Genomic DNA, 72,089 nt, shown 5'->3' with positions numbered 1-72,089 from the left:
TTCGTCCACACTTTGGATATGGTAATATTTCTTCGAATATTAGAAGAAATTCGAAGGTGGAAGGAGTGTACCTTCCGATACCTCCCAAAAGTTCGAAAATATTCGCTAAAATGGTACTCTAAATATTGTCGAAACTCAGATTAAAAATAGCCCTATTTATCGATATCCCCGCAAATTTTTGCACTATAATCGTATTCATATTGTTTTGAAAACCCCCCTAAATACGAAAGTTTTTCTTTGGAAAAAAGTATTTCAATCCACACAGGCTGAGGGTATATCTCTGTCGGCAATGTCGACTGATACTTTTTTACTTGTTTCTTTTGTATTTTACCAGACATATTAGGTCTGTAAGAAACTTTGATACCTTGAGAAAAGTTCCCACTAAGATGCTTGATCCTTATATAAGCTCCCACTTTTTATACCTTACTTCATAACATAGAGAGTTTATTTTCCCCAAAATTCACGTAACACCACGAAATATCAAATCTCGACAAGATAAAAAGATCTAACTATGTGTATCCCTCCATCTGGGTTACTCAGGTCGGGTTCCCACCAGAACAGAAGCCTATAATTTTTGGCGATGATAGTTAAATATTTATTAGGTGAAATGGACCAACAAGGACATTTTGGCCTGGTTTTATCGTTGCCCTACAAAACACTTTTATAATCCGATCAACAAGAAATAAGAGCAATATGTTGCACCAATTAATTAAGCCAATGCATAATATTTGATTGCAGTCAAATATATTTTTATAATAACAGGAGGCTCACAATAGTTCAAACAAATTTGTGTTCGAATCATTTTAGACAAATATTCCAATATAATTATTCACTGTCTGTTGGTATTGATTGAACTGTTTGTTCCAATTTTTTGTCGAACGTTTATTTGTCCCTTTGTGCTCGCGTTGGACGTTCTTCTATTCTTCTAGAAAAGAATCACAGCACTTGTTTTCATGTAACAAATGACAAGCCTACATTTCTTTGCTATACGTATTATAAATGACAGAATTTGTCAATAATACGCCCCACTGCAAAATATTTTAATTGACGAACAAGAAAAAAACAAGTTTAAATTCAATATTCACTCGTGTCGGGTTGAAGAAATGAGCTTTGATTTCTTTAACTATCCGACTATACTTTACCAAAAGTTTTCCAAGCAATTTTGGCAATGTGTGAACTTGCTTCACATTCAAATCGAAATATTCTGTCTTTTAATATTTTCTAAATACGCAGGTAAAGTTATCGATATATGTATATTCTATTATATTCTCATTACCTCTCAGTAGCAAGGAGACTACATTGTTAAACTGCGCATGTTTGCGAAATCCTCTCTCACGGACATTTCATGCAAACACAACAGGCCAAAATCAATAAGGTGGAGCTTCATTGGCAGAGCTCCAATGAAAATTTCAAAATGGAGTAATCCCGCATTCTGCCACAAAATGATTCGCCAGAAAGCAGAAGAAGAGTACCACACCAAAAAAATGCAATGCATGACACTTGTTTGCCAAAGTGGGCAGAGGAATCTCTAGCTAGTCGTTATATCTTTTTGGCAGTTATAATCGTGAATTCATGGCCCCAGCCAGATATTATCGCCTGCAGACAGCATACGTGTGTTTTCATAACACACAACAATACAACAACAACCAACATGTGTGATATGTGGCCTGCCGTATGGATGATTTCTTGGCATTCGCATATGTAAACTATATACAATGCATATGCGAAAAGTTTGTTCACAACAAAAACAAAAAAAGAAAAGTATAAAAAACATCACAATGCCAACGTAATATCTGTCGGTCGCCCACCATACTACATACAAGCTAACGGAACATATCATGTACTCGCCGACTGCATAAAAGAGTTGACTCCCCCTCCTTTATTGCTTTGTGTTATCTATTCATATTTTTATGTCGAAATGTGCTGAATTTCGAGAAGCTTTGTACATCTGTAAATCATAAAGAGACTTGTTCCAATCTGCATATTTCTGTTTTTTTTTCTGGCCAAGATTGTTTGTCACTTGTCATGTTCTTTGGTGTGTTCATCAAAACCATAATTTATCTTTGGAAAAAGCATCAAAGAAAATAAACAAAATAGAAATTGTTCATTAAGTTAAAGTGATTTTGTTGTTGAATTTAGCACTGGACCTTGGTGATTTGTTCTTATTCGATGTTTGTATTGAAGTTAGCTTTGTGGATTAGTTCTCGACATTTTAATTTATTTATTATACCCTACACCACTATGTGGGTAGGGTATTTTAAGTTGGTTTTGGCCAAAAAGTTTCTAACGCATCGAAATAATGGTCGTAGGCCCATACATATATATACCAAAGTGAATGCCTCGACGAGCTGAGTCGATTTGGCTATGTCCGTCCGTCTGTCCATCTAAACTTTGTAATCACGCTACAAGTCGCAATTTTAAACCGATCGTCACCACAAATTTTGGGTGTTGATGAAGGTCCCGGAGGGGAAGAAGCCTATTGATTTTTGTGATGGTCGGATAATATTCAGGGTTCGGAATGGGCAAAAAATTTATTTGTAGAAAAAGTCAACATTTTATTTTAAAGCGACTATCTCCGCTTCGATATGGGGTATATCAAAAGCAAAACCTGCTAATGAAAGTAGAAAATATAACCTTTGCAACGATGTAACGTAGGTTTTCATAGGTGGTCAAACAACGAAGATATCGCAATAGCTTCTAATAGAACCCAACTTTTCATTTTTGCGATTTTAATTATAATGACGAATATCATAGCTTTGGTTGGGGAACTTCCAAAAGCAAAGTCTGACTATCAAGACTACAATAAAGTTACAAAAATATCACATTTGATAGGTTTATGAGTCCGAAAGAGAGGAAATATGGTAAAGATAACTCAAATTTCTACCTTTCCAATCCAAAAATTGATATGGTTCCACTAAGTTTCGTTGGTTGTGGACATCTATAGGTCCAAAAAATAAAGAAATCCCACCAACGAACGCTCCATGTCACCATGTTGGCAATCAACACTCACGGCCTTTATTTATAATTATAAATAGTTTATTGTAAAAGTTTACCACATCTCACAAAGGATTCGTCCACCCACTAAAATAACATTCTAATATGCCTGATGTTCGAACTTAACCACCCGTAAAACGTAGCATAATGGTAGAATGTGCAGGACTTCGGTGGATTCCTAATTTGTCAATGTAGCTCTTAGGTCATAACAGCTCAACTTGAAAGAGAAATAATTCAAATATCACTATAAAATGACCTTCACCTTAATTAGGCAAAACAAAAAAAGAAAGATTTTTCATTCAGTGATAAAAAGATAGTTTTCGTCGTCTCCTCGACTAAAATTCCATAAAATATAATCTATATATATAAAAGGAAATTATATTAGTTACAACGCTTATAACTCAAGAACCTTTTTGGACAGTTCTGGCGAAAACTTTACATGCACCAAACGTGAGGCTCCATTGTACGCCTCTGTTTTGTAAATTTTTGAAAGATGTATAGAAACATTTTCGACTTTCATTATTTTCAAGCGTATTTTCAGGACAGTAACCGCGAAAAATGGTTAAAAGGATAGACTTTAGTTAAGAGCTTGTAAAGATTAGTAGTGGTTTCGGTCAGTTTCCGATTAAAAAGATGAAGATGATAAGGCCGAAAACGGTTTCCACAGTTTTGAGGAAAAAAGGACAAAATCCACCAAATTGGTGGGTTATTTGAAAAATCAAGAGTTTGGAGGTAATTTCATTGGAAGTGAGGTTGTGGAATATACGCATACTTTTAAACCGTAAGTAAAAACATCTCCGAAAGATAAACTTCCGATTTATGTCGTATAAAATTTGAGTAGTACCAGATATATAAATTATTTATTTAAGATCTTTATTTCATCACATTGGCCTTTTGGTCAATGCATAAAATAACACAACGTTGTTATTGATTTCTGAATTACTTTATTATTAGTATGAGCTAACCGCTCCCTTTAAAGGTATAAATGTAATTGAACTAAAACTAAAAGTATAGCTAGCCACCACCAAATTGTATAATAAGCATATTGTGGCAATTTGGGCATTGACACAAAGTCAGCACCTTATTGCCCTACTTAATATTCTTATTGTCGCAATCAGGGCGTTAACAGCTATGTCAGCACCTTATTGCAACTATTCAAATTTATTAATAATATTAATTTATATTTTTAACTACATATTTAATAGCATATTTGTTTCCTGATAACTACTCTCCCTTTAAGAAGTGGGTGTCCCAGCCACGACATAGCTTTCAACAACTCGTTGAATTTTCTTAGAAGCACGTCTTGTCTTAAGATATTGGCAAAGGATGATAGCGCCACTAAAAGATAGACTTGCTGTCATTGCAACGGCAAACAACATTTTTGGGGAGCCATATGATGCAACGTCATCCCTAAGTTCCTTTATGATTTTCAGGTTTTGCTCATTCATTCGGTGCAACATCGGCAGGCTTAAAACATCATTATGGCCAATGATGTCCAGTAACGGTGAAGAGGCTATTCCTGGTGCTTTCATTAGGTTTCCATTGTGGTTTATGTAATTGGTATCATTTATTGTAGCTGTGTTCTCAAAGGTGATGAGATAAGTACCGCTTATGGTCATTTCAGGGCTGTTATCTGTTCTAACCCTTGCGGATTGGTCGTTGATTACTATTACACCCTCGTCCACGATGGTTATAGGTCTTAAGTGACTTGGTTGTGTGTGGCATTGGGCAGAACCTCCTGAATGAATTGCACGCGCACAGGTATCGCTTTTCATTACTCTGCAGAATGTTGCTTGGTTGACCTTTGCACAATTGTTGACAGCTATGACCCCATCGTCGCATTCTGCAACTGTATTTTCTTCCAACTGCAATATGGTGTGGTTATGGTTTACAGGAAATATTATGACCTTTTGGCAGCTGGACTCTACTCTAGGATATTCTATCAGTACATAAATTACACTTTCTGATTGCAAAATCTTTATATTTGAAATTTGCATTAAATTAACTATTGAAACCTCTGTGAGCTTTTCAACAAAAATAGATTTCAAATCATTATTATCAAAAATTGCTGGATTTATAATATTAGATTTAGCTAATGTGACAGTTAGCATTAAATTCTGAATTTCTGTTATGACCATTCTATTTCTAGCCAAGAGTACATCGTATAAATGAGACGTATCTGGAGTGTTTTTCTTAGTTTCCCTAATGATTTTGTTAACTGTGTCTGTGAGCCGATTTATTTGTTTTTGTATTTCTGTATTGATCAAGACTTGTCTATTATTTGATTCGATAAGTTGCGACTCAGACATTCTATGACCCCATCGTCGCATTCTGCAACTGTATTTTCTTCCAACTGCAATATGGTGTGGTTATGGTTTACAGGAAATATTATGACCTTTTGGCAGCTGGACTCTACTCTAGGATATTCTATCAGTACATAAATTACACTTTCTGATTGCAAAATCTTTATATTTGAAATTTGCATTAAATTAACTATTGAAACCTCTGTGAGCTTTTCAACAAAAATAGATTTCAAATCATTATTATCAAAAATTGCTGGATTTATAATATTAGATTTAGCTAATGTGACAGTTAGCATTAAATTCTGAATTTCTGTTATGACCATTCTATTTCTAGCCAAGAGTACATCGTATAAATGAGACGTATCTGGAGTGTTTTTCTTAGTTTCCCTAATGATTTTGTTAACTGTGTCTGTGAGCCGATTTATTTGTTTTTGTATTTCTGTATTGATCAAGACTTGTCTATTATTTGATTCGATAAGTTGCGACTCAGACATTCTAAGCCTTTCAAAGTCAGCAGCATCTGGAGTTCCTGCCACAACTTTCAATGCTGTTCCTAGAAAATCTAAACTTCTTGCTAATCGATGATGTAATTTTAAAGTGGACAGTAAATTTCGAGCATGTTCTATGTCGACAGTGAGCAATTTTCTCATATGCGACTGAGGAAATAATTCCGTCATCTTGGCAGTCTCGTCTAAAATTTTCACGAAATCTGTTAAGTTAGTTGAATGTCGAATATAACTATATTGCTCCCATACTAAAACCCTACCATCTAACACGGGAATGTATCTCGAGTGAGAATAGTCGGTGATGCGAGCATTTGCTAGGTTAAAGATGGTGAATAAGTGTAATATGAGCCTGGAAGAAAAATAATGAATAAGCTAACGTTAAATCATTGTATCTCTATTTTAAATCAGATGTAATAAGAATAACCTTAGTCATTTCAAATTGTCCTTGTGGACTACCCTCCCTTTAATAAGTACTGAAGTTCCCAAGTCAGCTTGTATGGTTTCCTCAGAATATAAGGGGGACAATTTGTTGCCTAATCTTTTGTTGTTTTTTAGGTAGACTTTTTCGCCAACTTCAAAAACTCTATTCTGCCTGTTTGAGTTAAACCGGGTTAATTGGGTTTCTTGAGCCTGTATAATTTTATCTCTGACTTCTTTTTTAATGTCATTAGACGACGAATGTATTATATCAATTGGTTTTAAACCTGTGACAGAATGTAATGTTCTATTATATGCCAATGTTGCTTGAATGATTAACTGATTTGTATCGCTTATTCCTTTGTCGATTTTAAGACATCTAGCAATTTCTATCAATGTACTGTGGAACCGTTCCACTTGACCATTTGAGCTGCCAAGAAGAGCAGGAGCATTAACTACATCTATGTCATATTGGTTTCTTAATAGTGAAGTGATAGTTTCTGAGTTGAAGGTTGCTTCATTATCGCAAAATATGACTTTTGTTTTGGGATATAAGTTTAATAATTGCAAAATAGGCACCGTTACGTCAACAATTGCTCGAGATGCTATTGGTTGGACAACGGCAAATTTGGAAAATTTGTCTATGCAAGTGAGGAAATGTTTTTTGTCCGTGGAAAAGATGTCGATATGTAAAATTTCACCTGGATAATTTGGTATTGGTGTTTCGCCTAATTTTTGTTTCGTAGGGTGTCTATCATATTTTGCCTTCGAGCATACTTTGCAGTTTAATATTACTTCATTTGCTATTCTCGTCATTTTTGGAAAATAGTAATCTCGCAGAATTTGCTTTACATTTTCCTGTGCCGCTCTATGTGCACGGTTGTGCTCAGCAGTGACTATTTCAACTTGTTCGGACTTATCTAATATGTCCGTAACAAAGTTTTTACAATACCAGAACTTTGTTCCCGGGAAGCTTAGTACTAGTTCATTTTGGATACTGGCCAAAGTAGGCAGTTCGCAATGCAACGCATTAACTACGTCTGGTTTTATTACAGGTTTAATCGCTTCTAAAAGATTACACATATTTGTGAATTGGATTATATAGCGAGTTTTGGAACTAAACATTATAAAACTCCGCTTTAAAGGATATTTAGATTCTTCTAGAATTACCTGATTCCTAAAGCAGTTAATCGGTTTTTCAGTTGACTCTATTGTGTAAGACAAAGAATTTTCACTATGTATGGTAGCTGCGTTGGATTGTAAATCGTCTTGCAACGAGTTAATATTTTGTCTTGAAAGAGCATCAGCTACGTAATTTTCTTTCCCTGGTTTATAGTGAATTTGAATGCGTTGTGCTCTTCTATGAATGCCTTCCATCTTTTAATTTTTGCATTAGTATTCCTTTCGGACACTGCAAACGTCAAAGGTTGATGGTCGGTAAAAATATTCAACTCTTTAGTGCCATACAAGTATGATTGAAGTTTACCTAGGGCCCAAACAATAGCTAACAATTCCCTTTCATTGGTGGCATAATGCAACTCGTTGTCCTTTAATGTCCGTGAGATCATAGTTATGGGCCTACCTTCTTGAGACAAAACCGCTCCGATTCCACTAGCGGATGCATCTGTGGTTAAATCGAAAGGTTTTTTGAAATCTGGATACATAAGGATGACATCTTCAGAAGCCAAGATGTTCCTTAAATGTTCAAATGCGATTCGTTGTTCATCACTGAAATTAATTAGTATTTTCCTAGACATGTATTTACTGACTGTACCGTTTTCCCCTTTTAGTATATTTGTCAAAGGCTTTGCTATCGATGCGTAGTCTTTGATAAAGATTCTGTAGTAATTGGCCAGGCCAAGGAAGGACCTTAATGCATACAATGTTTTTGGTTCGGGATACTCTTGTATTGCCTTAACCTTTTCTGGGTCTGTTCTTGTTCCTCCTCTGGCTACAATAAATCCTAAATATTCAACACTTTCTTTAAAATATTTGGTTTTCTCCCGTGCAATTCTCATATTGGCATCTATCAATTTTCGAAGTATCGTGTCGATATGCCGGACATGGTCACTTTCATTGTCCGAGAAAATTATTACGTCGTCAACGTAGACATAACATATTTTCCCAATGTCTTCGCGCAAAACATCATCGATTGCTCTTTGGAAGATGCTTCCAGCATTTTTTAAGCCGAAAGGCAACCTACAAAATTCGTATTTCCCGCCATTTACAGAGAATGCTGTTTTTTCGCGATCCTGTTCCGCTAGATAGATCTGGTGATACCCAGATTTTAAATCCAGAGTAGTGAAATATTTTGCCTTCCCCAAATTAGCAAGGATCATTGGGATGCTTTGCATTGGATAGCGATCAGGTATTGTGTGCTCGTTTAATTTTCTAAAATCAATGACTAGGCGTTTATTTTTATTGCCGTCTTTATCAATGCCTTTTTTGTCAACCACCCACGCCGGGCTATTATACGGTGACTTTGAAGGCCTTATTATCCCATGTTTCAACATTTGTTCAATCTCTTTATTAACAAAATCTGCTACACCCATGGGATATGGATATAATTTAGAATATATGGGGTTATTATTTGTTGTACGTATTGTAGCGATGACTGAAGTATTAAAGGGTAGTGCCTCGTTAGAGGTTGAAAACGCCTTAAGTCTCTTCAGTATCATCTTCTTAAACTGATTTCGTACTATTTCAGGGACTTGTATGTCGTCGACACGCGTGAAATTTACGTTTTTACAGAAGTGGTACTGCAATGGTTCAGACACCCCAGAGTATGTTATGTTGTTATTTCTTAAATTCAATGTTACACCCGCCTGCGTTAGCAGGTCGAAGCCTATGATAGCATCGAACGTATTTAATGAATCCAACAAAAAAAATGGGGCAACTTTCCCGAAAACTTTAATTAAACATTTTTCTTTTATTTTACTTGAACCATGTATTGAGTTCACAGTAAAAGGGACATTGACAGGTGTTACGTTTTTAAGCCCATTTATGGGTCTCACGTAGTTTTTTGCCGCCCCAGTATCAATTAATATTTTTAATGTTCTATCAGCCAACTGTCGCTTAATGTACGGCAGTTGGGAGCGTTCTCTAAAAAATTCAACGAGTCGTTTTCAAACGAGTCGTTTTGTCTTCATCAATATCTTCAACCGTTGATGTAGCCAAATCATCATAAGTTTCCTGTTCTTGACTAACTTCCTGATTGATATTGTTCACCCGTTGACGTCTTTGTCCTGTCATAGGTTCCGAAGAATTTTGTCTTTTTTGGGCTGGAAGAACCCCAGAAAGTTGAGGTTTACTGAAGTTTGTCGGTTGCCTAAATTTAGATGATGATGGATCGACATCCATTGGATCGAATTTTTGTTTCTGAAATTCGTTTCCGGATTGACCATTTTGTCGTGACGTGCTTTGGTCAGCTTTCCTAACAAAGTGAGGGTTTTTTCATGTTCTTGTCCCTGTTTTGTATGCCATCGGTTTCTTCCGGACGGCTGATTTTTATCCTCAAGGGCTTTGGCGTATGAAGCAGCAAATTTGCTTCTTTCGATACTGGCCTCAGCTTCTTGGGCCAGGGCTAAAGCTGAAGGTAAGTCCCTGGGCTGTGCAGGGAATACAACAGATCTCAATGGGTTTTTGAGACCTGAAATAAATGCATGTAAGGCATCACCTCTTACTTCTGAGTTGAGTAAGGCGGCACCTTCTGCATCACGGGTCATAATGATTTTATTTGTGACAAGTGTCAGTTTTTTTTCGACCTCATCATAGTAGTCCATCAAGCTCAAATTACCCTGCCTAACCATTTCCAATCCCTGTCGTAGTGTTCGCAAAGAAGTCCTATCAGCATATGTACAGTCCAACCTAGCTATTATAGCTTCAAAGTTGAGCACTGTGTTATGCGACACGAGTAATGCTCTGGCTTTTCCTCTAATCTTGTTCCTGATAATTGTAACCGCTTGATAGTGAGCCTCGCTACCAACATATGGCTTAAAGATTTCATATGCGTCTACGGCTGATTGTCTCCACGACACATATTCGTCCTGAATTCCATTGAATTCTGGAACAGATTTTATTATGTCTAGACCTACGTCACATTTTATATTTGGATTTATAGTAATTTTTTCGAATGTTTTGACATTTGGGAGATCCACCCTTAGGTTGGAAAACTTTTGATTTACCTCATCAATTTTTGCTTGAAATTGCCCTGCAAGTCGTGTTTCCTGTTCAATCAGAGCAACTTGTATTAAGGTTTGTACTTTTGAAACGTCCATGACTTGTGTACTTTGACGAACTTCTTGAGGACAATATCCTATATCTTCACTATCTTCACTATCGTATTCTTTTTTTATTTCCCTATACTCGCCGCCCCAACTCATCAGCTTTCAACTGATGGTTTTTTTTAAACCGTATATTTAATTTAACTAAAACTTGTATATGCTATACATATACTTATTTAGTGGATTATTTCAATTTATTTGACATATATTGTATGTAAATGGATTTGCTAAGCCAAGAGTAGTCTGAACGGGGTATAACGATTTATATAACAAATCTCAATTGGCACTTATTTAGATAACACTTCACTGTCACACACTACTTCAAAATGTTAACTACTTCACTCTTTATTTGAAATCTTATTTTTGCTTGAAAAATTCACTTACATGTTATTCTTGATTTTTAGATATTATTAAAACTAAAAATTTCCAGCTTTGGCCAAACTTTCTGGTCCAGTTGATTGTTGGTCCGATTTGTTGATGGGCGCCAATTATTTATTTAAGATCTTTATTTCATCACATTGGCCTTTTGGTCAATGCATAATAATAACACAACGTTGTTATTGATTTCTGAATTACTTTATTATTAGTATGAGCTAACCGCTCCCTTTAAAGGTATAAATGTAATTGAACTAAAACTAAAAGTATAGCTAGCCACCACCAAATTGTATAATAAGCATATTGTGGTAATTTGGGCATTGACACAAAGTCAGCACCTTATTGCCCTACTTAATATTCTTATTGTCGCAATCAGGACGTTAACAGCTATGTCAGCACCTTATTGCAACTATTCAAATTTATTAATAATATTAATTTATATATTTAACTACATATTTAATAGCATATTTGTTTCCTGATAACTTATATTGATACCATCTAGGTCCTCTGATCATGCTAAAAAATTATACCCCCACTGAAAAGGAGTATGAATTCAATCAGTTTAGTTCCCACAGAGCTGGAAGGCAATTACAAATGGCCAAATACAGGCATACATTTATGTATATCGAAAAAGTATGATATTCAAAATTGGAAAGAAAAAAGCAATAAATTGGAGGTACTGGAGGTTGTTTGGTCGAATAATGTGACAAATATTCTGTATCGTGCGACATAAGGAAGTAAATACCTTTGAAACATAATTAATTTGTGATATTTGACTATGTTATTGACAAGTCTGCGAGTCAGAAGTTTTTATATTTGGCACAAAACCCGTAATGTAACATGAACTCGAAATTAAATACAGTGTGTTGTAATCACATCAGAACAGTAACGTGTTAGTGTGACCAGACAGACTTCAAGCATCCGAAACACACAAAGAACGACAACTGATAGAATAGCTCTGCTAACAAGGAGAAATGCACCAAGTACTGGATTGCGCAGTCTCAGTGAAAATACAAATACCGCAGTTGTCTGTGTTACCAGAGCCATGGGTATCTAATTCCCTAATTCCCACTTCAAACATAGAAGTTAGAAAGAAAGGCAGGCGAAGGTGGTTACTTGATAACGATCGGATCCATCTGTTCAAAATAGGTTTATTGATTAAAACTCAAATTTAAATGAGCCCCACCCCCACCCCAAAAAATTAAATATTTTCACGTTCATTACTTCTTGCTACTTAAATGATATGTTCTTTTACATATGTGTTGTCACATATACACAAAGTGACGACACATACGTAAAAAAACCTATCGTGTAATGTAGCCATTAGTAATGAAGCACTACAATTTTCTATCATTTTTATTACAATAATAAATTATCAAATTATAAGAAGTCATCAAATGACTTAAATTGGAGAAGGCATTGCAAATTATGATTGACCCAAATTTAACTTAAACAACATCAATTTAGTTCTTCATCTTCTTACGATGGCACAATTTAAGACAACGCTTTTCGAATATAACCAATTCGCTTATTCGCCATTGAAATTAAAATATTCGGCATTAATACCTACGATTGTATCCCTTTCTTTGTATTCCATTGCTTGAGTGAAATATCACGTTCAGTGGTGAAAACGAGGATTTCAGAAAACCATCGATTATGAAACGAATAGGAGCGTTGTGATATTACTTTGCCTCAACTGTGTTACCGAATATTTTTATTTACATCGAAAAATGTGTTATTTGCTTAAAACATCTTAGTACCTATTTACAGATGCCTAATTTTCTCGCGGCAATTGTCAGTTCATAGTATGGAGAGAGTCGATAAAAATAGGTTTCTTTGCCTCTCAGCACCCTCCCTCTTCGACAAACTGAAATTGATATAATATACATACATTTGCTTCAAACATCGTCCTAAACAGTTCAAAACAATGAAATATTTGAATTGAACTCTGCAAGGTGATAGCAATAATTGTATTATAGGTTTGAACCAAATACATTAAGTTCTGTACATAACAGACTGCGAGACGAAGTTCGTCGGGTCCCCTAGTATATGGTAAAAACCAAATTTCCTTTACAATTCCATTTGAAAAAATTAAAAAAAATTTGCGAACACATCTACGATTTTTGGTATAGAGTTTAAGGAAAAAATCTGTACACGTTATAGCGGTTATTCTCTTATAAAGAAAAAAATATTTTAAACTTTTTTATTTGTTGTATTGAGAAAATGTATGCACCTATTAGTAAAAGCATTTCAACTCCATTCGTAGATGCACCATAATTTCTAATTTTTTTTATTTTTGCGGAAAATTTAGAAAATTAGAAAATCTAGGAGCAAATCTAATTTATACTATCTCAGAATCCGTATAAACCTCTAAAAAACAACGCTTAAAAAAATATGAAGCCAAAATTATAGAGCTTGGGTACATAATATGATTATTAACCCAGATAAAGCCACTGGTCGTTTAAACGCCACGAAAAATGGTTGCAAAAATTGACGTAAATCTCTGGCTTTTTCGAATATTTTTGTGGGGTTTTTTGCATTTTGTCATAGTATTGTCTGTTATCTGTCATTTCACGCTTATAAAGCTTCATTTGACCTACGCATTTCCACGCAATTGGCCTAAAACCCAAGCTATTCAAAAAAATCGACTTTTTGTAATTTTCGACTTTTGATGAAAAATTTAAATATGCGATAAAAATTTAATCATAAATGTTAAAATCATATAAAGTCAGAGATTTGTTAGGAATATAGTAAGAGTATTTTCTCAATCAAAAACCAAGGGATTGACATGTAAGGATACACCAATATTACCCTCCAAAGTTTTTGGCACTTTTAAAAGAAGGCCTGATTGCAGGAAAACTATACGTTTTAGAGAAAAAAGTTATTTTTTAAATAATGCTTAAAAAGTCTCAAAAATATAAGTGTCATAAACAATTTTAAGTTTTCTCGCAAAAAAAATTCTCGGCGCTAAGTGGGTTAAAGTAACTACAAAAGGGAAAAAACTTATTGTTGGAAGATTGTTGCAAATATAATTTTTGTCTGATTAGAAAAGTTAGAAAAAAATAATTGGGAGTTCTCCAACTATTTCGCTAAAATCCCATACAATAATTAATGTATACTGCTAAAACTTCATCAAGAAATATGGTTTATCTTCGCGAGAGCTTAACTGCTTACTGTGATAACTTATAAGGATAGGAAATTAAGAGTAATATTGAAATTACAATCATTCAAAAATGTGGAAATTAAAAAGCATATTAAAATCAATGGATGTGCATTCGAATTTGGATGCAGCGAATCAATCTCTTTCAATATCCATGCATATTATAAAAACCTTAAAGCGGGTAAAAGTCGCGCAATGTGCATACGATTTTAATGCGCATCCGTTTCCCTTAGTGCCCATCAAAAATACGTCAACATACATATATTTCAAATAGATTCTTCAAGAACCGCGGTTGTGCCTCCACATTCTATTTTGGGTAAAAGACCCACATTACTTGCGAATCTCTGAAATTTATCGCACGCGTTTTCGCAAATATTATAATCGCTTATTAATAATTCCACTTATGTAAAATTTTTTAAATAAAATCGCCACTTAGTAAGTGGATTTGTCAAAATATATTTTTGCTTATTTTCCTATTTCAAAGGTATCTACATCCGCGATTTTAGTGGATGGTTTCGATCGCGGAAGGGCTCATTAGATCCGTCACTTAAAAAAATAAATTAAAGCGGGGTTCAAAGGAAAATGAATGATACTTGTAAATTTTAAACGCCAAAAATTTTTTTTTATAAAATTTACGCATCAAATTTTGAGCTTTAGACTTCAATTACTAGGATACTGAAAAGAGCACACTAATGAGGTATACATTAAACGACGTAAAGTCACGAGTTCTATCTATAATCCTATTATAAGTTTTGAATAAAATCATGTTGCGCGTCCGGATTATTAACAAAATTCAAGAAACCCAGAAATTCCGGATTCAAAATGTCAGCATCCATTTTGGGCGAATGCAGTGGATATATCGAAAAATCATACTTTAGTATCATGCTGCACATGGAATATTCTGCGATTCTTTCTTTGGGCATAGGTCTAAAAAATTTAAGGTTAGGTCAGGAATCGGAAGGGAACATAAAAATAAACTTGTTGGCTTCAAACCATGTTTACCAATTTTTCTACATTGAACATCCCACGAAAATGAATTTTAATGGTCGACATTATGGAGTCCTTCCAAAAAACACTTCATTTTAAGGAATTTCAGTCATACTATATAGAATATGTTAACAGTTCCCGAATTCTAATGGGTGAAACTCGGATTCATCGATTGTAAAACATTTTTGGTTTTTACCATATACAGTATAGACTCGTCACTTGTAAATCAAGTTCCGTTATTTGATTTCAGTCAATAGAAGCAGAAATAATTGCCATTATAATAAAAAAAAGTAAGAAGTAATAAAGTATAAAGTGATATACCCTCAGCCTGTGTGAGTTGAAACTTTCATCTACGGACTCATCGAAAAGCGGCCACACAACGAATATCCTTTTCCCTAAAAATGATGCATTTAGAGGGTTTTCTGAATATTTTGGCCTTTTTGACATATGAACCTGCCAAAAATTGGGTTGGAACTAAAACCCATAAGTGTTGCCCCTTTTATAGACATCGCGCCCACCTGTCGTTTCAGTTGACCTCCGTATAATTTAGACCTTTTGGACCACTATATCAGGATGCATGGACTTGCCCACGAGAAACATATACCGCTGTAAACAGGACCCCAAGCAGCAGCTTCGGTATAAAATTCTAAAGAATTTTCTAACACATCCTAAGCGGCACTTAAGCAAAAATGTTGAACTTTTGTAGGGGACGTACCCTAAGAATAAGACCGACCATTTTCGAAGTAAAAAGTTCACTTTAAGACCTTATCGCGAATCCTTTTGATTTTTTGGTTTTAACAACTTGTATTCGCTGACCCCATTACGACGGTACAAGTTTTTTCAGGGGCAAGTCCATACTTCCTGAGAAAATGGCCTGAAAGCTGTAAAAACCCGCTATGGCACAATGTGTTGTTGATGGAGCGCGCGGTAACTCTCGAACGGATAAACCCATTCGATCCAAAATTTGGCAATCGTAATAGTTTGCCCAAAGTTAAATCAAGTTCTAAGATATGCCTTATCGGTTTACTCCTTTGGGTACCTCCCCCACAAAAGTTCAAAACGTTTCGCTAAAATGGGTCGTACGATAACTCCCGAAGGCAGTAATCGATATGGGACATTCTTTGAACATCATAATATATCTACGAGACATAGATCAGGTTAGACTATGGACTATATATGTCAACTCCTTCAGATTTCGATATACATGGTGCTCTTGAAGCAACTTTAAATGGAAGGTGCTTACACCTGGGAAGTTTGTGCGGATTCTGACACTACAATGTTCATAGATGAGAAAAAAACAAAAAAATCGCAGGAGCGTTTTTTAAATAAATCGCGATTCAAGTCGACATTTTTAGGGGTTGTTAAGGCTTTCACGATTTCGCTTGGAAAACGCAAGCCTTATCAAAATAGGACTAAAGGATATATTATAGCTATAAAAGTTCTCTACAAGACTGACCTTTATGATAATTTCGTAGGTTTTACCGTTATTGAGATATAGAAGTTCAAATTGGGACAATGCATTGTCTTTATCGCTACCTTATAAAGCAATATCATACATGGTGTGCCTTAACTAAGTTCAAGTGAAAACCGCTTACACCTTTGAAGATTTTGCGCATTTTGAAACAGCAATGTTCATAGGCGAATACAATCCAAACACAAGAAAAAATCGCAGGAGGGATTTTCTAATAAATCGCGGTCAAAGTTCGCATTTTAGGGGTTTTTCAGGTTTTCACGATTTTGCTTGGAAACCGTAAGTCCTGTCGAAATGGGGCTAAGGAAAATGTAGTAGCTGTGAAAAATCTCTACAAGATTGAATTTCGTAATTTTATCCTAGGTTCTACCATTTTTAAGATATATAAGTTAAAGTTAGGAAATTAGAGTCATAAACATTGTTTTATAAGGAGGCGATACAGTCAGTGCATTGTCCCAATTTGAACTTCTATATCTTAGAAATGCTGAAACCTACGACAATGTCATAAAAGTCAATCGTGTAGAGAATTTTCACTGCTACAACATTTTCTCTAATCCCACTTAGATATGGCTTGCGGTTTCCAAGCAAAATCGTGAAAACCTAAACAACCCCTAAAAACTGTCAACTTGAATCGCGATTTATTTAAGAACCGCTCGGTCGTTTGTTTTTGTTTTTTGTTTTTTCTCATCTATGAACATTGTTGTTTCAGAATCCGCAAAAACTTCCTAGGTGTAAGCACCTTCCATTTAAAGTTGCTTCAAGAGCACCATGTATAGCTATATATGGTCCAAAATACTTAAAATCGGCCTATCGGAGCTATATCAAAATCCGATCCGATTTTCAAAAGTTTTTGTAGGATTCCTTTTTTAGCCACAACAATGAACTGGTAAAAAGTATTCATCGATTAGACCATAAATATGGGTTTTAGAGATCGTCATACAATTTCATATATAAGGTTTTTGGGTCAAATGGAAAAAAATTTAGAGTGTAGGTGTTTCAATCAAAAAAATTTTTTGTTTTGGTTCGGTCTAGTATATATACCTTCGTTAGCATAAATGCTGAGCGTATAAAAACGCCACTAAAATTTGCGCAAATTAAAGAATTTTACGTAAATTTTTGCCTTTTAAGAGGACAGTGACAACGATCTGGTGAAGGCTTAACCATATTTTCATAAGTAATGTCGTATAAAATATCGAAGATTTAGACCAACAATTTTGAAACAATATGTATTAATTTAAAGATGAAAACTCTCTGAAAACTATGACTAATAGAAGCAGAGATAATTGCCATTACAATAAACAATTAAAACATTGTTTGTTTTGTTATTGTTGAAGATTAAATCTCACATGATTGCTTAGATCTGGAATATTACCCCAATGGCATAACTTCATATTACTCACTATTACAGATAAAGGCGAGAATTAATTACAAATTCTCATTTATATGAGAATACCCGATACTTAATGTGCTCAGGTTTTTTTACCAAAAAATCATCAACGTTAAAAAAACGATGAAAAAGTCAAATGAAAATTCTCTTCCCTTCATGATATTCGTAGGGATCAGAAAATTTTGCAATACAGTCAGTTCGTTTTGTAAATATAGGGTGATCCAATTAGAAGTTCCTAACTTTTTTAAAGAAAAAACGCCGAAAATTATTATTGAATGTTAAATGTTTATTATCATTTGAAAGAAAATTCTTTTGATAAATAAATTTTTCTAGTTTGGAGATTTGAAATAAAAAGGCTGATCAAAGATAACTGAAGGATTATAGTAATCAGCATTTGTTATTATCTCTCTCCGTATGCTAAAACATCGGCATTTTCTAATACCTGGTAACGAGAGCACCGTAAGGCGCTTTTGCATTTGTGTGTGCTTTTTGGCACCTGATAATTTTAGGTTCTGTATTTGTTCCTAATTTTAAAAGTGAATTTCATAAAAAGTTTTGCCGACATCATATTTCCGCTGCTCTTCATCTCCTTTTGGATAAGGTCAGAAACCAATTTCAATATTGTTCCAAATTATTTGCAACATCATCATTCATTATTTTCTTTATATGTTTATTCATTATACTTACATATGTGTGTGCACACATATGTAGACAGACATTAAACCGTTAAGTGCTATTGTTTTGTTAATATTTATTATTCAAATGTAAATTTATTATGCCAAAAGGGGAAAAATCTGTGTATATGGCACAAAAGTCATATCAGAAATGTCATCATCGAATCGTGTGTATATGTATGTGAGTGTACCAAACGAGCTCGCCGTGATGATGGATGACCACTTAACAAAATTAAAAACTCTATGAACGGTTGGAGAGATGCGATGGACATTCGGTGGTATGGTGTCACACATGACTATGGCAGAGTCGTTTACGTTTATAAAGGGATATATCACTGAAATTGGGTCTATTACGCATTTCACACATTTGCAAGTATCCCCAAATGTATAATCGTCTCATTCAATCCAAACACAGAGTGTGGAAATTATGATAACATCCGATATAATTTCGAGTGGAAAAAATTCCTCTTTGGGGTTAAGAAAATGAAGACAACATCAATTCCCTAAATTACCATCGTCAGTTTAACAATAAAGTCAGACGTAAATTTATGACTTTTTGTTGGCGGTTATTTCAACAAAAAAGTTTGCACTTTTAAGCTTATTTTGTTATTGTCGCTTTGTTGCTGTTTGTGTTGTAGCATAGTTGTCTCAACAAAGATTAACTACCTGTAAAGTTAATTGAGTAAATTGTGTAAAACAACTTTTATGTCAGCCATTAGTCAACGAAAAGTTTTACCGCAGTGTTGAGTAATAAAAAAACGGTTTACCGCGCTCGCACACCATAAAAACTCTTCCTTGGCTCATTAATTATGCTCGAAGTTGTGGTGGCAATGTGGAAAGTGGTGTGCGCCACAACGAAAAATTGAAAAGGACCCAAACATTGTGGCGGCTTTTGTTGTTAACGTTTTCATCCTTTATCATTTTTCAACATTTACATTCATTTTTATGCTTTGGCAATAGGGAGAAGCGGACTATTGGTTACAAAACTATTTCATTGTTTTCGTATCGGATAGGTTATTCATAAGAATAGTTGTAGTTCATGAATGATCAACGGTTTGGGAAATATTCCCTTTTTTGCTATGGTAGCATCAAGTAGTGTCCAACAATATTGTTTACGATTTTTTAGGAATGAGATGTGAAAGACAGAAAGGTTCTTTCAGAATTGGTATTTCCAAAGAACCCTTTCTTTCAGAAATGGTCTTTCAGAAGCACCATTTCTTTCAGAAGGGGTTTTTCCGAAGCACCCATTCTTTCAGAACGGGACTTTCAGAAGCACGCTTTCTTTCAGAAGCACCCTTTGTTTCAGAAAGGGTCTTTCAGAAGCGCCCTTCCTTTCAGTAGAAACTTTTCTTTCAGAAAGGGTCCTTCAGAAGCATCCTTTTTTCAGAAATGGTCTTTCTGAAGAACCATGTCTTTCAGAAATGATCTTTCAGAAGATTCCTTTCTTCTTTCAGAAGCTCCCGTTCTTTTAGAAGCGCCGTTTCTTTCAGAAATTGTCTTTCAGAAGCACTCTTGTTTAGAAAGGGTCTTTTTGAAGCACCCTTTCTTTCTGAAGGGGTCTTTCAGAAGCACCCTATCTTTCAGAAAAGGTCTTTCCGAAGCACCCTTTCTTTCAGAAAGGGTCTATGGGGAACTCTTTCTTTCAACAAGTAAAAAAGTATCAGTCGGCTTTGCCGACAGAGATATACCCCCAGCCTGTGCAAATTGAAACACTTTTTTCACAAAAAACTTATGTATTTAGGGGGTTTAAAAATTTTGGTCGCATGAACCTTCAAAAATGTTGATTAGGATTAAAGTTAAAAAATTTAGCAAAAAAGGTACTTAAAGTAATGGACCGACATAGACCATGGGGGTGCCATACGGGGTTTTTCCACCTTTCGGGCTGTTTTCTCAAACTGTATGGACTTGACCCTGAAACAATTTTTACCATCGTAATTGAGGCAGGACTTAAAGTGAACTTATCCAAAATTTTGTGTGGGAGGTACAAATATAGCCCATATTCGAACCTGATCTATATCTGGTAGATATTATGAGAATGTGTAAAATATGGACCAAATCGGTCACTCCTACAAGAGTTATCGTGAGCACAATTTTTCCGAATATTTTTGAACTTTTGTGGGGTAGGTACCTGAAGGAGTGAACCGATATGGCATATCTACGTACTAAGTTTGGAAACAATATTACGAAGGCAAAATTTTGGCCGAAATCGGCATTTCCGTTCGAGAATTATCTTGCGCTTCCACTCATAAGCATGGTGTCATAGAGTTTGTTTTTCAACTTTCAGGCTATTTTTTCAGGAAGTATGGACTTGCCCCTGAGGAAACTTGTACCTTCGTATAGTGGGCAGTGAATACAAGATGTTACAACAAAAACCAAGGCGATTCGAGAGCAGGTCCTAAACTGAACTTTTCCGAAATTTTGTGTGGGACGTACTCGAAGGAGTTTACCGATTGAGTCCTATTGGAACCTCATCTAGGTCTGGTAGAAATTTCATAATGTGCAAAGTATGGACCAAATCGGTCACTCCCTTCAACAGTTATCGTACTCACAAATTTTCCGAACATTTACGAACTTTTGTGGGGGAGGTACCGGAAGGAGTGGACCGATATAATCCATCTTCGAACTTGAACTAAGTTTGGACAAAATATTACGAAAGCCAAAGTTTGGAATGAATCGGCAGATCCGTTCGAGAGTTATCTTGCGCTCCAACCACTACACACGGTGTCATAGGTTTTTTGTAACTTTCAGGCTATTTCTCAGGAAGTATGGACTTGCCCCTAATGAAACTTACAGCGTCGTATAGAGGACAGCGAATATAACTTGCGTAAACAAAAATCAAAGCGATTCGAGACCAGGTCCTAAACTAAACTTTTCCGAAATTTTGTGTGGGAGCTACCCGAAGGATTGGACCGATTGGGTCCATATTGGAACCTCATCGAAGTTTGGTAGAAATTACACGATGTGCAAAGTATGGACCAAATCGGTTATTCCCTACAAGAGTTATCGTGCGCACAAGTTTTGCGACAATTTTTGAACATTTGTGGGGGAGGTACCTGAAGGAATGACCCTATATGGCCCATCTTCGAACTTAAATCGAATCTGGACAAAATATTTCGATACCCAAAATTTGAAGCTAATCGATTGATCCGTTCGATAGTTATCGTGCGCACCAGCCAGCCAGACAGACAGACAGAAAGACGGACGGACGGACATTGCTAGATCTACTCAAAATTGTCTGAAACGGATATCGTACAGACATACTTGGGGTCTAAAACCATTATTTCGATGAGGCACATTTTTGATCGTATCAAAGTGTAAATACCCTCTTTAGCCTAAAGGCTGAGGGTATAAAAAGGGTCTGAAGAAGTGGTCTCTCTTTCAGAAATGGTCTATGGAAGCACCCTTGCTTTGTGAAAGTGTCTATGGAAGTATCCTTTCTGAGTAAATGTCTAGGAAGCACACTTTCTTCGAGAAAAGGTCTACGCAAGCACCCCTTGTTTCAGAAAGGGTTTATGGAAGCAATAGAAGCACCCGTTGTTTCAGAAAGAGTCTATGAAATCACCCTTTGTTTCAGAAAGCGTCTATGGAATCACCCTTTGTTTCAGAAAGGGTCTATGAAATCACCCTTTGTTTCAGAAAGCGTCTATGGAAGCACCCTTTGTTTCAGACAGGGTCTTTCAGATGCACCTTTTCTTTCAGAAAGGGTCTTTCGGAAGCACCCTTTGTTATAGAAATAGTTTTTTCGGAAGCACCCTTTGTTATAGAAATAGTTTTTTCGGAAGCACCCTTTGTTACAGAAATAGTTTTTTTCGGAAGCACCATTTGTTTCAGAAAGGGTCTTTCGGAAGCACCATTTGTTACATAAAGAATTTTTTCGGAAGCACCCTTTCTTTCAGAAAAGTTCTTTCAGATGCACCCTTTTTTCAGAAAAGTTCTTTCAGATGCACCCTTTGTTTCAGAAAGGGTCTTTCAGAAGCACCCTTTGTTTCAGAAACGGTCTTTCAGAAGCACCCTTTGTTTCAGAAAGGGTCTTTCAGAAGCACCCTTTGTTTCAGAAAGGGTCTTTCAGAAGCACCCTTTGTTTCAGAAAGGGTCTTTCAGAAGCACCCTTTGTTTCAGAAAGGGTCTTTCAGAAGCACCCTTTGTTTCAGAAAGGGTCTTTCAGAAGCACCCTTTGTTTCAGAAAGGGTCTTTCAGAAGCACCATTTGTTTCAGAAAGGGTCTTTCAGAAGCGCCATTTGTTTCAGAAAGGGTCTTTCAGACGCACCCTTTGTTTCAGAAAGGGTCTTTCAGAAGCACCCTTTGTTCCAGAAAGGGTCTTTCAGAAGCACTCTTTGTTTCAGAAAGAGTCTTTCAGAAGCACCCTTTGTTTCAGAAGCACCCTTTGTTTCAGAAAGGGTCTTTCAGAAGCACCCTTTGTTTCAGCAAGGGTCTTTCAGAAGCACCCTTTGTTTCAGAAAGGGTCTTTCAGAAGCACCCTTTGTTTCAGAAAGGGTCTTTCAGAAGCACCCTTTGTTTCAGAAAGGGTCTTTCAGAAGCACCCTTTGTTTCAGAAAGGGTCTTTCAGAAGCACCCTTTGTTTCAGAAAGGGTCTTTCAGAAGCACCCTTTGTTTCAGAAAGGGTCTTTCAGAAGCACCCTTTGTTTCAGTAAGGATCTTTTAGAAGCACCCTTTGTTTCAGAAAGGGTCTTTCAGAAGCACCCTTTGTTTCAGAAAGGGTCTTTCAGAAGCACCCTTTGTTTCAGAAAGGGTCTTTCAGAAGCACCCTTTGTTTCAGAAAGGGTCTTTCAGAAGCACCCTTTGTTTCAGAAAGGGTCTTTCAAAAGCACCATTTGTTTCAGAAAGGGTCTTTCAGAAGCACCCTTTCTTTCGGAAAGGGTCTTTCAGAAGCACCCTTTGTTTCAGAAAGGGTCTTTCAAAAGCACCCTTTGTTTCAGAAAGGGTCTTTCAAAAGCACCCTTTGTTTCAGAAAGGGTCTTTCAAAAGCACCCTTTGTTTCGGAAAGGGTCTTTCAGAAGCACCCTTTGTTTCAGAAAGGGTCTTTCAGAAGCACCCTTTGTTTCAGAAGCACCCTTTGTTTCAGAAAGGGTCTTTCAGAAGCACCCTTTGTTTCAGAAAGGGTCTTTCAGAAGCACCCTTTGTTTCAGAAGCACCCTTTGTTTCAGAAAGGGTCTTTCAGAAGCACCCTTTGTTTCAGAAAGGGTCTTTCAGAAGCACCCTTTGTTTCAGAAAGGGTCTTTCAGAAGCACCCTTTGTTTCAGAAAGGGTCTTTCAGAAGCACCCTTTGTTTCAGAAAGGGTCTTTCAGAAGCACCCTTTGTTTCAGAAAGGGTCTTTCAGAAGCACCCTTTGTTTCAGAAAGGGTCTTTCAGTAGCACCCTTTGTTTCAGAAAGGGTCTTTCAGAAGGACCCTTTGTTTCAGAAAGGGTCTTTCAGAAGCACCCTTTGTTTCAGAAAGGTTCTTTCAGAAGCACCCTTTGTATCAGAAAGGTTCTTTCAGAAGCACCCTTTGTTTCAGGAAAGGTTTTTTAGAAGCAGCCTTTGTTTCAGAAAGGGTCTTTCAGAAGCACCCTTTGTTTCAGGAAAGGTGTTTCAGAAGCACCCTTTGTTTCAGAAAGGGTCTTTCAGAAGCACCCTTTGTTTCAGAAAGGGTCTTTCAGAAGCACCCTTTGTTTCAGAAAGGGTCTTTCAGAAGCACCCTTTGTTTCAGAAAGGGTCTTTCAGAAGCACCCTTTGTTTCAGAAAGGGCCTTTCAGAAGCACCCTTTGTTTCAGAAAGGGTCTTTCAGAAGCACCCTTTGTTTCAGAAAGGGTCTTTCAGTAGCACCCTTTGTTTCAGAAAGGGTCTTTCAGAAGGACCCTCTGTTTCAGAAAGGGTCTTTCAGAAGCACCCTTTGTTTCAGGAAGGGTCTTTCAGAAGCACCCTTTGTTTCAGAAAGGGTCTTTCAGAAGCACCCTTTGTTTCAGAAAGGGTCTTTCAGAAGCACCCTTTGTTTCAGAAAGGGTCTTTCAGAAGCACCCTTTGTTTCAGAAAGGGTCTTTCAGTAGCACCCTTTGTTTCAGAAAGGGTCTTTCAGAAGGACCCTTTGTTTCAGAAAGGGTCTTTCAGAAGCACCCTTTGTTTCAGAAAGGGTCTTTCAGAAGCACCCTTTGTTTCAGAAAGGGTCTTTCAGAAGCACCCTTTCTTTCAGAAGCACCCTTTGTTTCAGAAAGGGTCTTTCAGAAGCACCCTTTGTTTCAGAAAGGGTCTTTCAGAAGCACCCTTTGTTTCAGAAGCACCCTTTGTTTCAGAAAGGGTCTTTCAGAAGCACCCTTTGTTTCAGAAAGGGTCTTTCAGAAGCACCCTTTGTTTCAGAAGCACCCTTTGTTTCAGAAAGGGTCTTTCAGAAGCACCCTTTGTTTCAGAAGCACCCTTTGTTTCAGAAAGGGTCTTTCAGAAGCACCCTTTGTTTCAGAAAGGGTCTTTCAGAAGCACCCTTTGTTTCAGAAAGGGTCTTTCAGAAGCACCCTTTGTTTCAGAAAGGGTCTTTCAGAACCACCCTTTGTTTCAGAAAGGGTCTTTCAGAAGCACCCTTTCTTTCAGAAGCACCCTTTGTTTCAGAAAGGGTCTTTCAGAAGCACCCTTTGTTTCAGAAAGGGTCTTTCAGAAGCACCCTTTGTTTCAGAAAGGGTCTTTCAGAAGCACCCTTTGTTTCAGAAAGGGTCTTTCAGAAGCACCCTTTGTTTCAGAAAGGGTCTTTCAGAAGCACCCTTTCTTTCAGAAGCACCCTTTGTTTCAGAAAGGGTCTTTCAGAAGCACCCTTTGTTTCAGAAAGGGTCTTTCAGAAGCACCCTTTGTTTCAGAAAGGGTTTTTCAGAAGCACCCTTTGTTTCAGAAAGGGTCTTTCAGAAGCACCCTTTGTTTCAGAAAGGGTCTTTCAGAAGCACCCTTTGTTTCAGGAAAGGTCTTTTAGAAGCACCCTTTGTTTCAGAAAGTGTCTTTCAGAAGCACCCTTTGTTTCAGAAAGTGTCATTCAGAAGCACCCTTTGTTTCAGAAAGGGTCTTTCGGAAGCACCCTTTGTTTTAGAAAGAGTCTTTCAGAAGCATCTTTTTTGCAGAAAGGGTCTTTGGAAGCACCCTTGTTTCAGAAAAGGACTATGGAAGCACCTTCTCTTTCAGAAAAGGGTCTATAGAAACACTCTTTCTTTCAGAAAGTTTCTATAGAAGCACCTTTTCTTTCAGGAAAAGGTGCACAAATGCATCCTTTTTTTAGAAAAGGATCTACATATGCACCCTTTCTTTCGGAAAAAAGTTCAGCAAGATGTTCATTCAGCATTTTTTTTTAAGAAAACATTTCACCGAAGCACTGTTTTTCTTTTAGAAAGGGTTCTACAAGTGTACCATTTCTTTCAGAACGGGTCTACAGAAGCACCTTTTCTTTCAAAAAGTGTCGATAGAAACACCAGAGGTGGTTGCGGTTCTATTCACACCAACGCCCTCAGCGCTCTAGAGAATCAGCCTTGTTTCCTTCAACTGATCAAATTCAAATTCCTTCGTTATCACACAATTCCCTATCGCTAGATGTTTGGTTACCTCCACAAAATCCTCATTTTGAATACAGCAACAGAATTTACATCTGCCTACAAGTGATTCGGAAAATGTTCATAGTCATCCAAAAAACAAGGCAATGTTAATGGCTACACAGCCATCAACTAGTTTCATTCATATTCTGTTAGTTCGTTGCGAAAATATGGAGGGACAGGTTGCAATGCTACTCCATATATCATTGTGATACAAAAGAAAACCTTTCATCTACAGAGGCACAATGGCAGGCTGGCAAGCAGACAGTCACAGATATATTCATATTCCTTTCTACATTTGTAACAGTGGCAACATAATCCTTGTGCTTGCTAACAAACGAATTGTAATTCCTTGTTACAGGACGCAGCCATTGCAGGAATGAAAGACAATAAAAGGCTACCGCATAGCCATCATAATGCACACACATACCCAAGAACCTCCACTCTACTCTGGTTTCTGGCTAATAACTAGAATTTTATTGAGTGGCAATGGAAACCACAATGGCGGTAAAAGTTACGTACCACTAGAATATGGCTGCATGGCTGTCTAGCTGACACTGGCATTCGGAGTTTTCTGGCCGAACATGCGATGCGATCCATGTTGTAATAAAAACAATGCGTATCCGGTTGTGAAAACGTCGACAAAATTAAAACGACAAAGTTCAAAGTTTAAGCGGGATAAACGTCAGTTGTTTTAAAAGCAAACTTACTGCCGCCACACCAACACAAATGCACACGGACAGATATACATATTGAGTGCCATGAGAATGATAAAATTTATGTCCACCGTAGAAGTAAGAACGTTAATGGAATGAACCAACCAACCATCCAACATTCCTATCGGTGTGGCTCAAAGCTGCTCAATGTTGGATTTTCACACAGAGGTTTGTTATGTTGCTCTCAAAGAGCTTATGTGCATATTTTTGGGGTTTACTTTTTTGTTTGTTTGGTTTTTGGTAAGGCATGACAAATATTTTCCTTTTGTTTAAAGGATAAATGTAAACCACACTCTGTGATTACATTTAAGGCTGGGTATTCATGAATCAAAGAATTAAAAATTATGACACAAATACTATTTTGAAAGACAGTTACAAAAGTGGTAAACAATCAAAACAAATAATGAATTATGACTACATTTAATGTGGTTATCTACATATATAAAAATGTCGTTCGTTGGTAATTACACCAGTTGAGAGAGGCTGGACCGATTTGGATATTTTTTTAAAAGTTCGTCATAGTACAACTTAGGTTTTTGCGGAAAAAAATTTACCCCACCCACTTTTTAAATATGTTAATCTACAAAAATATTGAACAGATTTTCCCGAATTATCAGGGTATATTCCCTAGGGATGGCCTCCGGTGAAAATAGTCAATATATTTTGTTGAATTTCGGAGGGGGCGAGGTACCACCCACATGCCCTATTTAAAAAATGATTAATATGGGAAAAACTACGAATGTATCGGTTTGAAAATTAATTTACATCTACTACCAACATCGATTCGGACCATTTCCTTGTAGCAGCAAATGTACGCACTCGCCTTAATGTTGCGGTAAAGGGCGATCTAACACAGGACGGAAGCTGCATGTCGAGAAGCTGCAAACACAACAGATAGTACAAGCCTATTCCGCTCAACTGACTCACATGCTGGAAGACGGAACTGCTTGTCCAGATAATGTGGAAGCGCGGTGGCAAAGAATAGCCCACTCACTTCAAACTGCCGCAAAATCTGTGCTTGGGTACCAAAAAAACACCACCTAAAAATCTATGGTACGATCAGGAGTGTCGTAAGGCTACTGAAGAAAAGAACGCGGCATACAGAGCAACCCTGCATTCAGTAGCAACACAAAGCGCGAAAGAAAAATATCGCGAGAAGAGGAGAAGTGTATTTTCAGAAGAAAAAAGAAAGAGCAAGAAAAACGTGAGCGTGAGAAACTCGAGATGTTCAGGAGTCAGAATGAAGTCCTCAAATTTTACCAGAGTGTAAAACACCAGACTGAAGGGTATGGTACAGGCACATTCTCCTGCAATGATCATGTAGGGAATCTGGTAACTGATACAGATAGCGTACTGAGGATCTGGAAGGAGCATTTCATGAAGCTCTTAGCCTCGAATATGGGCGGCGATGAAGATACACCAGAACCAATCGCCGTTGAATGTCTTCCACCTAGCCAAAGCGAGGTCATGACAGCAATTAATCGGCTGAAAAACAATAAAGCAGCAGGAGCTAGTAGTAGGAGGTCATCGGTACTGGATCAATTAAAAAACTAAAAAAACTAATTAGTGTCAAATAAATCAAACAACCCTTTAACTGGGGTAATTAATTCTTGATATGTGGCCTGCAGGTGTTTATGTTTATGGTTAAGTCTATGGGTAAGATATAGAATTGTTATTGTTATCCCTTTTTTGTTTATGTGTATATATTAAAAAAATAATTAAAATTAGGATTGATTTGGAAAAAATGAAAGGGGGGAATGCAGGTGGATAATGCAAGTGGGTGGGTGTGAGGTTATACCAATGATGTGATACAAACAAAAAAGAATTGTTATTAATATTGATCATTGTGTGTAGATATGTGGTTTGTATGGGAATTTTTATGGTAGGGATGGTCATGGTATGTTGTTGTGAGGGATGATTGTGTGTCATTGTCAATGAATCTTTTTTAGATCGCACCCAATAAGATTTCAATGAATTTTTTTTGTATTGCTGATGTTATTGAAAATGTGTGTTTATGAATTCTACAATGGGTTATTTTTCGGCAGTGTTCCGAGTTTTGGTGGCGTCAATTAGGGATTTCAGTGACATAAGCAAATGTGTTTGAGGTTTGTACGGTGACATATTTTATAAATCTTATTAGTATCAAGTCATGTATTATATGCGTTTTGTTATGAAAGACCATAAATTCAATATTTCTTGGCTGTAGAATTTTCTCAAATACTTGTTTGAAGTAATGTATTCATTGCTCGAAAGAGTTTTTTCTTATTGCCGGCAACCAAGTGCAAAATATTTGAGATTATAATTAGGGATTTCTGTCCCCTAAACAATTGTGTTTGGGGTTTGTAAGGCGCAAATATTGGATTTGTTTATTAGAAACAGATTTTAAAAATTTTGTTAATATTAAGTCAAATGTTGGCTGTGACATTTCCCCAAATATTTGTTTGGAGTGATGGATTCATGGTGGTCTTCAAGTGTAAAGAGTTTTTCTTATTGGCGATAATTAAAGATTTTGTGTTTTAGTAGCGACCGTAAGGTATTTCTGTGTGCTTCAGTTTTGTAAGGCATTACTATTGTTTTTATAGGTTATGAATAAAAATTCTATTATGTCTTGTAATGAAAAATTATGTATTAAATACTGTTACAGTTAACATATCTTTAAATATTGGTTTTTAATGATGGATTCTTAGTGGTCTCCAAGTGTAAAGAGCGTTTCTTATGGGCGACAACCATGGAATCTAACTGTAGCGTTTGTATGCCACTTTAGTGGTAGGTGAGCTAAACGTATCATTGTAAGTTCAATTCATTATATTTTGTCAAACCTAATATGTTTCTGAAATGATTTTTGTTTTGAAAATGCAAACATTTTTTATTCGCACTGAAGAATATGTTAATAAAAATTGGCATTTATATTTCCATAATTTACCGACAATTAGAGATTTAGTGTTTTGGTGACGACAATTGGGGACTTATGCAATCTATACAATTATATTTGAGATTTGTAAAGCATAAATATTGGATTTGCGAGTTATGATTAAGAAACATATACACATATTAAACATTTTTATGTGTTTCATAAACTCTGACATTTCTTCACATATTCGTTTTGATTGATGGATTGAGAGTCTTCAAGTTTAAGGTGTTTTTATAGGTGATAACCATAGAATCGTGTAATGCAAATGTTTGGGTATGTTTAAATATACATATTAACGAAATTAATTAAAATTTTAAAGGGAGTATTTGGGATTATGTTGGAAATTTCAATGATGCAAGTGGATGATGTATGTTGTGAGTGGAGTCGTACCAAATACCCATTGTATAGTTGTTTTGTACATACAATTGGATGTGGTGGCGTTGTTGTAGTAAAAACACATATTGCAATGAATTTCAGGTGGATGGGTGTGAGGTCATAATAAATATCTAATTGTTTATGTGATTTGTATAAGCATTTTGAAGATATGGATGTTTATTGTTGAGGACGCACATTTATAGACGATATATAAAATCGTCTAAGATACAAACAGTGTCAATTTAATAGAAATGTTTTTTTTTTTTGTGTATAATTATGCATTTTTATTTCCACAGGTTGACAGAAATTGTAGGGTTTTTTTTTCAGTGTTATGGTGACGATAAATAGGGTTTTCTTCATACTAAACAATTGTACCTGAAGTTTTGAGATTTATTTGCCACCGTTGAAAATTGTTGATGTTGCGTGGCCGGGGAATCGAACCCATGGCGGGTGTGCATACCATTGCATCACGGTGGGTTATAAAAAAGGTATATAATCCAAATTTTAATAGGTGTGTACGATAATCAAAAACAAAAAAGAATTGTATAAATTACTACAACATTTTACTGTACGCTGTTCATAAAAAAAAACATTTTTTAGTGCAAGATATCGATTTAGGAGAAATTTTTTAGTAGTTTTGTGACAAAGAACTTACACATTTTTTGCTGGAAAATTTGTTCCGTAAAAATTTGGATATGTTTGGACAGCTAACTTGTAATCAGTTGTTAAATGTAAACAACTCAAAATGACAAAGAAAACTACACAATTTATTTTTTTAGAATCGCTTTAAATAAATAAAATGCAATTATAATTAATGTTTTTATGTTATTTGGTTAAAAAATCGACAGAAAATAAGGAATGTTAATACTTTTTCGGAAACAGCTGACTTTCTTGCAAGTTTTGCAAATGTTGTTAGCAATTTTTTTCCTTGAGAGAGTAAAATTCATTGAGAATAGTTACTGATGTTTACTAAGTAATTATTTCTGGAAAAGTTATCATACATACCCAATACCGAGTTAAGTGTTACGTATGTTTTATTATGAAAACGTATGTTTTATTATTAAATATTTCTTAGATTTGGTATCCCTTTGAGTGATGAATTGTTGACTATCTTCAATTGGAAATTCTTCATGTAGATACTTTATAAAAAATGAGTTATATCTTCATATAAAAACCCACCACTTCACCCCCAATTAATTTAAAACACACATGGTTTAAAACCACTAGGATTAAAACCAACCCGGTATAGAAACCACCTGGTTTAAAAACCCCGTGAGATAAAATCTGTTCATTATAAAATGGATGGATTCACCATTCAAAATGTTGTAGATTTTTTGCATCAAAAATTAAATTGATTATGTGTTCCTGAAGAGAGCTTAGAAAGTGGGTAAGTACTAAACAAAAATCGTGTTCTTACATTCACACAGCCCCCGCGTGTTAAAAAAATGCTGTCAACGATTTTCTAGAATTTGTTTTCCACTGTTTAATAATGCAGTATGTGGCAAAACCATGGAGAACGTTGATAAAAGAATTACTTCAATTAACCAAATGCAACATGAAGAATTTTAAATTATATTGATGTTTATGGAGAAATAAGGCGTTATGTGAATAGTTTCATTGATACATCAATGTCTTCAACATACCTTGATGTAATTAAAAGGTTATTGTTATGGTGAAAGACGAAAATAGTAGAAAAATTATGAAAGATATGTGCGACTGTGTGTTTAAGGAAATTATAACCACAGATTTAAATATTAAATTTAGATCTCACATACAAGAAGGTTAAACTAATAAGTTGCAAGTTTTAGTTTTAAAATCCTTTGTGGCCAACGTTGCTTGTGAACAATTTTGGATGTTTGTGGAGGTATATTTCCCACACCGGTTAATATTTATATATTCTAAGTGGGTGTTGGTTGGTTGTCATCAGAAGAATAAATCTGAAAAGATTCGTCAAAAAAAGCGCTGGATTGGCTATGTTAGGCTTGTTTAATTATAGAATTAAAGGCAAATTTGAAAAATCATACAGAGATGCTGATGAAATAACATTAAATATAAATTTACAATTTACACATCCAATTAGTAATTGTAATTTTGGTGGTATTCAATGAGCAAAATGTGTAATAGAGGTATACATGCTTATGAAAATATTGTACTTATACTGCTATTTGAAAAATTTGACTTTAATTTAGAGGAAACTAGCACTTTTTGGTACAATCTGAAGTAACATATTAGGGATTCGTATGTTATCAAACGGCTATCTGTTCAAACGTTGTTGATGATAATTAGTGTATCAGATGAAAGGTAATGTATGCGTTATAGAGTCGGAAAAAAATATAATATTTTTGCAGGCGTTTTGAGTATACATATGTACTGCAACTATGAATATTCCATATTATATAGATAAATTATATATTATTTTAACAAGAACGCTGATAACAAATGCCACAAATGTGGCGCAATCGTCGACGTCAAACATATTCTTCAGTCATGTAGATCATTATCTCAACAACACCAAGCCTTTTTACAAAACAATGGATTTAACTTGCTGTTAATTTAAACAATATTGATCTCATCTTCAATTTTATTAAAAGAAATAATTTTATTATATAAGTAAATAAACTTTACCCTAATCATTTATATCAATGTATAAGCTGATGGCCTTTGTAGCTAATGCTTTTGCCACTTTTGTAATTATCCCTATATTTACTATAAGTATAATTGTAAATAAATAAATAAATAAATATATCCTATTTTCTTCTAGAATTATTGGCACTCATCAGTTTATGAGTCTTTACGCCATGAATAATGAAAATATATAGGAAAATAAAACTATATTGGAAAGATATAAGGAACAAACATTTCTATTTTGCCCTATTCACAATATCCCAATGTTACCAATATGGTTACATTTGATAACTCCCTAACATAGATTTAATAAACTTTTTTTCCAATGTTCTTTTTGCGATGTCTAATTATAATGCACATAGAAAATATTTAGTTTCATCTCAAAAAAAAAAATAATAATAATAATAATAATAATTCGGAGGCCAAAGTGTATTTTTAGCGCTAAGAAGAAAGTACAATTAGGTAATGTGAATAACATATACTTGAGGTCAATATGGTACTGAGGGTGAATTCAGTAATGTACTTGATAAATTTGCACCAATAAAGCGATCATGAATAATCAAAAAATATGCTGACGTTTTAAATGGTATTGATGGTTTTATTTTCAAATTCTATCTTTGCATCTATTGATAAGCTTTTACGACTTCTTTTTATAGCGTACCGCAATTACAATAATCGACTCGTTTAAAATATTTAGAATTGGTTTAAAAAGATAGAATTGGTTGAGGTTCTTTAAAAAAACAGTTTTATTGAAGCTTTGCATACATGTAATAGTGTACTGTCTATCTGTCATTTTAAAATTTTAGGTTTAAATCATCATATAGATATGCTTCGAAATAATGAACCCTCATAGATACTAAATTGGAGTGAATTATATTCTAATCATTTTCTAAATCTAAGAATAAAAAGTTTGTGTCTTTATCCGGTATTTTTGTGGTTTACATTATTTGTTTTATCCCAAAATGTAAATGAAGCATTTCCCATATAATATAAGTGATTGAATAGGACGCATAATAATTTAAACAAGCAATTAATTCATTAGGCCCATCCCAGTGTATAAAGTTTGGTTTGTTGAGATTAACAGTCATTAAACCTTCAACAGTGAGAGTTGATTCGAAGAGTTGTTTAATTTGTTTGTATACTTTGAACCTCTGTTTCCATATTTCCATCAGGTTGGTTACCTTTTCGATGTACGCATGTATTCTCTAAAATTTTCTAATATATCCAGCTCACATGTACCAAAGTCTTTAGGATTTTTTATGAAACATCCTGTTGTTAGACCCAATGTTTGGTTTCCTATTTGTATCATCATCGACGTATATCTTGCTATTACCGAAATTCCAATCACTTTTTTTCATCTTTGTGAGGACCATATGCTATATCAAATTATCTTCTTTCTAGTAATGCATAAACAATTTTATCTCTATTCGCATACACTTTTCAGATTCATCTTCAGAATAAAACATTTCATCATTAGATTGATCTTGATCTTTGCTCTTGATATTAAACTTGAATTCATTTTTTAATTTCTTTTACGTTTAAATATTTCTTCTTTCATAATAGTATTCATTGCTTTTTTGATATGAGCTAAATTTAAATGCGATAATTGGATAACATCATTTAGTGTTTTTTTATTATAGATTTCCCAATTTTATCTTCTCCCTGCTTGATTGATCGAAATTGTCTTTTTTTACAAAACTTATTGACTTAATAAGTTCCTTTAGGACATCCTACTCCATTTTTATAGTTATGTCGATTTTTAACCGGGTGGTTTAAAAGTGGGTGGTTTTAAACTGGGTGGTTTTAAACTGGTGGTTTTAAACTGGTGGTTTTAAACTGGGTGGTTTAAAACTGGGTGGTTTTAAACCAGTGGTTTTAAACTGGTGGTTTTAAACCAGTGGTTTTAAACTAGGTGGTTTAAAACTGGGTGGTTTTAAACTGGTGGTTTTAAACTGGGTGGTTTTAAACTGGGTGGTTTTAAACTGGTGGTTTAAAACTGGGTGGTTTTAAACCAGTGGTTTTAAACTGGTGGTTTAAAACCACCTAGTTTTAAACCACCCAGTTTTAAACCACCTGTTTAAAACCACCTGTTTATACACTGGGATGGGCCTAATGAATTAATTGCTTGTTTAAATTATTATGCGTCCTATTCAATCACTTATATTATATGGGAAATGCTTCATTTACATTTTGGGATAAAACAAATAATGTAAACCACAAAAATACCGGATAAAGACACAAACTTTTTATTCTTAGATTTAGAAAATGATTAGAATATAATTCACTCCAATTTAGTATCTATGAGGGTTCATTATTTCGAAGCATATCTATATGATGATTTAAACCTAAAATTTTAAAATGACAGATAGACAGTACACTATTACATGTATGCAAAGCTTCAATAAAACTGTTTTTTTAAAGAACCTCAACCAATTCTATCTTTTTAAACCAATTCTAAATATTTTAAACGAGTCGATTATTGTAATTGCGGTACGCTATAAAAAGAAGTCGTAAAAGCTTATCAATAGATGCAAAGATAGAATTTGAAAATAAAACCATCAATACCATTTAAAACGTCAGCATATTTTTTGATTATTCATGATCGCTTTATTGGTGCAAATTTATCAAGTACATTACTGAATTCACCCTCAGTACCATATTGACCTCAAGTATATGTTATTCACATTACCTAATTGTACTTTCTTCTTAGCGCTAAAAATACACTTTGGCCTCCGAATTATTATTATTATTATTATTTTTTTTTTTTTTTTGAGATGAAACTAAATATTTTCTATGTGCATTATAATTAGACATCGCAAAAAGAACATTGGAAAAAAAGTTTATTAAATCTATGTTAGGGAGTTATCAAATGTAACCATATTGGTAACATTGGGATATTGTGAATAGGGCAAAATAGAAATGTTTGTTCCTTATATCTTTCCAATATAGTTTTATTTTCCTATATATTTTCATTATTCATGGCGTAAAGACTCATAAACTGATGAGTGCCAATAATTCTAGAAGAAAATAGGATATATTTATTTATTTATTTATTTACAATTATACTTATAGTAAATATAGGGATAATTACAAAAGTGGCAAAAGCATTAGCTACAAAGGCCATCAGCATATACATTGATATAAATGATTAGGGTAAAGTTTATTTACTTATATAATAAAATTATTTCTTTTAATAAAATTGAAGATGAGATCAATATTGTTTAAATTAACAGCAAGTTAAATCCATTGTTTTGTAAAAAGGCTTGGTGTTGTTGAGATAATGATCTACATGACTGAAGAATATGTTTGACGTCGACGATTGCGCCACATTTGTGGCATTTGTTATTAGCGTTCTTGTTAAAATAATATATAATTTATCTATATAATATGGAATATTCATAGTTGCAGTACATATGTATACTCAAAACGCCTGCAAAAATATTATATTTTTTTCCGACTCTATAACGCATACATTACCTTTCATCTGATACACTAATTATCATCAACAACGTTTGAACAGATAGCCGTTTGATAACATACGAATCCCTAATATGTTACTTCAGATTGTACCAAAAAGTGCTAGTTTCCTCTAAATTAAAGTCAAATTTTTCAAATAGCAGTATAAGTACAATATTTTCATAAGCATGTATACCTCTATTACACATTTTGCTCATTGAATACCACCAAAATTACAATTACTAATTGGATGTGTAAATTGTAAATTTATATTTAATGTTATTTCATCAGCATCTCTGTATGATTTTTCAAATTTGCCTTTAATTCTATAATTAAACAAGCCTAACATAGCCAATCCAGCGCTTTTTTTGACGAATCTTTTCAGATTTATTCTTCTGATGACAACCAACCAACACCCACTTAGAATATATAAATATTAACCGGTGTGGGAAATATACCTCCACAAACATCCAAAATTGTTCACAAGCAACGTTGGCCACAAAGGATTTTAAAACTAAAACTTGCAACTTATTAGTTTAACCTTCTTGTATGTGAGATCTAAATTTAATATTTAAATCTGTGGTTATAATTTCCTTAAACACACAGTCGCACATATCTTTCATAATTTTTCTACTATTTTCGTCTTTCACCATAACAATAACCTTTTAATTACATCAAGGTATGTTGAAGACATTGATGTATCAATGAAACTATTCACATAACGCCTTATTTCTCCATAAACATCAATATAATTTAAAATTCTTCATGTTGCATTTGGTTAATTGAAGTAATTCTTTTATCAACGTTCTCCATGGTTTTGCCACATACTGCATTATTAAACAGTGGAAAACAAATTCTAGAAAATCGTTGACAGCATTTTTTTAACACGCGGGGGCTGTGTGAATGTAAGAACACGATTTTTGTTTAGTACTTACCCACTTTCTAAGCTCTCTTCAGGAACACATAATCAATTTAATTTTTGATGCAAAAAATCTACAACATTTTGAATGGTGAATCCATCCATTTTATAATGAACAGATTTTATCTCACGGGGTTTTTAAACCAGGTGGTTTCTATACCGGGTTGGTTTTAATCCTAGTGGTTTTAAACCATGTGTGTTTTAAATTAATTGGGGGTGAAGTGGTGGGTTTTTATATGAAGATATAACTCATTTTTTATAAAGTATCTACATGAAGAATTTCCAATTGAAGATAGTCAACAATTCATCACTCAAAGGGATACCAAATCTAAGAAATATTTAATAATAAAACATACGTTTTCATAATAAAACATACGTAACACTTAACTCGGTATTGGGTATGTATGATAACTTTTCCAGAAATAATTACTTAGTAAACATCAGTAACTATTCTCAATGAATTTTACTCTCTCAAGGAAAAAAATTGCTAACAACATTTGCAAAACTTGCAAGAAAGTCAGCTGTTTCCGAAAAAGTATTAACATTCCTTATTTTCTGTCGATTTTTTAACCAAATAACATAAAAACATTAATTATAATTGCATTTTATTTATTTAAAGCGATTCTAAAAAAATAAATTGTGTAGTTTTCTTTGTCATTTTGAGTTGTTTACATTTAACAACTGATTACAAGTTAGCTGTCCAAACATATCCAAATTTTTACGGAACAAATTTTCCAGCAAAAAATGTGTAAGTTCTTTGTCACAAAACTACTAAAAAATTTCTCCTAAATCGATATCTTGCACTAAAAAATGTTTTTTTTTATGAACAGCGTACAGTAAAATGTTGTAGTAATTTATACAATTCTTTTTTGTTTTTGATTATCGTACACACCTATTAAAATTTGGATTATATACCTTTTTTATAACCCACCGTGATGCAATGGTATGCACACCCGCCATGGGTTCGATTCCCCGGCCAGGCAACATCAACAATTTTCAACGGTGGCAAATAAATCTCAAAACTTCAGGTACAATTGTTTAGTGTGAAGAAAACCCTATTTATCGTCACCATAACACTGAAAAAAAAAACCCTACAATTTCTGTCAACCTGTGGAAATAAAAATGCATAATTATACACAAAAAAAAAAAAAACATTTCTATTAAATTGACACTGTTTGTATCTTAGACGATTTTATATATCGTCTATAAATGTGCGTCCTCAACAATAAACATCCATATCTTCAAAATGCTTATACAAATCACATAAACAATTAGATATTTATTATGACCTCACACCCATCCACCTGAAATTCATTGCAATATGTGTTTTTACTACAACAACGCCACCACATCCAATTGTATGTACAAAACAACTATACAATGGGTATTTGGTACGACTCCACTCACAACATACATCATCCACTTGCATCATTGAAATTTCCAACATAATCCCAAATACTCCCTTTAAAATTTTAATTAATTTCGTTAATATGTATATTTAAACATACCCAAACATTTGCATTACACGATTCTATGGTTATCACCTATAAAAACACCTTAAACTTGAAGACTCTCAATCCATCAATCAAAACGAATATGTGAAGAAATGTCAGAGTTTATGAAACACATAAAAATGTTTAATATGTGTATATGTTTCTTAATCATAACTCGCAAATCCAATATTTATGCTTTACAAATCTCAAATATAATTGTATAGATTGCATAAGTCCCCAATTGTCGTCACCAAAACACTAAATCTCTAATTGTCGGTAAATTATGGAAATATAAATGCCAATTTTTATTAACATATTCTTCAGTGCGAATAAAAAATGTTTGCATTTTCAAAACAAAAATCATTTCAGAAACATATTAGGTTTGACAAAATATAATGAATTGAACTTACAATGATACGTTTAGCTCACCTACCACTAAAGTGGCATACAAACGCTACAGTTAGATTCCATGGTTGTCGCCCATAAGAAACGCTCTTTACACTTGGAGACCACTAAGAATCCATCATTAAAAACCAATATTTAAAGATATGTTAACTGTAACAGTATTTAATACATAATTTTTCATTACAAGACATAATAGAATTTTTATTCATAACCTATAAAAACAATAGTAATGCCTTACAAAACTGAAGCACACAGAAATACCTTACGGTCGCTACTAAAACACAAAATCTTTAATTATCGCCAATAAGAAAAACTCTTTACACTTGAAGACCACCATGAATCCATCACTCCAAACAAATATTTGGGGAAATGTCACAGCCAACATTTGACTTAATATTAACAAAATTTTTAAAATCTGTTTCTAATAAACAAATCCAATATTTGCGCCTTACAAACCCCAAACACAATTGTTTAGGGGACAGAAATCCCTAATTATAATCTCAAATATTTTGCACTTGGTTGCCGGCAATAAGAAAAAACTCTTTCGAGCAATGAATACATTACTTCAAACAAGTATTTGAGAAAATTCTACAGCCAAGAAATATTGAATTTATGGTCTTTCATAACAAAACGCATATAATACATGACTTGATACTAATAAGATTTATAAAATATGTCACCGTACAAACCTCAAACACATTTGCTTATGTCACTGAAATCCCTAATTGACGCCACCAAAACTCGGAACACTGCCGAAAAATAACCCATTGTAGAATTCATAAACACACATTTTCAATAACATCAGCAATACAAAAAAAATTCATTGAAATCTTATTGGGTGCGATCTAAAAAAGATTCATTGACAATGACACACAATCATCCCTCACAACAACATACCATGACCATCCCTACCATAAAAATTCCCATACAAACCACATATCTACACACAATGATCAATATTAATAACAATTCTTTTTTGTTTGTATCACATCATTGGTATAACCTCACACCCACCCACTTGCATTATCCACCTGCATTCCCCCCTTTCATTTTTTCCAAATCAATCCTAATTTTAATTATTTTTTTAATATATACACATAAACAAAAAAGGGATAACAATAACAATTCTATATCTTACCCATAGACTTAACCATAAACATAAACACCTGCAGGCCACATATCAAGAATTAATTACCCCAGTTAAAGGGTTGTTTGATTTATTTGACACTAATTAGTTTTTTTAGTTTTTTAATTGATCCAGTACCGATGACCTCCTACTACTGGAGCTAATGGGTTGCCCGCTGAACAGTTCAAGAACGGTGGCGAAATATTGATAAGGAGTATGCATCAGTTAATTACCGAAATTTGGCAGGAAGAAAACATACCCAACGATTGGAACCTCAGCCTCCTATGTCCCGTACACAAGAAAGGAGACAAGACGGTGTGTACAAACTACAGAGGCATAAGTCTGCTCCCAATCGCATACAAAGTGCTGTCGAGTGTGCTGTGTGTTTAAAACCCCTGGTCAATAACATATTCGGGTCATACCAATGCGGTTTATACCTGGTAAATCGACAATTGACCAAATCTTCACACTGCGCCAAATACTGGAGAAGACCTACGAAAGACAGATCGACACATACCACCTGTTTGTAGACTATAAGGCCGCCTTCGACAGCCCAATTAGATCAAAGGTGTTTCAAGCCATGTCTGAGTTTGGTATCCCTGCAAAACTTATACGATTATGCAGGATGGCATTGGCTAATACAAGATCAGCTGTTAAAGTAGGAAAGAGCCTCTCGGAACCTTTTGAAACGAAACGAAGTTTCATGCAAGGTGGCAGCTTATCGTGTGACCTATTTAACATTCTATTGGAAAAGGTCATACGAGAATCGAATGAATATACCGATAGAGATAAAAAAGCACTATATACAATAGGGATATAATGTTACTGGCTTACGCAGACGATATTGATATAATAGGTCGAGCAACTCGATCCGTAACAGCCACCTTTTCGAAAATTGAAAAAGAGTCTGCCAAAGTGGGTCTGGCAGTCAACGGCGATAAGACAAAGTTTATGGTATCAACACGCAAGACGTCCAGCAGACTCGGACCAACTGTTGATGTTCAGAACTACAATTTTGAGGTAGTGAATGACTTTATTTACCTCGGCACCGCCATAAATAAAACGAAAAACATCAGTTTTGAAATCAAAAGAAGAATAATATTGGCCAACAGAAGCTACTTTGGTCTAAGTAAACAGTTTAAAAGTAAAACCACCTCTCTTCAAACAAAACTTACGCTCTACCAGACACTGATACTACCCGTACTTATGTATGGATCTGAAGCATGGGAACTTGCGAAAGCAGATGAGGTAGAACTTGGTGTGTTTGAGAGAAAAATTCTTCGAAAGATTTATGGACCAATATGCGTTGACGGTGAATACCGACGTCGTATGAACCACGAGCTATACCAGCCGACCGACATCGATATAGTAAAACGTATCGAACTAAGATGGATAAAGATGCCCCAGCCAAAAAGGCATTTGAATACAAGCCACTCGACAGTTTACGCCCCAAGGGAAGGCTAAAACTCCGATGGAAGGACCAAGTTGAAGAAGATATCACAGAACATGGCATCCAAAATTGGAGAAGTAAAGTAAAAGATCAGTGCGTTTGGAAATCTATTCTTAGTTCGGCTTATGGAACAAGACGTTCTGTTTAATACAAAAGCCATCTAAGTAAGTAAGTACAAAATCAAATCGACGATTATAATCGATTTTCTGCGGTCATCGAAAACTCGAAAGACGAGTTTTAGTCCCAATTTACATTGGGCGAGTTTACTTGCGGCAATTGTCAGTTTGTTGGTGAGAGAGGGTGCTGAGAGGCAAAGGGTTACCATATGCCTCACCTCTCTCTCCTACAAAATGACAGTTGCCGCAAGTAAACTCGCCCAATGTAAATTGGGACTTAGGAAAACTGAAATAATCGCCAGACCGAAAAAATCAATAAATCGAAAAATCGATTATTGCTTTTCATTACCTATCCCTAAGATAGACCCATAGCTCCTTCAAGGCATAACTCTTTTATGCAGATCCGTCCGTCCGTTCGCAACGTACTGGTCGCTTTTTTACCCATAGGAAGAACGCTATTGCTGTTGGTGAAAATCGGTTCAGATTTGGATATAGCCCGAAATATATTTTCGGCCGAATTGGATAAAATTTTTATTGTGCGACGGAATTAGGTCTAGTAATAAGTTTCCATATTATATCGAAATCTATTCAGACTTTTATATATCTCCCATATATGTATATTTTATATATTCACATATTCATATAGTCGACCCCGTCCGACATTAATTTATTCCCTACTGTTTTTTAATTGCTTGTATTTTTATGGTTTGTTTATTGGTGTTTGACCTTTTTGAAATAGGTTATGTTCTAACTCTCTGAAAAACCTAAAAACACTCATATTTTGATTCAAAATATGAAAAAACTCAAATTTTTAACTTTGGCCTTATATTCCTCTGCAACTTTTAGATCGAATTCGAATGTTTTAAATGCATCGGAAATATGATTATGTTATCTCTAGAACAGGAAAAAACGATTCTGAACTACTGTACGTCGATTAGGCTAATCTGATAGTATCACATGTTATCTCACTGCTTTTAACGGATGTTAAAGGTGTTCGCTCAGTATTCACTTGGGACGAAACCACAGAACCACGATATGTCCTGAACTTTGCAATGTTAAAGTTGATCTGGATCGTCTACGATAATTCCAAAGAAATGTTTTTTTTTCAGAAACAATTTCCAGATGACAATGCAAAGTATGAATATCACAAATTTATTTATCACAACTAAAATCAACAGTACAACAATCTGTTATCTAAAAAGTATTCATCGTTTCACTTTTATTATTTTACATATTTTTTTCCAGATTGCTAATAAAAATACATCCATATAAACTTGTAATATCTCATATGGTATTCGCACATAAAAGTCAACTAAAAAACTCAACTTATATTATTTTTTATGTCTGTGCCAGACACACACTCTGTCAAGTAACTTGTGACAAATGCCTAGAGTTGACATCCGTTCTTCATTCTCAAGCGGGACCAAAAGACATATTCATACCTCTGCATAGAAAATTTATACAATATTTCTGTCCTTACTTCAGTCCTTTATGACGGCAACAACTTATGAAAGATGTTTTCCTGTGAAAAACCACACTGAGATTGCTTTTGTTTTCTCCGTCTCCTGCTATTTCTAACATAAAATAATACTTACAAACTTTTAGCGGTTAAATGTAAATTTGTATCAAGGAACAACAACAAATGAAACTAATAAAATTTCAAACCTTTTTGGAAGGTAGACTTTCTCAGCGACAAATCGAATATGAAAGTCACATTGCTTCAAGCATCAAATTTATGATATTTATGCTTAAATACAGTCAAAATATTTGCATACTCGTTAACGGAAACCATACTTGTTTGGGTAAAATTAGTTGCCGGTCTTTGTTTTGCTTCTTTGGGTTGAGAAAAATAACAGCCACTTATTTCGGTTTTGTGGTTATAAAGGTTTTTCAATCACACACACAGGCACAGATATCAGCCTAAAGAAAAGCGTACAAAAATCCCAAGTTTTTGGGGATGATCATTTGTGGCGTTTGGGTGTAGGTGGAGTTTTGCCAGGAGCTTACATCCATCCAGTCATTTCCATTGTGGCAATTTGTTTACCATTATAATACTATTAGCATCTTCCTGAATGAAAGTGAGTGACTGGCGCTACCATTCTCGGTTGTTATTCAAACTAAATGGAGTGTATTTTACAGCCTTCTCCTCTACACACAAAGAAGGCGTTTCCCATGTAAGGTAACTCCAGGGGTATCATTAAAAGTAGCATCGTTATGGCAAAGTCAAAGTCATTGTCGGTGTGGGAAAACAATTGTAGTGGGTGAATGAAGATTGTGAAGAATGGAAAAGGCAAAACGACAGACGGATAGACGAATGAATGAATGGTTGGCAGTTTGACCTTGTTGTTTTGTGCCAGGATATTAAATAACCCGAGGCCGTATTGTTTATTGTGTGTGAGTGTAAGTGCTTTTTAAACGGCTGCTCCATTACAAATGCCCGGAATGACTTTTGTTTAACCAGCAGCAGCACCCAACAAATAATTTTAACATTTGGCACGAAACAATCACGTCCATGTTGTTACATAAAGTTTTGCAGGATTTTTTGTGGGATAATTGAGTTGTTGCAGGCTAATAAGAAGTTAAATAAAAACATTTTAATGGTGTTTATTGAATTTTTCACTTTTCATTTGTGATTCGATTTTTTGGGAATATTTTACGTGTGGTGTATGAGTTTTTGATTTTAAACAGAAAAAGGTATATAAAAGACATAGGCATAGTTCATATTTAGTAAACGTTGATTTTGGCGCAAAACCAACACATTATCGGAAAATTAATAACAGGTTGATAAAGAATAACAATCAACGGTTCTAATGGACAGCACAGATCGCATGGGTGGCAAGGGTTTACCTTAAACGATCGTCTTTAAATTGTATATATAAGGTTTTTGGGTGAAATGGTAAAAATAGAGGGTAGCAGTTCCAGTCAAAAAACAAAAAATGTTTGTTTGTCAGTTTAAAGAAGGCAATTAGACATCGGTAATGATAACATATAGCCACAGCATACTCCACTCAACTGACACAAATGCTTAACAAAACACTTCTCGTTTCGATAACTTATTAGTACAGCGACAATGTATTGCCCACTCCATGCAACAAGTCGCAAAATCCATACTTAGATACCACATGCTTCAATCAAGGAACCCAACACAAAGAGAACAATCCCACGACGACCCGTTCATTGTATCGGATTGACCCCAGGGAAACATCTTCTCGGCCAGCGGCCGACACCTCAGCAACTACTTGCTCGTGCTCGTCTTTATATTTATATTAGGAACGGCAGGTCCTGGTATACCTGCCTCGCATTCTTTTGTTCCGTGCCGGGATAGAATGTAAGCTCGGACTATGGTTTTGCACCGTTTGTAAGCGTCTCATCTACCATATGTTCACGGAGGAAAAAAAGGCCAAGGTGCAAACAACCTAAATGTTTGGATACAAACAAATTATATGTTTAGGTGAAAAAAATATTTGTGTGGGTGCAAACAAAAACAAAACTAAAAGCCCCAAAAACAAACACATTTTTAATGTACAACATGTGTTCAGTGCAAAACACATTGAAATGTATGCTCACTGGCTATCTCGAACATATACCCACATTTATTAATGGTGGTGGTTTATTGAAAGGCATACAAAAAAAGCAAAAGCAACAACAGACACATGGGTACATAAAACAGTAGAAAATACATAACAGACTTTAATAAAAGAAAAAAAGCAGAATGAAATAATTTATAAAAAGTCGCACTTTTAAAAAGAAACAAATATATAGGAACATCGTTGAACGCTTCTCCTTAGTTGTGAAATAAAACACATTTTCCACAAAGTTGAAATCATCAGCGGCAGTTGAAATCATCGGCATCTGGTATCAAATGATTATATTACACTGTGTGTAATTTTTTGAGTCATGTTTTATTAACCATATTCTGACTCCACAGTGTAATAGAACACCAAAAAAGAGAAGACACGTTTCTCGCCGTTTTTCCCTATCTCATAAACTTTCGCGGTTATAGACCTCCAAAGGTTTGAGGCTTTGATGTAAAAAGGGTCATTTAGTCAGGACTATATCTTCCAAACCGCTAGGAAATTTGAATTTTTCTCAGAGGCAAAGTTGTAGCTCTTGTCTTAAAGAACACATCTGCAAGGTCAAAATCGCCATGGTCAAATTTCTTTTAAAATTGTTTCTCAAGTTTTGTTATACAGCTATCAAACCGATAAAATTTGAACCAAACAAGCAACTAGAAAAAAATGCACCTCAGATCTCAATAAACATTTGTCTAGAACATACGAACTATGTATAGACGATTCTTAAAGGTCAAAATAGCAAAGCATGCTTAAGTGTTCCATACGCCATTTTTGACATTTTGAGATAAAGGTACCTTACCAGATTTTGAACCATGCTTATTCAGATTTTTTGGTCGGTTTTTCTATATCTCTTATAGTTTCTGAGATATTCAGATGCAAGTATGTTCCATATCCGTCTTGTGGCCCAAAAAATCTTGTCGTTTTGTTCCACATGCATAAAGCCTGGCGTATGGAACAAAACAACTTTGAACTTTTTAGTTACATATCCATGTCGTTTGGCGTATGGAACAAAAAGAGAAAAAAAAACGAATCGTTCCGCACCAAAAATGATGGCGTTTGGATCAAAAATCTGTCCATTTTTGCCATGTTACGGAAAAGTGTGGCGTATGGAACATTATTTTAAAGGATTTGGTTTAAAAACTGAAGAATAATAGTTTCTAAATCCAAATATTTTTGAATATTGAATATTTTCAAAATTGTTTTGCTATTTTTACCATTAAGAACCGTTCATAGACATTTCGCATGTTCCAGAAAGTTGTTTACTGATGCCTTTGCTAAATTATTGTAGTTGGTTGTTTTCTTGAATATTTAACGGTTTAGTATCTGTGGACCAGAAGCTGAGAAAACAGGACACCAATCCCATTTGCTTGGCTATTTTGACCTTTAAGAACCGTATATACAAAGTACGTATATTCTAGAAAGATGTTTATTGAGATCTGAGGTACATTCTTGTAGTTCATTGGTTGCTTCAAATTTGATCGGTTTTATAGATGTATAACAAAACTTGAGAAACAATTTTAAAATAAAGTTGACCATGGCGATTTTGACCATGCAGATGAAGTTTGGTGGATTATATGTGTTCATAATTTGCGTTCTTTAAGACAAGAGCTACAACTTTGCCTCTGAGATAAATTCAAATTTCCTAACGGTTTGGAAGATATAGTCCTGACTAAATGACCCTTTTTACATCAAAGCCTCAAACCTTTGGAGGCCTATAACCGCGAAGGTTGATGAGATACGAAAAAACGGCAAGACACGTGTCTTCTCTTTTTTGGTCTTCTATTACGCTGCGGTGTCAGAATATGGGTAATGATGTTCGTGTTGCACAGTGTAATGTAATAAATAGATACATCCATATTTCAAATATACATATGTATGTATATGAAAAATGTATTGATCTAATTACCAATATGAAATGTGATTTTTTCCTTGTCCAATAAAAGAATTTTATTTCACTTTTTTGATTCAATTATAAAATGTATTGAGCATTTAATTAATTAAAAAGCTCAAATTCTTTAAGAAAAGACAAAACACTGAGTTATTCACTCACTTTACCGTATATACTCATCGATTGTATTTAGAAAACTGAAGAAAAAAAGAACAACATAATTAATAACATCTTTTTCTTTTCCTCTTCGCTCGCTACGTTGGTTAACAACAACATAGCACCGCGTCTCCTATTACACCGTACACATAGCTCTTTATTATAAAACAGAATTTCACTGCCGTTATAGCCCTTTTTTTACTCTCCTTGACAAAAATCCTCTCCCCACCCATAAAAAATATGTTGGTACCCAAACAAAAAAAGGAAGATATGTTACAAAATATTGCAAACACATATTTTATTTGTTATTTTCTTTACTTGTCAAAATTTTTTAAGAACCGCAAATAGTAAATAAATCTTTTCTAATATACCTATACTAAAGTCAAAGCATTTTATCATTTCTGTTGGAAGTACAAGAAGAAAGAAACAATATCGGATACTCTCTTTGAAAAGTTTTTTTACAGCTTTAGGGTATTTCTCAAAAGAAATATGTATATGGTAATATTCAAAAAAGTTTTACAATCCTTGAAGTTGAGGTTCACCATTTAATAAGTCGCGAACTGTTAATATATTTTATAAAATATGAATACATTTATATATATATTGAAGTGTTTTAGCTACGATCACATAATATGGACCATAACAAATAATTTTCGTGGAAGCTGCGCTGGTGGTAATATAAAAAAAATGGGAAAAATGTGTTGAAGTTTACAAGTTTTTTTGTGTTCTTTTTTGATTTCTGGCCAAACCACGGAAAATTCAAACCTATGCTCAAAGAAAAAACTAAAGAATACCCCTTAGACAATATGGTTCTAGTGTATGACTTTTCGATATATACACTGTATCCCCCTAAAATCGATGCTGACATTTTGAAGTTTTGATTTCAGTGTTTTTCGAATTTATCTTATAATTAGATGGTGCAACTAGATAATAATCGAAACTAGTTTATAGGATTGTAGAACTCGCGATTCCACGTCGTTCGATGTATATCTCATGAGTGTGCTCCGTACAGCTTCCTAGTAATAGAAGTCCAAAGGCGAAAATTTTGTCCGTAAATTTTTTGAAAAACCTATTTTTTGGCTTTAAATTTACAAATGTCGTACAGGTACCCCTGAACCCCGCGTGATTTTAGTTTTTTTACGTGCCGGATCTAATGAGCTCTTCCGCGGTCAAATCCATCCACTAAAACGCCGGATATACATACCTTGAAAGTAGGAAAATCTGCAAAAATATATTTTGACAATTCCGCGAATTGAACCGCGATTTTCTTTGATTATTTTTACATAAATGTAATCCTTTATATGCGATTATTATATTTGCCAAAAAGGTGTGTCACAAATTACAAAGATTCGGGAGTAATATCCCTATTTATCCCAAAATAGAATGTGGTGGCACATCCGCAGTTCTTGACGAATCTGTCTAAAATAATTTATATTGACGTATTTTTAATAGGCGGCCATTGAAATCGGATGCACCTTATAATCATATGCACGTCGCGTAATTTTTGCCCACTTGAAGGTTTTTTGAATAGTAAGATGCAACTGATGGCACACTTTGGCCGCTGAATAAAACATGGGAAAACCCATGCATATTGATAGACATGGATTCCCTGTATCCGAAAAGCACATGCACCTCAACCGATTTAAACGGATTCGCGAATTACACTTTTTTAATTTTTGTGTTTTTTCTTTGGCTGTAATTTCATTATTACGCTCTACTACTTATTTCTATTGCTTATCGCAAAAAGCAAATATACGTTCACGGTGACAAATTATTTTCCTTGTAATCTGCTTCTTCTTTATTTGCGGATATTAAGCGACCATACAATGTTATAGTATTACTTTTGAATATGTTTTAATATGTTTATATTATGAAATTATTGACAGCTCTCGGTTTTTAGCAGCATGTAGCAGATTTGTTTCACATCTGTGTCCTGTCCACTCTTGGATGTTACTTAGCCAGTATATCTCTCTTCTGCCTCTTGGTTGTTGTCCTTCTTGGTACATTTAATAATACATTGCATAAACTTGTATTTATCATTCCTCATCAAGTGTCCAAGGTATGCGGTTTTTCTTGATTTGACAGTGTGGAAGAGTTGTCTGTCGAGATGCATTCGTCTTAGAATTTCTAGGTTTGAAGTGTGCGATGTATAGGGCACCTTTAGAATTCTTCGATAGACCCATATTTCAAAAGCTTCAATTTTTTTTTGATCTGCACTTTTGATGGTCCAAGTTTCTACAGCATATAGTAATATAGACCAAATATAGCATTTTACAAATCTAATCTTGGTTGCGACACTTATTTCGTGGTTGGTAAGTGTGTTTTTGTATTTAAAAAAGGCGTCTCTGGCCATCTCCACTCGACGCTTAATTTCGTTTGATATGTTCCACTGATCGTTAATTAAAACGCCAAGGTATATAAAAGATTTTACACGTTCGATATTTTCGTTCTTAATAATTAGTGGCGTTTCAGAACTTACATCTTTTCGACTTACAACCATGTATTTTGTCTTTTTTATATTTATTTTGATGCCATATTTTCGCTTACGAGAGTGAGCTTGTCTAGGAGCTGTTGTAGTCCAGTTATACTGCTAGCAATAATTATGGTATCATCAGCGTAACGTATGTTATTTATAATTTTACCCTGAACTCTTATCCCGATCCGTTCTCCTTCAATTGACTCTTGAAATATTTTTTGGGAGTATATATTAAAGAGGAGCGGGGATAATATGCACCCTTGCCTGACTCCTTTTGATATGGGAATTTCGTCTGTCAGATCTCCATTTACTTTAATTCTTGCCTTTTGGTGCCAGTATAAATTTCGTATGCATCTGATCTCTTTTTCCGGTATTTCTATTCCCCTCAGTATATCGATTAATTTGTCGTGTTGGACGGTATCAAATGCCTTTGCATAATCGATGAAACATATATAAACATCTTTTTGGACTTCCCGGCATTTCTGTACGAGTACTTGAAGGGATAATAGGGCTTCTCTGGTACCCATACCTTCCTTGAAGCCGAACTATGACTCTCCCATAGCGCTTTCACATTTGACGTATATTCTTTTGTGAATTATTCTCAAAAACATTTTTAATATGTGGCACATAAGGCTAATAAGCCTGTAGTCAGAACACTTTTTTGCGTTCGATTTCTTCGGTATCGCAATGAAAGTTGAGTTCAACCAATCGTTTGGATATTGACCAGTATCATACACATGATTGAAAAGTTGTAAAATGAGTGATATGTTGTCTTCATCTATAAGTTTTAAGATTTCAGAAGGAATTTCATCAGGTCCGGTTGATTTCTTGTCCTTTAGTGATTGAATCGCATATTCCACTTCGGATTTAGTGATTGGATTTCCTGTTATAAAAGTATTTATGTCCTGGTCATATCTTGATCGTTGGTCGTCAGTGAATAATTGTTCAATATAGTTTTTCCATTGTTCTTTTATGTGTGATGTCTCGAAAATGGGCTGGTTGTTGTCATCCGTTAGCACCAGGGTTTCGGAGTCGAGGTATTTTTGGCTCGACTCCGACTCCGACTCCAGACGAGTTTTTTTTTCACGACTCCGGCTCCGACTCCGACTCCGGGTCGACTCCGAGAGTAAATTCCTATACCACTAAAAATGAATAAAATTTGCAAAAATTGTTAACTTTTTCCTATATTTTGGCCTATATAGGCTAATGTGTTAGTTTTTTCTTACATATTCATTAGAAAGGACATTCGTTCGAATACATTCGAACATATCAATACTGTTTCTGCCGAATCTTACGTTGAAAAATAGCAAAATTAGTTTTGTCGCTTTTCCTTTTTTGCACGAGTATATTCTGGAAGCAATTCTTCCGCGTAAGAAAATCGTTGAGCTTTCAAAATATGTGAAAATGAAGGAGCAATACAAATCATAAGGACTACATGCAAAAAAGTTATGGGCAATTCATGACCAAGTTTCAAACTGGATGTAAGCCAACATTTTAGTGTGCTTAGCTTCAAAAGGAGACTTCCAGTTTTCTTGATTTTTTCCGAGAAAACTACGTAACTTTTTGGCAGTTTTGTTTTCTTTATCTGAAAGAGAAAAATACTACGAAGTTTTGAGGCCGTCTACGAACCCTGTTTTTATTAAAGCATTGTGGGGTGCCAACTTTAGCTCGAAAACTATTAAACCAATTGTCATATGGGTAAATCCTGCGTGACGAACGCTACATTTGTACGCGTTTTCGGGCAAAAATATTAACATTTTTTGAACTTTCCAGATAGATGCATTGAATCTATACATGGTATTTAATAGAATTTGAGAGCACTTTCAAATGCCATAAAACAATTTTTTTTTAACAAGTATAATTAGCGGAAAAAATTGATTATAAGTTATTGTGACGCACGCCACAAAAAGTGGAAGTAGCTTCCGACCTTGTGCTATGTTTTCATAATTTTTAGCAAATTTTGCATAATAAAGCACACAAAATGAAAATTTTAAAAGAAAGATGAATATAAGAGAATTCTAAAACAATTAATTTTAAGGCAAACAATTTTGTATTTTTTTTCCAAAATCAGCGAACCTAATGTGACGCACGCTACGTGATGCACGCTACATTTTTTCCAGTATATAGTAAATAAAAACCAGTGTATTTATTTTAACGAAACAATGTATATTTCTTGTAAATAACGTTATTTAAGTCATATTTTATGTTCATAAATAAGTTTATCAATGCATATATGTCTATAAATAAATTTTATGTTTTAATGAATCTGACGTTAGTGCGATTTTGAGCACATTTTTGTTATATGACGAAAAATAATGTTTGCTTTTAATTCCGGGAATGCTCTTAACGTTAGCCCATCTCTCCGAAAGAATTCCAGCTGATTTTTGTATATAACTTCTGCTTATATATAAAATGAAAATATCATTTGTATTCATTTTTGCCAATTAAAAAAAAAATCATGGGCGTTATTAAGAACAATATTCGGAGCTTTTACCATTTTCCAATTTTTTTCTTTACGACAGCTCCGATTCCGTCTACTGCACCCTTTCCGTGAGCAGTTGCAAAAAATTCCACTCAAATTTTTCTTTGAAAAAGTGTATACTACTTAAAATGAATTTGTTTTTAAATCGACTTGCACATCCATCAGAAAATAAATATAACTTTGAAATATCATTTCATTTTTTTTAATTTCTTAACAATTAACTGAACTCAAATCGCTACGAAAACAGAATAAAACAAAAATAGAATACAAGAGAAAGTGAAAACAGAATTAAAAGGCAAAATTTTTTTTTATTTTTTGGGAGAACTCAAATCGTGACGAACGCAACATAAATTAATGCACTGTAATTTTTTTATTTTTTATTATTGTAGATTTTTTTTCTATTTCCTTAAAAGCAGGATATTAATTTAATTTAAATTTATAGATGAATTAAAAAAAAAGAAATTTCTGCCCACAGTATAAAAAAAACATAATTTTTCGTGACGAACGCTACACCACTTGGATCTGTCTTTTCATACCTAATTTCACTTTTTCCAAAATAGTAAAAGATAATATTTTCTGTCAAAATCTAAGAGAATTGAGTGAATAACAATATAGCTTTTGAGTTTACCACTTATGTTAACACTAAAGTAATAATTTGAACATGTAAAAAATGTACAATTTTTGTATAAAATTAAAAAACCTGAGGTAGGGTAGAATTTTGTAATAATTTTTGTGTTAATAATGATAGAAAAAAAAAAGTTTTTAACATATTTCTAAAATTAGATATCCAGTCTAATCTTCTGTGAAAAAATAAATTAATTTGGATAAAATAAAAAAAATTTTGGCTGGTAGACTGTTTCTGGGATTTGCCCATATACAAAATAAAATGAATTGTTCCCATCAAACGCTCACACTAAGCCAATATTGTTCCGATCGACTTAAAAATTTGACTACCTATTCTACGATATTTATACATTCCACTTCTTCTGAAAATTATAAGTAGGGATCACCCCTTAAACTAAAATTTAGCGCTCACATTTTGAACATTGCTGTGGAAATATTTAAGATATAGTGTGTATTCTACCCAGCACGTAGGCAGATGGATGCTTTCTGGAACTGAAAAATTAGCAAACGAAGAGATTTCGTGCATGAAAATATTCTACAAAAATGTTGCTAGGAAAATTTTATGTAGGGTCGGTCACTTCTTTATCACTTTTACCCGATCCTTTCTCATGAAAACTGTGATTATATATTTTATTGAATTTCGTATGTGATTATGTAGAAACTCGGGTACACATGAACTATATCTGTTCCTGGCGGACTGATCCGGTTATTTGAATGTCTACATCTAAAGCCCTCATCGAGTATATAGAAAGAAATGTTCCTCACTGAAAACATGTCATCTAAAAATTATGAAACAATGTCTCCAAACAGAGATATAAAGCTATTTTCTCAATGATGGATGGGGTTCAATGAACAATTTATTATGTCATAACTCTGAAATTTCATCTATGGGATCCTTTGGGGTTCTCAATTGGGGCTTTCATTTCGAAAAGGAATTTTTCCAGCCCTAGATCTTGAATTTCATTTTGTGCCACAGGGTATTCAGTAAGATTTCCCATAGAGACCACACTGTCTTTAATAGAAGACAAGGATGAATTCTCATAAAAAACTGGATGAGAATACCAATAAACCTTTGTGAGAAGAGCAATAAGACTTCTGACGAAAGAGGTTAAAGGTCCAATCTTAATTCGATTGTCATAGAGCTTTACTTTCTTTGCAAAAATGTAAAGCATCAATTGGATCAACAAAATAGGGATGAATAGACTACACTTCAGAGGATAGTAAATATCCTGTGAATCGTCCCTTAACTTAGTATAATATACCGTTTGCATATATGTTTCTTATACATTTCTCTTAAAATAAAAAATGATTTTTAAAAAAAATGTTCTTGTTCCAAATTTAATGTTATACTTCTATAACGTGGAAAAAATTTTGCCCGGAGTCGGAGTCGAGTTATTTTTTTCGACTCAGACTCCGACTCCGACTCCAGCAAAATTGCTCGACTCCGACTCGTAGACTCCGACTCCGACTCCGAAACCCTGGTTAGTACTGCTGGTGATGCATTCCTATACACTCCTGCGGATTCTTTTAGTTTTTTATGTAGGTTATAATCGTCATGAATGTTTTGCAGATATTCAATTTCTCTACATTTTTGATTTAGTAGTGCATTTTTTGCTGCTCTGGTAGCGGTACGGATTTCCTTGTTGATTTCCCAGTAACGTTCGTAGTCAACGTTTTTATATTTCCTTCGTTCCACACGAAGCTCCATAATTTCGTCGTTCATCCATTCTTGCTGTGTTCTTCTCGTACATTTTCCAAGATAATTTTTTGTTATTTCGTACATCGTGTCCTTGATATTATTCCATATATTTTCTACATTGTTTGTATCGATAGCTTCGAGTTTATTATTCATTTGCACCTTCACTTCGTTCCTGGTTGATGGGTTATTGAGTATCTCAGTATTTATCTTGTTATATTTTTTCTTCCCTTTTTTAATTCGTGCAATTTTCAACCGTATATTCAGCATCAGCAGATTGTGGTCGGATGGTACATCAGCTCCTGGGTACGTTGAGCATTTGGTCACACAAGATCTAAATCGGCTGTTAATCAAAATGTAGTCAATTTGATTTCGAATGATATTCCTTCTGCTATCAAATGGTGATCTCCATGTATAAAGCCTTCTGGGATGGTCATCTTAAACTCTTGACAAAATTGAATTAACCTGTCTCCTCTCTCATTTCTTTCGCCAAGTCCATATCTTCCAGTTATACCATTTGCTTCATCATTCCCCACTTTGGCATTGAAGTCGCCTTGAACTATTGTTATTTCATGTGATTTCGTCATGTTTAATAATTGACTTATTTCTTCATAGAAATGTTCAACCTCGTCATTATTTCCATCACATGTAGGGGCATATACTTGGATTATATTTAAATTCAAGGGTTTTGCTGATATTTTTATCATCATAGTCCTTTCAGACATTGGGATAGATCCAATTACACAGTCTGCAATGTTTCTTTTGACAATAATGCCTACACCTCTCCTGTGTATCCCTTCCATGTTTCCTGAGTGATATACTACTACATTTTGGGACTGAAAATCGCCGCATTCTGTCCACCAGGTTTCACTCACACCTAGTATATCAATATTAAGTCGATTCATTTCATTGATTGTGTTGTTTAATTTACCGACTTCGTATAAACTTCGGACGTTCCGCGTTCCAATGTTTAGTTTTTGGTTGTTTTTACCTCCGGGGATTCTTAGCACCCTCGTTTGGCCGGAGACTGAGGGCCGTGTGTTTTGGTTTGTGTTGTTCATATTGTATGGTTTTCAAGGGAAAATTACTTCAGTGGTTTCCCGTTGCCTTCTGAAGGGTTTATAGTTTTCCATCCATTTTTCAGCCGCTCCTCATGGAGTTCAGACGCTGTTTGCTGCCGCTTCACCTGAAGACAGACGCAGCCACCTGTTGGTCCACGAGACGTATTTGATTTCCGTCTTACCACCCATATCTGGGAAGCATTCCCCTATCCGCCACCTGGGGACGCGCCCTATAGGGGTTACAGGTTCCCCGTAGGGTTCCTTGTAATAGTTTTAGCAAAATACTTCAGGTTTTGTATGGAAAATTAGCGAAATAGTAGAATAACTCCCAAAAATATTTCTCCAATTTTTCGCATTAAACCAAAATATATATTTTTGAAATAAATTTCCTGTAATATGCATGCAGTGAACCCAATCTTTATAATTTTGGTCTCACATTTGTCTATGCGTTGTCTAGATTCTGTACGTATTTTTAATTTATTTTTTAGAGATTTTTATGGACTCTGAATTAGAATAAATAAAATTTACCCCAAGATTTCTTCATTAATTTTTATTTTCAGCGAAAATAAATTAAATTTTGCAAATATTTTAGCATCTACGGATAAATATCAAATTCTGTTAACGATTTATGTATACATTTTTTTATTACAACCCAAAGAGAATTTTTAAATATTTTTTGTTTATAAGGAAACAAAACCCCCTATAACTTTTGAATGCAGCATCCAATTTTGTGGACGCGAACATATTTGAAACCACAATTTTTTTCTTAACGTAAGTACCAAAAATCGCGGATGTGCTCGCAAAAAAATTTATTTTTTTTCAAATTGGTATTGAAAAGGAAATTTGAAATTTACCATATACCCTCGTAAGCATAAATGCTGAGGATATAAAAATATAAAGAAAAATGTTTGAACGCTTCTCCTTAGTTGTAAAATAAAACACATTTTCCTCAAAGTTGAAATCATCAGCGGGAAATCGGCATCTGGAATGAAATTATTATATAATGTAATAAATAGGTACATCCATATTTCAAATATACATATGTAAGTATGTATATGAAAAATGTATTGATGTAATTACAAATATTAAATGCGATTTCTTCCTTGTCCAATAAAAAATTTCCATTCACTTTTTTTGATTCAATTATAAAATGTATTGGGCATTTAATTTGCTAAAAATCACCATTTCTTTAAGAAAAGACAAAACACTGATTTATTCACTCACTTTACCGTCTTTACTCAACGATTGTATTTAGAAAACTGAAGAAAAAAGAACAACATAAATAATAATTTTTTTCTTTTCCTGTTCGCTTGCTACGTTGATTAACAACAATAAAGCATGAAATACACGTGTTTTACCTCATACACACTACCAAAGCTTCTGCGTCTCCTATTACACCATACACATAGCTCTTTATTATAAAAAAGAATTCCGCTGCCGCGATAGCCCGGTTGTTACTCTCTTTGACAAAATTCCCAAAACAAATAAAATTGAGATATGTTACAAAATGTTGCAAATAAATATTTTATTTGTTATTTTATTTGTTTGTCAACATTTTTTAAGAACCGCAAATGGCAAATAAATCTTATCCTAATATACCTATACTAAAGTCAAAGCATTTGAACATTTGTGTTGGAAGTACAGGAAGAAAGAGACAATTCTTCAAAACTTCGAAAGGTTTTTTTACAGTTTTTTTGCATTTCTCCAAGGAAAAATGTATATGTATGTATGTATACAAATATTTCAAACTGATCCTCCAACTTCGAACATGATATAAATTTGGACAAAATATTACCAGGGGCAGACGAAATAGGTTAAGCCGTTTGAGAGTTATCGTGCTCACCATTTTATTGTGGGGGAGGTGGTGGTCCGATAAAGTCATTCTTGGAGCTTCATAGTCCAGTCAAAATAGACATTTATGTAGCAAAAATTCGCCCAAAGCTGAATTTGGATACAAAGCTAGGGTTTGCTTGCCATTAGAAGTAATGTCCACGTGGCAAAAACACTTATTTGGGGTTATAGGTCAACATTTAGGGATTTTTTTAGGTTTTCGAATTTTTTTCTTGAAAACGTTATAATTGTTTTCCTAAAAGGAGCCATTCTTGAGATATAACGGTTCCAAAAAATGCATTATATATATGCACCCAAGGCGAATTTTACAAGGTGTTTTAAGAGGCGAATTCAGACCGTAGTCTTTAATTTCTGTCAGAATTTTTTGCGAAATATCCACAGAAGGTTGAAGAAAACGGAAAAATATTTTTCTCGAAGCTTAAATAAAGATATTGTACACAGATATTCTTTATAGAAGAGAAATATTTGCAATTTATTTTTGATTTAAAATATGTTTTGACAGCAAATGAAGACATCAGTTGGTATTATTGTATCACCTTCTTTCTTGCACCTCGTATGCACCTATAAGGGAAATACACACATATTCAGGTGAAACGGCTAAAACAACAGGAGTAACCAGGTCTGCCCCCCAAAACAATATATATTTCTTGAACATGCAAACAAAATCCAATTAAAAAATTCCAACAAAATCAGAGCGTGTTTAGTAAAGTTATTCCATGTTAGCGTCATTTTATGCAAAAATAGCACACTTAACCCACATGTTCACAGAAAAAAATTTTAGCCATTTGATAAAAAAAAAATTCAAAGATTCAATAAAAAATTTGTCGATTTTCCGGCGATAAAAAAAATTGTCATATTGACAAAATTCGATAAAATTATTTGATCACAAAGTAAAAATACAACTGATAACATATTTCACATATTGGCAAACATATTTATAGAAATATTCCACATTATGCTTGATAAAAACAAAATATTTTCTTGATGAAAAAAATTGTTGAATACATTTTTTATATTCGATAAAAAATGTTCATATTTACAATTATTTTGTTGTTTTTTCTTATATACAAACCTAAAAGCCAAATTGGTCGAAAATGGTTCGATATTACGGAAAGCGTATAAATCATTTTAACAAATAAAATTAAATAATGCATTACTGAACTTCAATGCATTTGGTGCGAAAAATTTTTTCGCGATAGAGAAAATATGACACTGTATTTCATAGTAGTTTTTCGCGCTCTACGTGACTACGTGGTGGTATTTTTGATATTTGCAAAAATTGCAAAAAAGTTATAACCCAAATGTTTATGAGTAGCTATTCTAACAACCACTGAATGCTGATACAAAATATGGAATATTTGGATACATATTTTTGTCAATCTGTGAAATATTTTATCAGTTCAATATAAAAAAATCGATAAATATTTTAGTCAATATGTGAAATATTTTATCAGTTGTACTTTTACTTTGTGCTCAAATAATTATATCGAATTTCGTCAATATGACAATTATTTTATCGGCGGAAAATCTATACATTTTTTTCTGTGTACAATCGAAAGCGCAACGGAAACAACCCCAGAGAAAACTCTTCGATTATTTTTGGATTTTTGTCAAAAGGTAGGGTAGGGTTTGCGCTGATTACGGAAATGTGTAATCTTTATTGACAGCGCATCAGTTTCGCTGGTTATTTGACCGGAAAGGACAGAATCAAAACCGGGTTAGACCCGATTCGACTGAACCGATTACTGAGAAGTGGGTATCATTTGAAAGCTTATGGAAATACCTAACACATGGCGTAGTTATATTAACCAGTCTGCTTCTTACGAGGCATACTTCTTGACATGTGTGTAGACAATATATCAGCCTACAACTTTTACATTAGTCAATTTCTGATAGGTCCTCCGGTTATTGAGAATAAACGAAATACTGAGTAAGGCCTCCAAATAATTACCTTTGACCCTGAATAACTTCGTTTGCACCCGTGGGATCGATGGGGACTTTCAGGATGTTACTGCTAATGGCATGTCTAATACTTCTTTAATAATAAGCCAAATGTTGAAGTTTTGTGAGGAAGGTACCCGTAGATATTTTCGCATATATGTAGACTTTTTAGAACATAATGTAGGTTTGGAAGAAATTTTACGTTGTGTAAAAGTTCGGTATAATCGTATACTCATTTGGTGCTGTTAGGGGTTTTTAGAGCTTTTGGCCATAATCTCAGGAAGTATGAACTTTCCCACTAAATTTTTTTCCGTAGCAAAAAGGGCCGCGAGACAACCGGCTGCAAAAATATAAAACGATCTTTCCAGTCTAGTTTCCAGTTTCGAACTTGATCTAAGTTTGGAAAAACTGTTACGAGAATCCACACGGATACATACATACACATGTTCCCACAACATCCCCGAAGGGACAAGGGGGACTTCTCTCATATCAATGAGTGCACGCCGATTCATATTGGCTCAATGATATGGGACCTACTTTTTATCGCCGAGTCCGAACGGCGTGTCTTACGACACAACTTGTAGAGAAGTTTTTCGAGGCTGAAATACTCAGGAAATGTCGCCAGCATTACTGAGGGGGAATTCTGCCACCGTTGTAAATTTGATGTTGCTTGGCCTGGGACTCGAACCGCAGACCTTCTGAGTGCAAGGCGGACGTGCTAACCATTGCACCACAGTGGAATCCACACGGATTATCTGGAGAAAATATGTTTGTCAAAACAACCCTCACACATCTCTAAAAGTGAATTTTGGAAGTGTTGTGTGGCAGGGAGGTACCAGATGCTAAGGACCGATATAGTTACGGTGGGAATATAAGAAATATTTACTGAAAAGTAAGCATATTAGCATTATTCCACTGTTAAATACAGTCATACAGTGTACACGAATGAAACCCATAATCCTTCAAAAAATACAAGAACACAAGTTGGGCGGTGTTTGGGGAGCTTTTGCACCAGTATCGAGGGAAGTATGGATAATAATACAGATGAATGCAGTTGTAATATATACCACGAGGACTACCTGCACTAAAAACCTGGAGTTTTCTTTGCCTATAAGGATTTTTTACACCACACTGCACATTGTGTCATCATTTTAAGAGTTTAAAGATGTCGATCGCTTCTAAATATTCCAAATTTTTCGAAACTCAAATTTGTTATTCCAATTTGCTCGGTTCTTAAGGAGAAACAATTTTTATAAAACAATAAAACCAAAGTAGTTCCAAACGAACCAAAGTATTTTCGTTGTTCACGGGCCCAACACTATATATGTTTCATCAGAACGCTTGAATATTCCTCGAGTTTTGATTTTCTTGGTGGAATTAGATTTATTTTGTTGTGTTTGTTATGCTTGTAGACCTAAGTTTAGCAAATAAAAATTCCTTTTTATTTAATTTATCCCGACGTTTCGTCAATTACTTGTTGACATCTTCAGGGGATGCGTCTATTTAATTAAAACATTTGCATTAAATCAAATCTTCATGATAAATGTAACCAACTTACAATAAATTGGATAATATTTACATGGAGTTTTTTGTCAATGCACAAAATAGAATTAATAAAAAATATTTCTCTACAATTTCCGAATAATGCGTACTGTCTCCAGGCCAAAACTGTCTGCCTACTTTCGCGATGTACTTGAGAGTTTTTAATTATTGTCTTGGCTGTTATATGCCAAAATATCCAAAAAACGTGGAATTTTCACCGCCCTATTCTGCTTACTATATAACACTGTGCAGCAGCATTTTTGGGGGGTGGAAAATTTCTTTTGGAGATGACAGCTCTTGATGGGTATACTAAGAACCCAAAAGGAAATTTTCGCCATAGGTCAAGTTTCTGAGATATCGCGCGATGAAGTTTTTGATTTTTCCCTATAATGCTTGGGAAAATAGCTCCATATCTCTGTTTAGCGTTGTTGTAGTTTCATTTTGAGGTGACATGTCTTCAGTCAAATCGATTGGCGAATCTTTTTGTAGAACATTTCATTCTTCTAACTCAATGCCTTTCATGTCCTTTTCGTCCTTTATTTCAAGAACCGTAGTGAAAGTGCCACAAGATGAGATTTTTCAGCATCCAAATATTCTACAAAAATGTTGCTCAGAAGATTTTAGGTACGGTTCTCTTTGACAGCTAATAGATCTTGTCCCGTTTTCATTGTCCTTTTTGACATTTAATCGGTTTTAGAAATAAACTATGTTTTGTTTTTCTGTATATTCGTTATTTGTTATGTATTGGTAGGTAGACATACCCATTGGTTATCGCTTATATTGACATCTGGGATGTATCTGAAATATTGACCATATATAGCTCCCGACATGCTGAACACGTTAATGACAAATTTTCTTGGAGGATAGATCCGGTTATCTCAATTTTTGATCCGGATATTCCGACATTAAAACGGATTTTTGAACCGGTTTTAAGTAACCGATTAAACTTATATGTATACCGTTAAAAAGCATATAGAGTTGTCAATCAAATTAAATTAATTCGCTTCTGAAAACTTTGTTAGTTGCAGTTATAGAACAAAAAAACCGATTTCTTAAACCGTTTTTAGGGAAAATATCAGTACGCGCAAATATGGAGATCAAAGGCTGGGGGGCGAACAATTCTTTTTGGCGATGAAAGTCGATGAAGATAATATTACGAACCCGCAAGGACAGTCATGCCGTAGGTCAAACTTCTGAGTTATAGCGAAATGAATTCTTTCTAGACAAACTTACATACCTACATGACAAAAACCTAACGAAATTTTATCGCGCCATAACTCAGAAGTTTGACCTACGGCATGACTGTCCTTGCGGGTTCGTACATGTCACCTCAAAATGAAACTACAACAACGCCAAACAGAGATATGGAGCTATTTTCCCAAGCATTATAGGGAAAAAATCAAAAACTTCATCGCGCGATATCTCAGAAACTTGACCTATGGCGAAAATTTCCTTTTGGGTTCTTAGTATACTCATCAAGGGCTTTCATATTCAAAAGAAATTTTCCACCCCCCAGACTTTGAGTTCCATTTTGTGTCACAGTGTAATTTATTAATTGTTCCACAAACATCCCAGGCGGTACAAGGGAGATTTTTTTCTCATATCAATAAGTGCACACCGATTCATATTAGCTCAATGATATGGGACCTATAGTTTATTGCCGAGTCCAAGCGGCGTGCCCTAAGACACCTCATGTAGAGAAGTTTTACATGACTGAAATACTCAGGAAATGTCGCCAACATTTCTGAGGGGTATTTTGCCACCGTTGAAAATTTAATGTTGCCTAGCCGGGGAATCGATCCCACGGCCTTCTGCGTGCAAGGCGGGTATGCATACCATTGCACCACGAAGCCTACTACAAAGGTCTAAAATATATTTTCAGTGTCACATGATGTTATGAGCGTTATAGTAAGTTTACATTTGCGAAATCCACTCGGTTTCAACTGCCAATTCCATTGCTTAAATGTCAAATGAAATCCAATGGACAATTTTATTTTTGTTTGCTGCCTTGCAGACAAATTTCGCTAATTACTAAAATTTATAAGCATTTTAGGTTTACGGACTTTTGTCCGTAAGCAAAAAATGTGTTAGAAAATCCCACTACTTGCCACTCATTCCTACCGTGCGATCAAGACAACTCTTCAGAAGTCTAATGGCTTAGGATTCAGTGGATTCGATTTCAAAATGTAAAACCATTTATGATTCACTACAGATATTCAATTAACATAGATATTATATTTCGAAAGGTTCATTTTCATATGATATCATATTGATATTCATATCTCCTATAAAACATTCATTTCATATGAAAAACAAGTGAGCAAAGGCTATAGTCGGGACGGGCCGACCATGTGATACCCTACACCACTACCGCTGTGCATAAGCTTTTCACTCGTAAACATTTCTTTAGGAAATATAAACCGACTACCACCAAAAATAATATGCCTCTTTGTCTCTGGGACCCCCATAAGCAACCAAAATTTCGTAACCATCCGATAAAAAATTACGACCTGTAGCTTGATTGCAAAAAAATGGAAGAATTGGATGCATTACCGACTATTGTGGTATCTCCCTTGTTTGACCACCTTCGCCAACAGCTTTACACCAATGTAAAGGTAATATTTTCTTCTTCCATTGACAGGCTTTGTCGTTGGAATACCCCTATTAGATGCCAATATATTCACAAAGAATAAAACTTTGAATTTGTCTCCAAATGAGTTTTTCCCCATTCCGACCCCTAAATATTATCCGGCTAAATCAATAGGCTTCTTCCTATGTGGGACCCCCATTAACCCCCAAAATTTCGTGACCATCCGATCAAAATTGCGACCTGTAGCGTGATTACAAAAAAATCGGAAAATGGGATGCATTACCGACTATTGCGAAATCTCTGTTGTTTGAGCAGCTACGATAACCTACTTTACATAGTTGTAAAGGTGATATTTTCTACTTTCCTTATCAGGTTTTGCTTTTGATATACCTCTTAAAGAAACAGAGATATTGGCTTTGAAATAAAATGTTGACTTTTCTCCAAATAAGTGTTTGCCCATTCCGACCCCTAAATATTATCCGACCATCACCAAAATCAATAGGCTTCTTCATCTGTGAGACCCCCATTAACCCCCAAAATTTCGTGACCATCCGATCAAAATTGCGACCTGTAGCGTGATTACAAAAAATCGGAAAATGGGATGCATTATCGGCTATTGCCATATGTTTGCTTTTTGACCACCTACGACAACCTGCTTTACACCGTTGTAAAGGTGATATTTTCTACTTTCCTTATCAGGTTTTGCTTTTGATATACCTCTTAAAGAAACAGAGATATTGGCTTTGAAATAAAATGTTGAATTTTCTCCAAATAAGTGTTTGCCCATTCCGACCCCTAAATATTATCCGACCATCACCAAAATCAATATGCTTTTTCATCTGTGAGACCCCCATTAACCCTGAAATTTTCGTGACGATCCGATCAATATTGCGACCTGTAGCGTGATTTCCAAAAAATGGAAAAATGAGATGTATTGCCGACTATTGCAATATCTGCGTTATTTGGTCACCTACGCCGACCTGGTTTGGATCATTGTAAAGACGGGATCTTCTACTTTCATAGTCAGGCTTTGCTTTTGGAAAATTTTCAACCAAAGCTGTGATATTTGTCAATATAATTAAAATCGCAAAAATGAAAATTGGGGTTTTAATTGCTACTATTGCCATATCTTCGTTGTTTGATCACCTACGAGCACCTACTTTATATCATTAGAAAGTTGATATTTTCTACTTTCATTGTCAAGTTTTGCTTTTGGTATACCCCATATAGAAGCTGAGATATTGGCTTTGGAAAAAAACGTTGTCTTTTTATCCACCTAAGTTTTTTGCCCTTTCCGACCCCTAAATATTATCCGACCATCACCAAAATCAATAGGCTTCTTCCCCTCCGAGACCCTCATCAACATCCAAAATTTCGTGACGATCCGATCAAAATTGCGGCCTGTAGCGTGATTACAATGTTTAGATGGACAGACGGACAGACGGACAGACGGACGGACGGACGGACTGACGGACGGACACACATAGCCAGATCGACTCAGCTCGTCGAGACATTCATTTTGATATATATAAGTATGGGTCTACGACCATTATTTCGATGCGTTACAAACTTTTTGGCCAAAACCAACTTATAATACCCTCCCCACATAGTGGTGTAGGGTATAAAAAAAAAACAAAACATTGTTCCACAACATCCCATACGGGACAAGGGAGACTTCTCTCATATCAATGAGTGCACCCCGATTCATATTTAGCTCAATGATATGGGACCTACTGTTTATCGCCGAGTCCCAACGGCGTGTCTTAAGACACCACTTGTGGAGAAGTTTTTCAAGGCTGAAATACTCAGGAAATGTCGCCAACATTACTGAGGGGTATTTTGCCACCGTTGAAAAATGTTTGATGTTGCCTGGCCGAAGAATCGAACCCCCAACCTTCTGCGTGCAAGGCGGGCGTGCATACCATTGCACCACGGTGGCACCCGTGGAAGCAGAAGAAAATATTCAGGAAGAATTAAATATTATTAATTTGTATAATTTAAAATGGCCAGGGTTTACCAGAAATGAAAGAGGGACAGATATAAATGGACAATGCAATGTTGAAGTCGACCACGATCGTTGCTTGGTATCATCTAACATGTCATCCAACACTTTTGCCACAAACCACACTAACTAATGATATTGACGATTTCTCATATTTCTCTTCGATGTTCATAAGGATATGAACATACTTAAGATACATGCAAAAAATACCTAGGTTAGAAGTTCTTCTCTGGGAAGAACATAAGTTCACAAACCCCATTCAGAAAGTCAACCATGCATCTCGACACTGCACTGTTTTTATTTTCAATTAAAAACAACATATTTCGATACGCTTTGGCAAATTTTGTTGTGGAAGTCGTTTTCTGTTTCCCCTTTCTAAGACCAAAATCAAATGCCATACGTTTCTGTAGTACTTTCTGGTATGGTCTTATTATCCTGTTGTCACCATTAATCCAACTTGTTCCCACAATTGTTCTACGCTGTATTTGGGAACAATCAGCGTCATCGCTCTTATTAACTTGTCTTGTTTTTATGAAACAAAACGAAATCGTACGAACGAAAAAAGGAGATGGTTCCCAGGATATTCCAACAATTTATGTGGTTTAGTTATTGTTTAATAGTCTGGCGTTGCAAATTCTATCAGACTGTAACGAATTCCATAACAAGAATCGCCTCAAACGTTGCCAATGGAATTGGGGTGGCTGTTACCAACCAATACTACTGATGCTTGCTGCCTACAGTTTTTGGCTGATGAGCCTGAACAAATTTCAATAATTTACCGTATCAAAATGAAATTTACATCCCAAAAGAATATATTTCTCAATCATGAACAGAATCAATGGGAAACAAAATTGAAAATTTGTTTGGCACGAGCTACCAGAACAAAGAAGTGAATGGTTGTTTGTAATATTTTTTCATAATGCCAAGAATTTTTGAATTTAAGTCAAGAGTTAAATGTGGTATGTAGAGTTTTTTAAAGAATTCAGTAGTTCATAGGTTAGTCACTTAAAACAGATGTTACAGACATCATGCATTATTAAATTCACAGTGTGGGAATATTATTTTATGACGACAAATTCGTACAAGTCCCTTAAGGTTTGATAAAAATAATAGTACACTTTAATTAAATTATACTACAATGGAAAATATCAATCATAACAACATATGAGAGTGAAAAAAATATATATAGTAGCACGCATAGGATCAGACTCCTGTAAAATCAGCCATATATTACTTATTTATTCAATCCAAGGCAAATAAACCACAGTTCTTGAAAATAAGCCTGTTCGATAACTTCGCAAGTAAAAAGTATTTGGAAGTTTTTGCAACTACTTGCAAGTACTTCTCATTTCTCTTTTAGTGAACAAGTTTGTTATCGTATAGTTCATATTTTGCACATTGTAAAAATGCCATGTACGGAGGGAAAAAATGTGTCTTTAACATATTTTGCAGCAAACATATATATGTATATATGTTTGCTACAGTCACTAACATAACATATCTTTGATTGTTGCAAGCAAATATTTTTTTTTGGGTACAAACAAAGAATTGTTTGGATTAAAAAATATAAATACTATCCCAAAAGCCACAAAAACAGATACATACACACATTTATTAATGGCGGTGGTTGTTTCTTTTATTGAAATGTATAGAAATACCAAACACAAAAGCAACAACAGACGTATATGTAGGTACAAAAAAAAATTCCAAACACATTACAGACTTTAATAAAATAAAAACGGTATAAAATGATTTATAAAAAAGTACAGTCGAACTTCTCTATAACGAACTTCCCTATAACGAATAAAAATTGAAAACACAACTTTTTGCCACCCGTTGTCACCTATTTTTCACCTTCCCTATAACGAATACTTCCCTAAAACGAAGCTTTTTTAATGCTTAAGTGGAAATTCTCACACGAAATTATCTCTCTATGACGTCTGTCTGTCTGGCTGGTGCGCACGATAATTCTCGAACGGATGAACCGATTTGGTCCACAAATTGGCTTTCGTACTATTTGGTCCAAACTTTGTTTAAGTTCGAAGATGGGTTATATCGGTACACTTCTTCCGGTACCACCTCCACAAAAGTTCGGAAACCTTCGGAAAATTTGTGCGCACTATAACTCTTGAAGGGAGTAACCGATTTGGTCCATACTTTGGACATCGTGGAACTTCTACCAGACTTAGATGAGGTTCCAATATATACTCAATCGGTCCATAACTTTGGGTACCTCCCGTACAAAATTTCGGAAAAATTCATTTTAGGAACTGTTTTTGAATCTCTTTGAGTTTTGTTGTAGCAACTTGTACTCACTGCCCGCTTACGACGGTAGATGTTTCATTAGAAGCAAGTCCATACTTCCTGAGAAAATAGCCTGAAAGATGCAAAAAAAAACCTGTAATGGTTGGAGCGTACGATAACTCCCGAACGGATCAACCGATTTGGTCCAAAATTTGCCCTTTGTAGAATTTGGTCCAAACATAGTTTAAGTTCGAACATAAGCCATATCGGCCCACTCCTTCAGATACCACCCCACAAAAGTTCAAAAAGTATTCGGAAAAATTATCCGCACGATAACTCTTGAAGGGAGTTACCGATTTGGTCCATGTGTAAAGTACATCCTAATATATCTACCAGATATATATATATATATATATATATATATATATATATATATATATATATATATATATTCGAGTATGGACTATGTTTGTCCACTCCTTCGGGTACCTATCAAACAAAATTACGGATAAGTTCACTTCAAGACCTGCTCTCGAATCACTTTCATTTTTTGTTGAAGCAACTTGCATTCGCCAGTAAGAGACGGGAAAAGTTTTTTCAGGGGCAATTCAATTCTTCTTGAAAAAACAGCCCGAAAGTTGTAAAAAAACCTATGGTACCATATGTAGTGGCTGTAGAGCACGATTACTCTCGAACTAACCGATTTGGTCCAAAATTTGGCATTCCTCATGTTTTGTCATACTTTCAGCTCGAAGATAGGCAATACCGTTCCACAACTTCCGGTACTTCCCCCGAATATTTAAAAAATGTCACTTAAATGATATGCAAGATATCTCTTGAACAAATTTGGTTAAAATTTTGGATCTTCTAATATTTTGTCCAAATTTAGTTTAACTTCTAAAATGGAGGTACCTTAGAGTACCTCCTCTACAAAAGTTCAACAACAACAACAAAGTTCTCAAAATTTTGGGCGTATGAACCGACAAAAGTATGGATAGGATTAAAGCTCAAAAGTTTGCGGGGATATCGATAGATACCTTTGGTAAAAATGTCCAACGGATCCTCGAACAGACCCTTAACCACACACAAATTTTCAACATTTATGTGGGTGGTACCGATAGGGCCAAAATTTAAACATAAACTAAGTTTCGACAATATTTTGATATCCAAAGTTTGGACCAAATCGGTTGATACGTCTATGAGATATCGCTCGTACATTTTAACGAATATTTTCGAACTTTTGTGAGGGAGGTACCGGAAGGTGTGGACCTATAAGCGAATTTCATCTAATATTCGAAGAAATATTAAAATATCCAAACCCAGTATTCGGTTCGAGCTCTCCGGCCACTACATAAGGTGCCATAGGTGTTTTTTACACTGTTTTCTCAAGAAGTATGGACTTGCCCCTGAAAAAACGTTTACTGCGTAATTGAGGCAGCGAATGCAAGTTGCTTTAACAAAAATCAAAGTGATTGGAGAGCAGGTCCTTAAGTGAATGTATCCAAAATTTTGTGTGGAAGGTACCCGAAGGAGTGGATAAATATGGTCCATATTCGAACCTGATCTATAACTGGTAGATATATTAGGATGTGTAAAGTATGGGGCAAATTGGTCACTTCCTTCAAGATTTATCAAGCGCACAATTTTTCCGAATATTTTTGAACTTTTGTTGGGGAGGTACCTGAAGTAGTGGACCGATATGGCTTATCTTTGAACTTAAACTAAATTTGCACAAAATATTACGAAGGCCACATGGAGGTATGGAAGTATGGACTTTTCCCTGATGAAACTTGCACCGTCGTTTGGGGGGCAGTGAATACAAGTTGATACAACAAAAATCAAAGCGACTCGAGAGCAGGTCCTAAACTGAACTTTTCCGAAATTTTGTGTGGGATGTACCCGAAGGAGTGGACCGATTGAGTCCATATTGGTCTAAGTCTGGTAAAAGTTTCACAATGTGCAAATTATCCAAAGTAACCAAATCGGTTACTTCCTTCAAAGAACGAAACAAGCGTTTGGCCGCATACCGCATACACACCACCAAAGCAAAAACACATATTTTCATCCTCCCGTCGTCGCTTCTGCGTCTTCTATTTCTCTTTATTATAAAATAAGCGAGATCCCTGATGTTACGCCCATAAAAATTATGTTATAATATAAAATATATGTTGGTACAAAACAAATAATATTTATATGTTGCAAACATATATTTGTTTCGATTCAAATATATTTCTAACATATATTTTTCTACATGTACTTAAATCAAGTTTGGAGGTGGACAATATCGGTATACTCTCCTAAAAATATCACAAATGTGTGATTAATTGCATTTAAAAGGGATGTCGAGAAAAGATTTGGAATTATACTATGATATGTACTTTTTCGTTGGAAAATCCAGACTTCCCGAGATAATGACCCAATAGTTCCTAAAAAATCCCTGGATGCAAAAACTAAAATGACTTATAACAAGCGAATTAAATATTTGATTTGATCAAAAAATTTCAAATCGAAGAATTTTATCCAAATGTACATTAGGTTGCATGGAGGTCTATATCGGACAACTGCTTAGAGTACATCCCTTAAAATTTTTCAAAATGTTCGTCTAAGTTTAAAGGCTACCCGAGAATAGTTTCGAAATTGTCATCGACGTTATTCCTTTAGGTCCTGATTACAACGATATAATTTTAGTTTTCGTCGGCAAGTCCATGCTTTTTATAAAACCTCCCGAAAGTACGGTGATGAACCACGGTATCTTAACTATCAAGCGGCTATAATTGGTCCGCCCAGGGCACATCCTGATATTTATCTCCTACTTAATTTAAATTCGAAGAAGGACTATATTGAAGAACTCTTTCGAGTATATCAATCACAAAAGTTCAAAACTTTCGCTTAAGTAAATTTTAGTACTGTTCTAAAATCGTAGTGAACATTTTACTTTGTGTTTCTGTTTACAACGATAAAATGTTTTTTGTTGGTAAGTCCATACATAAGAGTAGGAAAGTTTTACGGTGACCAACTAAAATGACGCGTGCGAACGACAATTACGAAAGCAGTGACTTCGAAGCTTAGGTTTCCATAGTCCAAGATGGACTATTAATTTGGCCCATTCTTTCGGGACCACCCTCCACAAAAATTCAAAATTTGTTTAATCAATTCCAGTTTAAGACCACTGATTTTTCACTGATGGGAAGTTCTGAGTGAATTCGGAAACTTTTGAAAAAGTGGTTTTTATTTCCTTTATTTTATGCCCCTCAGCAAAACATTTCAGTACATTTTCAGATTTATGGCTAACGGTTGCAGAGATATCGCACTTCGAAAAAGTCGAATTCTATAAAAACTATGTGCAAAGAAATACTCATAACTTTTTTAATATTAGTCCAAATTGAATAAATCAATTTTTTGCCTTTTTTAACAGTTATCGATATACATTTATTAACATTTGTTTTTTTATTTTATTTAGGAAAATGGTTTAGCAACTGTATCTCCCCATTCGAAGTAACTGAAAATTTGGACATTAGGGTATAGCCCCAGTGCCCCCGATTTGAGGTGTTGAAGTACTGACTCGCATTTTACATTTAGAAACAAATATAACTATTATTCTTACAGATAATGGCTATATTACACCATATGCTTTTTCACATGTATGTTATCACTTTCGGTATTCTAATATACAGACCAGCTGATGTCATACATGTAAAAAAGCATATGGTATGTTGGACATATCAGCAACATATTTAAGATGACTATGTCACTCCCATTTAAAAAAAAACAAAAAAAAACTTATTATTCCCTCAGCCTTTAGGCTATGATACGACCAGAGATGTGGCTCATCGAAATAATGATTTTAGGGCCTCATGTATGTTTTGACGAAATCCGTTTTAAATAATCCATCTGTCATCCGATAGTCCAATTTTTATACCTCGAAATAGTTCCAAAAATAACTCTCGAAGGGAGCACCCGATTTGGTCCCAACATTGCGCATTGTAATAGTTCTTTCAATTTAATGGAGTTTTAGATTCATTTCTTCAATTGTAATTTGTTTTAAGTCAAGATTGACAATACAACTTTTTGAAGCATTATTATAGCTCCCACATAACGGTATCTGTCTATTTCACGCATTGCCTATGAACAGAAAACATATGCACCAAAAGTTTTTGACACTATTATGGTGTATCTTGGGAACATAACATAATTACCCACGGTGCGCCTTAACTAATATTAAATGGAAGGTGCTTACACCTGGGAAGTTTTTGC

This window comes from Musca autumnalis, unplaced genomic scaffold, assembly GCF_047663935.1.
Source record: "Musca autumnalis isolate F117 unplaced genomic scaffold, ASM4766393v1 scaffold_4, whole genome shotgun sequence".
In the NCBI taxonomy this organism is placed as follows: domain Eukaryota; kingdom Metazoa; phylum Arthropoda; class Insecta; order Diptera; family Muscidae; genus Musca; species Musca autumnalis.
Note: the sequence above shows the minus strand (reverse complement) of the source record.